Here is a 72,089-nt window from a genome sequence, read left to right on the forward strand (position 1 = left end):
GGTGAAAGTTGTGTGTGTTGACATTTTGAAAATAATAGATTCCAATTTGAAATGATACATATGCAATCACCTCAACCCAGAAGCAGGAAGGCAATTCTTTCTTGGAAGAAATGTGAGTTTGATATTATATAACCATCCACTGAGTTTGAGTATCTGACACACTATTAAGACTGGAGACCTTTGTAAGATATGTGAACGGTTATATTCTCATACATAGATACACCACCATAAATTTCCCTGTATTCATGTTTGTAACCAAGAAAGTAATCAACTCATCTTAGGAACTTCCTTTTTAATATGCTACATTTACAAAATCAAAATTAATCAGGTGTTTTCTTGTTGTTGGTGTTGTTTTTGTTTTGTTTTGTTTTTTAGCCTTTTTTTGTTCAAACATATTTGTTGGATAGCTACCATGGCTAAAAGACTGTACTAGATGCTCACTATATGAGGCTTTGATTCTATATATTTTAAGTGTATTATTCAAGACCCTACTATATTTCCTGATAGAGTTCTAGATTACTTGATAATATATAATTATTAAATTAGACAGTAGATACTGTAGTGTATGTTTGTGTCTTCTTGTGGATATATTCACAACTTCTGGTGTGTAGACCTTCTTCCACAGGTAGTCACTTCCTTATTTATGTTGAGACAGGATCTAAAGCCTCCTCAGTCAGGCTATCCTGGGTGATCAGCAAGCCTTAGGGATCTTCTTCCTGTTCTAGTTTGCTTTCTATTCCTGAAACAAACTCCACAACCAAAACTAGCTAATGAAGGAAAGAGTATATTTCATCTTTCATTTTATATTGTCCATTACTTGAGACAGGAACTCAAGGTCAGAGCCTGGAGTAAGCAACTGAAACAAAGACAATAAAAGAACACTGCTGACTGGTTTGTTCAGTCTGCTTTCTTATATAACCACGGACCACCTACTCAGGAGTGGCAGCATCTACAGTGAGCTGGCACCTCACACACTAATCACCAATCAAGAAAACATCCCACAGATATGTAGACAGGACAATCTGGTGGAGGTCATTGCTCAACTAAGTCTCAAATTTCCCAGACACCTCCAGCTCATGTAAAGTTCACAAAATCAAACCAAGCCTTCGTGAATGCATGCTCTCCTACAACAGTGCTAAGAATATATAGGCAGCACATCCCTGGCTTTTCCATGGGTGCTGGAAGTCAAACATAGGTCCTGTTTGCTGAGGAAGTAATTTATGGGAAGTGATTTTTCTCCAGCCCTAGCAATAGACTATTACAAAAGATGCCAAAAGTTATCTTCTGAGATACCACTTAACAAAAATATAATAATTTTATGAATAAAAGAATGTTTTAATTTGTACAACTAAATATTAAAACACCACAGTTTTATTTTCTCAAGTTTTCTAAGTTCATGGTTCCTATTTTTTATTATATTTTTATGGAAGTAATACTAATGAATCAACCTGCAAAATTCATGTTTTCTACTTCCTGCCAACTGCCTACATACTGAATAAATTTTAATCAAGTGAACTTCTAAAGACCTCTAAGACATTATTATCTACCATTTCACCTCTGACTCACTTCTTCTCAAATCCAAAAGCTTAATTACCTTTTCTTTTAAATAATCTTATGTTAGATAAAATAAGCCAGGAACAGAAAGACAAACACTGCATGATCTTACTCATATGTGGAATATAAAAGCTTTTCCCTCAAAAAAGTTGAAAAGAGAATTGTGTTCTCTAGAGATTGAGAAGTAAGGGAGAAGTAGAGAAGCAAACAAGGAAAACAACTAGGACAGCTTGATAGGAAGAGTCCTCATATTCTGTGTAACAACACAGAAAGTATAATTTAAAACAATATATACCAAATTGGAAAAAAAGGTATGTAACTTAGCTACCTTGAAGAAATCATAAATTCTTGTTGATGGATTTTTAATTGATCACTACTCAACATCAATCTAATGTTCATAAATATATACAAATGTAAATGAACAAATAGAAAGTAATATTCAGAAAAAACTGCAGCTTGCCCTTATTATATGATTGAAAGTGGATAATACATAGCAATTAATCACTTTACATTACAAGAAAATCTTAAAAGGGGGTGTATGACTACTTTATTGTCCTAATTACTAGCAGCTCTGGTCCTGAGATTCTCAGTATGCAGTCCTTAAACAGGAAGCAACATCTCAAATGGGAATTTTTAGAAATGTATTAAGGAAAGTGGATCCACCAGTTGGTTTTAAGACAGTCCACGAACCATTCTGATTCCTAAATATTTACACCATCACTGTTCAACATTTTCACACTATCTCCCTCTGATAAAATACGTGCCTTCTACTTTAAAAACCTAAATGTTTTATTTTTGTATATTTTGATGATGTTTTTACTTATTCTTCTTCAAACTCTTTCCAGACCTAGACTCCCTTCACCCAACTCTCTCTCTCTGCATATATATATATATATATATATATATATATATATATATGTGTGTGTGTGTGTGTGTGTATGTATCACCTACCTATCTATCATTTATCTATATCTCTACTTCTTTATCATCTATCTGTCCATCTATCATCTATCTATCATTTATATATGTACCATCTATCTATCTCTATCTATCTCTGTCTATCTATATACTTAGCTATCTAAATATCTCTCTCAAATAAGCCACAAAAAGACAAAAGGTAACATAAAAATAAAGAAAAATCCCAATTGGGGCAAAAATAACAAAATGAAACACTCACCCCCCTCAAACATACACAAATAAGCAAAATGGAAGTCATTTTGTGTTGGCCAAAACATTTTATGGGCATGGGACCTGCACTGGAGTGTGATTGATATATTCAGTGATGCTCCATTGAAGAAAACTTGTTTTTCCATTTGCCAGTGGGTCACTGTTTATTCAAAATACATTTTAAATTATTTAGTAGGGTTCTCGATAAAGCATCCTAGGAAGGTAAGGCTAGATGTGAGGATATCTAAAACAGAAGCCATGCAGAATGGAACTGTTGCTGAGCAAACTCTTATGCCAAGAGAATCATGAGTAGAACTCAGTGAATCTAGCTACATCACTAGCCATTAATAAGGAAACTTTAAGCACGCCATGAATCAATGTGTAGAAAACAGGTTCATATCTTTTTCATTATATCACTTTGAACCCTGACATGCATCACAATCAATACAACAGAACACAGAAAAAAAAAAAACACCATTTTATCTAAGAAAGCCTAAATTACAACCTACTCAAAGTGGTAAACGTACCTGTTCCCCCAGTTAATCAAAAATAGAAAACCCACAAGCTCAGGCTTGATTCGCTTTTCCCCTCCTTCCATTTTATATGGAAGGCATATAGCACCAACATTTGAAAATAGTTTTGAGAGAACTAAACTTTACTTTTTCTGTCAACTCAGAGCTCACACTACATAAATAACCATCTAAAGTCAGGTCCACTTAGTTTCAAACTTTTGTGTTACCCCAGAATGAAGTAGTATCAGCATATCAGAGGAGAAGGTAGCTAAACTGACAATATGTGAGTGTTAAATGTGCTCTTTGTTATGTTATACAAACACAGTCAATTATGAAGCCTTGTGTATCCCAGTTTTCACATTAGAAATATAAAAGCCATTGCTTTTGTTGGCTTTATTTTGTTTAAAGAACTTACATTCATATTATTTCTGTGCTATAGTTTTTTGAAATATATTTATTATTTTTTCTTATTTTACATATTGATCCCAGTTCCTTCTTCCTCCCTCACATGCACCTGACACCGCTCTTGTCCCATTCCCCACCCACTCCACAGGGAGGGTGAGGCCTTCCAGGAGGGATCATCAAAATCTTTCCAGTCATTTGGAGTAGGGTCTAGGCCCTTTCTTCTGTCTCTAGGCTAAGGGTGTATCCCTCAATGGGGAATGTGCTCCCAATGTCGTTTCATGTGCCAGGAATACATCCTGATTCCACTGTCAGAGGTTCCTTAGACTGCCCAGGCCTTCTAACTGATACCCACTATCAGAGGATCTGAGTCAGTCCAATGCTGGTTTTCCAGCCATGAGTCCGGGGATCCATGAATTCCTCCTGTCTCTGTGGGTTTCTGTAGCCTGGTCTTGACCCCTTTGCTCATCACTCCTCCCTTTCTGCCACTGGATTCCAGGAGTTTGGTTCAGTGTTTAGTTCTGGGTGTCTGCTTCTGTTTCCATCAGCTACTAGATGAGGGCTCTGGGATGGCATGTAGGTAGTCATCAATCTCATTATCAGGAAAAGGCATTTAGGTAGCCTCTCCACTGTTGCTCAGATTGTTAGTTGGGGTCATCCTTGTATGTCTCTGGACATTTCTCTAGAGTCAGTTTTCTCTTCAAACCTATACTAGCTCCTTCTATTTATGGTATGTTCCTCTTTTCATTTTTTTTCTTTTTTTTTTTTTTTCTTTTTTTTTTCTCTATTGTTTATTCATGCATTGACTCAATCTTCCTGGTCCCACATGTTTTCAATAGAGGAATCCAAATTTGCTGAAAGACACTTGAGAAAGGGCTAAACATCCTTAGCCATCATGGAAATGCAAATCAAAACATCTCTGAGATACCATCTTACTCCTGACAGAAAGGCTAAGATCAGAAACACCAATGGCAGCTTATGCTGGAGAGGATGTGGAAAAAGGGGAACACTCCTCCACTGCTGCTGGGAGTGCAAACTTGTACAGCCATTTTGGAGATCAGTAAGGCAGTTCCTCAAGAAATCAGTCTACCACAGGACCCAGCAATTCCACTCTTAGGTATATACCCAAATGATCCATATCTGTGCAACAAAGATATCTGTTCAACTAAGTTCATGGAACCTGGAAGCAATATAGATGCCCCTCAACTGAAGAATGGATAAAGAAGGTGTGGTACGTTTACACAATGGAATACTACTTAGTGGGAAAAAATGGAATATTGAAATTTGCAGACAAATGGATGGAACTTTAAGAAACCATCCTGAGTGAAGTAACCCAGTCACAAAAATAGGAACATGGTATGTACTTACTTATATATGGGTTTTAGACATAGAGCAAAGCACCACCAGCCTATAATTCATACCACCCAAGATACTAAGATACAAGGAATAACCTAAGAGATTCCTAAAGGTCTATCACAGAAGGGGAAAGGAACAAAATTTCCTGAGCATATTGGGAGTGGAGCAGTGAGTGAAAATGGAGTTAGGAGAAAGAGAAGGGGAGGAGAAGAGAACATATAAGGAATATTTTTAAAATATATATTTCATAAAGACTAGTAAAGTCAACCTTCTGAATCTGTGGGGTTTGCATCTGTGGATTTGTCCTGAATAGTTTTGTCAACTAGACAACATATGTCAGAAAGAAGGGAACCTCAATTGAGAAAGTGCTTTAGTAAGATCCAATATAGGATATTTTCTTAGTGATTGATAGAGGAAGGCCCAGGTCTATGGTATAGATATGCATAGTTTGTTTTGGAATGGATTTTCATTTATTGATACAATTTAAGGTCAATTTTGTGATGTATATATTTCTCCTTTTGTTTAGGTATTGTGTTTATATAGTTCATTCAGAAACATATTGTATAATGTACTACAGATTATAGATAATTACCTATGATAGTCAAAGCTTAGAGTTAAGTTAGTTAGGTTTTCAAGATACACAGAGATGTATTTGAGATAAATAGGCATTCTTCAAACCTTTCAAAGACCTACAGAATATGGCATTTACAGTGGTTTAGGGTTTTTGTGACAGTGAGACATAATTGCTCTTGGCAATACCACCTGCACCAGAAAAGAAGATGGACATCGAAGAAATGCATTATGAAGTTTGATTCCAATATGGCAAGACTAGCCATTTGGACAAAATACTGCTCTTGTCTGGACTGTTTGACTTTGTGCTATATAAACTGGACATGCAGGGCCCACAGAAAAGTGACTGCTGATTCACGATGGACATTGCTACAGAAATCTGCTTCATGGAAGAGTCTGCCAGACAGTCTGCAGGACACAGAGGAAAGTGACAGACAAACTGCCAATACAAGAAGACAGTTTAAAGTTTCCTCCTTTGCTGAAGAGTCTGCCAGACACACTATGGCCTATGGGCTGAAGATGGAAAATTACAAAAGAACTTCGGGTGACCAAGCAGTGAGTTGTCTCTGTCATTTCTAGAGTTTATATACTATCCTTCTGTGGTCTTTGAAGGAGTTGAAGACAGATAGTAATGATTATAGTTTTCCTTAGTATTAAAGATAAGTTACATAGACTTTAGACACACAAAGATAGGATAGATGATGGAATATTTTCTTCAAAACTTGCTAAATGTTAATGGACTAAATATTGTTAACTATGATTCTTACTTGATAACTGTTGTATAATATATTTTGCTATGTTAAGGTTAAAACCCTTCTTTTTATTTAGACAGAAAAGAGGAGATGATGGGAGATGTCATTCTGTATATGTTTCTCATACTGGTTAATAATAAAGCACTGTTGGCCAATAGGAAAGGAAGAAAGGAGGGACTAGGAGACAAGGAGGAAAGAGGAAGTAGTAAGGAGGAATCAAGATGGAGAGTCAGGAGAGAGCTGGACGCCAGCTGCCTCCCTGGTAAGAGAAAGGCCATGTGAAAATACATAGATCAGCAGAAATGGGTTAATAATTAAGGCAGAGCTAGCCGATAAGAAACAAGTAACCGGGCCAACAGCATTGTATCAAATACAGAGTCTCTGTGTATTATTTGGGGCTGGCGCAGCAGCAGGACAAGACCAAGCGGCAGGCAGAAAAACCGTACTCGTTACACAGGTCATTGTGAGTGGTGCCATCCCTGGGCTGGTGTTCTCAGATTCTATAAGAAAGTATGCTGAACAAGTCAAGAAGAGCAAGCCAGTAGCCAGGACTCCTCCATGGCCTCTGCATCAGTTGCTGCTTCTAGGTTTCTTCCCTGTCTGAGTTCCTTTTCTGATTTCCTTCAATGAAAAACAGTGATGTGAAAGAGTAAGCCAAAAAAAATATCTCTTTATTCCCTATCTTGCTTTTTGTCCTGGTGCTTCAACAAGGTAACCCTAAATAGGGTAGGAGTCAATCAACTATGGAAATACAATATGTTATATAACTGTATATGTAGTGAACAATTATAATTGTTTTTCTTGTTATTCTTTAGAAGATTATAGTGTAACAGCTATTAACATAGCATTTACATTTATTAGAGATCATAAGTAATCCAGAGATGATATAAACTTCACAAAAGGATGTTCATAAATGAACTAACATGATGTTATTTTGCACAAGAGACTTGAGCGCCCACACATTCTGGTGTCCATAGGAATCCAGGGGTCAAATTTCCACATAACCAAGAAGTTGGGACATGGTAACAAATATGAAAATCCTTATCAGCAAAAATAATCCCATCACAGTTCTGAGGCATTAAATACAGTAACTATGCTATGAATAACTTGTCTCATACAGCAGTGTATTTTGGTAGTTTTCTTCCACACTGTTTCTATTGAAACAATTGCATTAATGCAAAAGAATTATCTGTTTTGCAGACCACAACACAATGATTATGAGAAGTCAAAGGCCAGTGGTGTGCTTCCATTTATCAACAATTAATTAAAGATAAATCCAAGTGGTTACTATTTTATACATAAGGAAGTGGATTTAATACTAGCCATCTTAGTAAAAACACTATAATTTCAAATTAATCACATAATTCAAATGAAGGAAGTCAACAAATGGCATGTTATTTGTCTCAGTCATTGAGTTTTTATTCTCTCTGATAGCAATGCCAATTTTCACGTGATGTGATAGTTAATGAATGAAAACTTTTAGACAAAGAAAAGTTCATGTACAAAAATGCCAATAAAATTACATTTTATAGAAATCAATTTTAGTTCCCGTATTAAGCAATGCTCAAGGAAAATTTAAGAAATACTATGGTATTGTTATTTAAAGTGGCTTAAGATCAGAGAGTAAGTTAGTGAAAATAATCTGTGTCCACATAAGAAATAGGATCAGTTATCAATATTAAATATACTAGCTATAAAGTCTTCAATCAAACTCCCATTCCCCAATAAATAAATGAGATCCATTGTATGCATTTTAAATATCAATTTATTTTCATGCGAAAACAGCCAATGTTTTAAACAATTTGCTTCATGCAAATGGATAACTTACAACAACACATTCTGTCAAGTAATTGCCAATCCAGCTAAAGCAGCTAAAGAAAAGTCACACCCCTTTGTCTTTCTCATTGATAACTTGGGTTACTCCTTGAAAGGCTATCATCAATCATGTCCAGAATAAGGCTCCAGTTATTCCTTAGCTGTAATAGAAACAGCATCCTTATAAAGTAGCCCTCTACTCAAAGGGCAACTAAAGCAGTATTACTGCCAAAAAAATTCCATAATCCCAATAATGTAACATTGCCACTTACAAACAACAAAGAGATGATACTGCATTCTTTGCACTGTGATCCCCTCATCTCTTTATCTCTGACTTTTTTACCTTGTTTCTGAAAATAAAAGGCATCAAACTATTAAAAGGAATAAAGCATACAGATGAGTAAACATGCAATCAGCATGTGTGAATTATCTTCCTATAAATGTGAAATGTTTAAAGAGTGCAACTGTGTTGTTGAAACAGAGAAGATGCAAAGAACTACCAGGCCTCCACCATGAAGGAATTCACATAAGAACAGGTGTGGGTTAAAAAAATATTTTTCCTACCTAAAAAGAGAGTCTGTAAATGGAAGGTTTACTGCAGAGAGGACATAGATCTAAGGCACCTCAAGGAAAAGAAAAAAAAAAAGAAGAAGAAGAAAGAAAACATACAAAGATCATAAGAGTGGAAAAAACTGAAAGCTCAAGCCCAGAGCTTGACTTACAAATAATGTATTTGTATATAATATGTAATTGATGTTAAGGTTTGAGAAGCATTGTTAGAGAATGTCTAACCATTGAGAATCATTTGGGATTTTTTAATATAAAGTATGCACTTGAACATGACTGATTGAAAAGTAAAATAGGATGGAATTGGAGAAATGATGATGTTGATCATAATATAAACAGAAAATCATTATAACAGGTCAGATATTGTGGCAATCAGTTGCCTCATTTAGTCTTCAAACAAGCATTTTAAGCAAACCACAATCCTATTATCAGAAATTAAAACTTACAATTGTAATGATTTTAGCAAAATCCCATCAGTGGAAGACACCCACCTAAGCCTAAATGCATTGCTCTTCTATCACTAAAAACAAAGATCATACAACACTGAACAACACTGGCTACAACATCATACCATCAAAGACCAACAAGAGAAATGAATCAAGAGGAAGATGATAATCACCGTTTTGTCCATGGTTCTGTAGGGTGTCTCCACCCAAACACAGTAAGAAGAAAATATGTTAGCACAAGAGTGTCATGTGTACTATTTAATTTATTGGTGGACAATCTCAATATCATGTGTAAGGCCCTGGTTGGATGCCCATTATTGAAAAAGGAAAAATAGATGAAAGAATATGCAATAATACTAAGTACATCTCTTACTAGTCTGAGGAAAGGGAAGGACAGAAGTGTCTTTTCACCTATAATTTTTATCTGCTGTTTGTCACTATTATTGGATATTATCTACAAAATATACCACATGCTCAGTAGTCAATGCATTCATTTTTCAGCAATCTTTTTGTTAACCAGAAGATGTAAAGCTATGATTTTTCTATATTATATGCTTTCTTTTCTTTAGAACTCTGTGCCACAGATGGGTCAGGTATGATATAATAATGTGTCTTCTCAGATTTACAGATGATGCTTCTAATGTGTCCCTCTTATACAACAATTTTCTGAGTTGTATCAAATTAATAACTCCTGAAGAATAATCTGTATCAATGGCAAACTTCACCAATCACTTTAAACCATTTCGAGATTTCAAGATATAATAATCTTTTTTGTTTTTATTTCCCACATAGGATAGTACTAAAAATGTAGCCAAATTCTATGCCTCCTATTTTCTTGAAGCTGTGATGAATGGAAATAAGCTGTGATTGTGCATATAGTGGTGATCATAGTCACTTCACAGATGAATATGGGACATCCTTTGATATATTTTATATCTTATAAATATCACATGGAGGAGAATGTTGACAGTAGAAATAATAGTAACAAGAGAATTATTGGAAAATGACATTCACAATCTCCCTTATCTTCAGAGCATTATGAAATGCAGTTATTTTTATTCAAAATTTGTTACTTATTTTCATTTTGCAATAGTGGCCAACCAATCAGGCCATTGCATATAATATACAAGTGTTCTACCAATGAGCCATATTCCTAGCTCTTGGTTTCTTGAGATAGTTTATTACAATATGTATCAGGCCAGGCGCAAACATGGATATTCCCTATTTTCACCCCTGGAGTATTAGAGCTTCAGGGATGTGCCACGATGCCAAACTGTATTAGTTATTTTTATATCTAAACCATGCCAATGTTTACAGTGGCTCTTTTAGAATGTTCAGATAGTATTTACATTGCAATGTTCTCCATTCTGATACTGGCATTTCACCCTTCTCTTCACCCTTTTAAACCTATGAAATATATGTTACAGAACATTGAGGATATATTTTCAAGTCTAGACAACTATCTACCTACATCTTTGATTCAAGACTTTTCATAGTAATAAATAGTTCAATGGGAGAATGAATAAGTATACTATGTGGACTAAGAAGAGTACACTAATTGTATAAATCTGATTATGTGTCTGACAAATTGTGATTAATACATAGTTGTTCTCACATTGAATTCTAATTTCTTCTTAATAGACACATGCTTAAGATATTTTATGTGTGCATAGGTAATAATTTGATCTTCATCGTATTCTATTAATATTCACTCCTCTGGTGATGTACTTCTGTTGCAAAAGAGTTGCACAATGAAATACGATCTTTTTGTTTAATGATAGAATAGTGCTGGTTTTAGTATTAGATAGTTTGTGTCCCCAATTGCTAAATCTCTACAGCTTCATGTAAACAAGAGAAAGTCCCATTTGTTTTGTCTAGCTTCTGTGAGTTGAGTTGAGCACCTTTGATCCAAAATAAAACAGAATGATTGCTGGGTAGTGGTGGTGCACACCTTTGATCCCAGCAATCAGGAGACAGAGGCAGGAGGATCTCTATGAGTTTGAGATCAGCCTGATCTACAAGAGCTAGTTCCAGGACAGCCTCCAAAACCACAGTGAAACCCTGTCTCAGGAAAGGACAAAAAAAGAAAAAAGAGAAAAAAGAAGAAAAAACAGAATGGTTTTCTAAGTTTTACATTTTGTATTTGACTTTATTCTGTTTTGTCAGTAAGGAAAAAGAAGTATAACACAAACACGTGTTCCACTGGCATGACAAATAAAAATACTTCTCATTAGTTCACAGTTTTGGAAAACTAACAAAACCTTCTTAATACTGAGAAATATTTGTTGGTCACTTATCATATGTCAAGGATATACACTTTAATTCACATTAAAGACAAGCAATAAATGGTAGGAACCATTATTATTCCAATTTTTACAGCTAAGAAAATGAGACTGGGATAGATAAGAATTGCCTACTGTGACATCTTTACAAAGATCACACTAAGAATGAATTGTAACTGGAATCAGGATGGTTAGTCACTGAGAACCTGATCCCACCTGCCTCTCTCTGTATCTTTTCCTCTGATCTCTAGGACACGGTCTGTTCATGGATCTCACCACATCTTTAGAAATCCTACTTGGTGCACATGCTGAAAACTACAATAACATATTTCTTATCATTTCTCTACTAAATAATCAAGCTTATTTAACACAAACTGCATTTCCATTAATAATGGTATTTCAATGGCATGAATAACTGTATGTCAAATATCACAACAATATTCATTTCTAACCCTGGATTCCTGTTTTTCCAAATGTCAATTTAGCTATTGATCCTTTCAAATTAGACATGCCAAGGATGGACTCATCTCATTCTTCCAAACATCTCTTATATTATTGTTATTTCTAGGATATTGGGACTTAATATTCTGCTATAACTTAATGGCACCCAGTCAATAAACCAAGAAATCATGTAGCACTTTGCCCTCTAGTTAGTGTGTTGACATGTCATTTTCCCCAACTTTTATACCCAAATTATTCACAGCAACTTTTCAATATCTCTATAACTCATGTCATTAAATTGATTGCAATTATTTTAGTAACAATTCCCCATTACTGTCAAACAAGTAGCTTTAACTTTGATCTGTGATCCCCCTTGTTTTTCATTCTCTGTCCTGATGCATGTTAAATTTCCAATACCATTTACCTCAAACTCAAGGTTAGGTATGCACTTTCCTTAAAAACTAAGATATAAATGTAGGTTCCTAACACAAATTGAGTATATCTACATCTCATCATTCTAGCTTTTTTAGTAATCCTTTACTGATGATCTTATCCTTGTATCTGGTACAGGACTTCCACTGTATTTCTAGAGACTATCTGTGTCCCATACATCTGTGTCCAAGTTCACATTGTTATGTTATCTAGATCCCTAAGTGTACTAGTCTTCACCCTAAAACTTCATTTTCTATAAGTTTCCATAATTGCACATGGGCAGGCTGTGTTATTGTGCCTGCCTGTGTGATCATGCTACATGTCTTCCCTGCCATTTTTCAAGTTGTATTGTTGGTAGTATGTGTTATGGTTACCAGATACAGAATTCCTTTAAATCATGAACACCTCTTTATCTTCATTTAAGTGGTGTCTACAAATGTTATAATAGGCACACAATAATTATTTAATGGATGAGGATAGAGTTGTGGCTCAGTGGTTAAGAGCACTGGCTGTTCTTGTAGAGGAACTGAGTTCAATTTCCAGCAATCATTGGTGGCTCACAACCATCCATAATGAAATCTGGTGCCCTCTTCTGGCCTGCAGGCATGCATGCAGGCAGAATGACACACACATAATAAATAAATAAATCTTAAAAAAATATTTAGTGGACAAATACAAAATCATTGAGAAATAGTTGGGGAATAAGTGTCATGTATCCTAATCCTCAATATATAAGCTGGAAGAAATTAAATCATTGTCAATTTTGAAGTATAAGTAACAAAAAATTCATCCTGTTTACCATTGCTTAAAAGAAAGTAATTGTTGTTACCCATAGGCATTTTATTCAGTCCTTAAATACTTTAAAGTAAAATAAAATCTGGAATTTCAATTTAACTAGTTATAATATATTTAAATTATGATCAAGTAAGATAATCCACAAACCTCAATTACAATGATCTCTCAAAATATGTTATCATTATATCATTATATCAATTTCCTAAAACCAAAACTTTAATTTCTTAACAAATTAACTGAATTTTGACATATTTCTTTAGAATTAAAATGTGAACACTCCTCTTACCTTGAACATTTTATAAAAAAACAAACCCAGAGCTTATTTATAAAAGAATTGGTCTACATGATGGCACTTCTTAAGTCATTCAAACAAAATACACCAAACCACCAAAGAAAAGTAACTAACAGACTTGTGTCTAGTGCTCTGGCCATTGAGCAATACTGCACATAGAGAATTTAGGTCATTCAAATAGGTTTATTTTTATACCAGCAAATGAGAGTTTCAAGTCTAATTTGAGAAACCGTGTGTGTGTGTGTGTGTGTGTGTGTGTGTGTGTGTGTGTGTGTGTGTGTATTATGCCAGAAAATCGATCCCTAACTTTTATTCAAATGACAATATTGTAGTTAGTGTTTGGTATCTAATGAATACTAAGTAAAATATTATCAACCCCTTTTAAGATGAAGCAAGATTTGTATTGATGAAACACAAATCTAGAGTAAATGAATATTCAGTAGCCTTACAAAAATGATTGGTTTTCCAATTGCATTTAAAATGGCAATTGGAATCAATAGTCTGCCATTTTAGAGGACATGCTCTATTTCATAAATACAGAGCATAATAATTAAAAGTGCTGTTGTCAATAGGCTAGAGGTTAATTGCAAATACAGCTAGAAGGCCAGTGCTGGCTGGAGAGTGTTTAAAATGAACATAGTGAGTACAAGGGAACATTTGTGCATCTATAAGATGCTGTAGAATCAATCCTACACTGAACTGGGGGCTGTAGTAATCACATTCCACAAATGCCTAAGACAAAAACTAAAGTGATATTTAGAAGCTACAAATACCCCATCATTCAAAAGCTCAAAATTTTCACAAAATGATGTGTTTTTTGTTTTGTTTAGTTTGGTTTTGTTTTTTTACTTCAGTTATGTGAATTTTCAGTATCTCCCAATACAGTCTATTTCCAGATGACTTGAACTTAGGCAGATTCCTTGACATTCATAAAAACCCATATTTCCATGGAATTTGGCTAAGCTGAAGTTTACCTATAGTGAATTTGAGTACCCATATTTTTAAAAACTTGAAAAAGGAAACTGAAAATAAAAATAGAATTTTCTTTAATTACATGGCTGAACTTGTTGAATTTTATCTCTATGAGAAAATTCTTATTCAATCAATATACTAACATTTAAAAATCAAAGTAACAAATTTATTTAAAATAATGCAATAATACAGAGAGAAATAAATAGTAAATTCACATCCTCCTATTCTATATCCTATTAATTGTAACTAGTACTAAAATTTGATATATATCCAGTATATTACTCCTCATGCATGTGAACATTTGAAAATTCATGTGCATATTTTATTTACCTAAAATAACAACTACACAGAGAAGTTAATAACATTTTTTTTTCTTTTCTTTTTTAGGTTTTTTACCCTAATATACTTTGAGTTTTATTTACTTGACATACAAAAAGGCATACCTGGGCTAGAGAGTTGGCTTAATACGTTAAGGCCAAGCTTGACCATATCCTAGACACACATGGTAGAAGGGGAGTGCGGCTCCACTTGGTTTTTTACATACACGCTGCAGCATACACACACTCATGTATGCCTGCATGCATGTGTGCACACTCGCACACACACGTGCACACACACACAAACACACACACAAATAAGTATAAATTTTAAAGAAAGCAATACCTATTTACTGGATTCATATCAATGACATTGATGGTAAATATTAATTTCATAATTGGTTACCACAAACCTAATCACCCCTCTCTCTCTCTCTCTCTCTCTCTCTCTCTCTCTCTCTCTCTCTGTGTGTGTGTGTGTGTGTGTGTGTTAGAACTGTGAATTAAGATCTACTCATTTGGGGATGCAGAGATATCTCAGCAGGTAGGAACACATATTGATCTTGTAGAGCACTGAAGATTGTTTCCATTATCCACAGGGAAGCTCATAATCACCTCTACCTTTAGTTCCAAGGAAGTTAGCTTCCTTTTATACTTCCCTGGGTACCAGGAATACTTGGACCACAGGTACCTAGATGCAGATAAGATTTTTTTTTTAAAGATCTAACCACTTACCAAACGTTATCTATGCAAGATGGCATTTTACATGTAAGCTCTGTATCATTTTGTACATCTATAGGACCGATTGATTTGATAACACTTAATTTAACATGCCACTAATCCCATTGTCCCCTGGTAAGTATCCTGGTAAGTTCCCTGCTTCTGAGTTTAGCTGCATTAGATGTGTGCTTTAGATAACATGAAGCACATGACCTTCTGGTCTTAGCTTATTTCATTTTTTTATATGATGTTCTCCAGATTCATTTCCCCCATGGCAAATGCAGGATTTCCTTCATTAAGGCTGAGTGGCATTCCATTTTATGTATATAAAGCTTTTGCTTACTCACTTATCTCTCAACAGGTGCATGAATTCATCTTGTATATGGGCATAATAACATATCAATGACAGTTATTTTTCAGTTCTTTGTGAATATCCCTGTAATGAAACTTCTTGGTTGTATCATAATTCACTTCTAACTTTTAAAGAAACAAATTTCAGTATACATACAAAAGTTAAAATGACAATAATTTTCTGACCAAAGTTAACTTTACATTTGAGGGGAAAAGAAACTTCTAAATAATACCTTTACAAACACAATGGAAATTGTTACATGTTTAGAACTAGACGATAATGAAAATAAAATATATTAAAATTGGTGAGGAAGGGTAAATCAACATATTGAGTAACACACCTACAAATATGCCCATTAGAAAAAGAAAGGCTATAGGCAATTATGTGGCTTTGTTCTACACACACACACACACACACACACACAAGGTTGGTATCAGTGTAAGAACAACTAATAGGAATGCACTACCAACCCAAACATAATAAAGGATTTGAAAATATTCTTTCTTTTTTTTTTTGAGTTCTTTAAATTTTAAATTACAAACTATCTTGTTTTACATATCAGTCCCAGTTCCCTCTCCCTCCTGTCCTCCCTTGCCCTCCACCAATCTCCTAGTCTCATTCCCTTTATGCCCCAAAGGGAGGATGAGGCCTTCTATGGGGGCGGTAATCATCAAAGTCCTTCACATCCTGTGTGTCTAGCCTGTGAGTGTATCCCTCTATGTGGAATGGGCTTCCAGAGTCCTTTAGTACACTAGGGATAAATATTGATCCACTACCAGAGGCCCTATAGACTGCCCAGTCCTCCTAATTGACACCCAGGTTCAGCGGGACTGGGTCGGTCCTATGCTGGTTTCCCAGCTATCAGACTGGGGTGCATGAGCTCACCCTTGTTTAGTTCAGCTGTTTCTGTGGGTTTCCCCAGCCTGGTCTTGACCCCTTTGCTCATAAATCTTCCCTCTCTGCAACTGGATTCAAAGAGTTCAGCAAAATATTCTTACATGAAAAGAAGTTACATGTATGATTTTAAAATAAATTTTGAAATTATTAGGATATATTTATATAAAGCTGTAGCTAACTACATGTGGAAAACATTATCCAAGGTTAAATCTTGAAATATAATCATAAATTCTGGAGGTTTACAGGCAAGTTTTCAGGCCCACGGTCTTATAAGCTAGTCACTAAATGCTAGAAAATTATGGCTTCAAGCTTTCAAAACTATAGAATTATGGATTCCCTCAATGTGGTGTTAGTTGGGAGAACTGCAGTCAATGGGGCCTGTGTAATGGATCAGTATTTATCCCTAGTATGGGAATGGACTTTGGGAGCCCATTTCACAAATAGGGATGCTCTCTCAGCCTAGACACATGGGGGAGGCCTAGGCTCTGCTCCAAATGATATGACAGACTTTGAAGGCTCCCCATGGAAGGCCTCACTCTCCCTGGGGAGCAGAAAGAGAATGGGATGGGGTTTGGTAGGAGGAACAGGGGAAGCTAGGAGGGTGTGGGAACTGGGATTCATATATAAAGCAACCTTGTTTCAAATTTAAATAAAAAATTATATAAAATAAAAAACTATAGAATTATGGATTTAGTTTCTCAGTTAAGAGGGTCATTGCTCTTGGTGCTATTGGGTCCAAATGTAGCACTCACCATTGCAGACTCTGATTTCAGGGACTGGAGTCCTCAGATCCTAACAGCAAATAACAGTCGACTCCTGACCTTGAGACACTCGGTCCATTTACTCCTCATCTTTGAAAGGTTTCTGGAATTCTCCCAGTGATTGAGGGTGTGCTGGCTAATACTGGTTTCCAACTTGACATGCCCGAGTAGAGGAAACCTCAGTTGAGGAGAGGACACCACCAGATTAACATGTGAATGTCTGTGGAACATTTTCTTGACTGATGATTGATACAGAAGGGACTAGCCCATTTGTGGTGGGACCACCCTGGGCAGGTAGTGCTGGATGGTATAAGAAAGCCAGCTGAGGAAGCCCATGAAAAAAGCCACTAAGCAGTGTTCCTCCATGGTCTCTGGTTCAATCCTCTCCAGAAGCCTGCCTTAGTTTCTCTTGATGACAGACTTACATGTAAGCCAAGTAAACATTTTCTTCCCCATACTTTTGATCATGGCTGTTATTGAAGCTATAACAAGCAAACCAGGACATACAGTAGTAGTCCTGCTGCAGGTAGTATCTTGCTTTTTCAGTACTTCATAGTTCCTTTTCATCTTAGGTTCTTTTAGTTCTGGGCTACTGGACATACCACCTGCCACTCAGTGCTACCACAGCCACTGCTCTTGCTGCTGCTACCCTAACCTGTTTTATCCGATCACAATAAAGACCACAAGTAGACAACAAGAGGCTGGTCAGACAAACTTTACTAGGGCCTAACTTTTTTTTAACACTAGAGACAATAAAGAATAAAGAAGAGTCAGTTAATACAAGACTCAAACATCACAAAGGAGTAAAAATGTACTTATGTTCAGAAGAAGTTGTGCCATACTTATACATAGCTTCTGCTTCTACCAACCACAGCTTTGTTTGTATATGGTTCTAATTCATCCATTGTGCAGCTTACATGTACCTCAATCACCAGCTTTGAACTAGGTCCAGACTCCCATCTTCAAACAAAAGCATTTTGTTGGGTCACTGGGGAAGTGCTTCATCACCAGCCTGAATGAGGCTACCTGTGAGATGAGTGATATCACCCAGAGTAACTGTAGAGAATGTCGTCAGAGTATAGTTAGGCTTGACAACGCCAGAGCTCCACTCATCTAGTGCAAGTTGTGTGGAGAAGTCAAAACTGAGTTCAGGGCTTCTTCTACAGCAGCCCAGGTTTCACTAGGCTCTGTAGCCAAAATGGGTCAGTTTCTTAGAAGCATCTGTGAATTGTTAAAAGCAACTGGCCCCCAGTAACTGAAGAAGGAGTCATTTGATTGACAGCTTCCCAGGCAGAGCAGCTGGCCACAAGGGAGAGGTTTTGGACTTGTCAAAAAGGGAACAAATGACCATCTCTTAACAACATGGTATATCTGAGAGGGAAAATTACAAGGTCATTCCAATAAAGACTTATAATAGCATTAGCAGCTAATAGTGCTTAGCTCCAAGTCAGCTAGGCAGAGAAAGGTTGAGTCCCTATGATCTGTATCAATGTTAGCAAGTAGGGCATACTTGTTTTGAAGTTATTCACTGTATCCTCCTAGAAAGTTAAGATTACAAATGACATTTGAAGCAATATAAACATGGGAGAAAAGCAAGGAGGACTGTGCTTTGAATTCTTAGAAATTAAAAACTCTGATTTGTCAGACATGAAAGCAAAGAATACAGGCAGCTACAGAGAACACAAAGAAGTGAAACAGCAGCATATCAAGAGTAGGTCAAACTTGACCTCAATAGGAGCTGTTTAGAAATAATGGAACCTGGGGACAGGGCATGCAGGAGAAAATTGCTTCAACTTCCCCAGCAGGGCACTAAAACTGCTGGCTGCAGTGTGGAGGAATCTCATGGTATCCCAGGGCCTGTCATTTGCTGTTCCCACAGGGAAACCTCCATGAAGCATTTTCTTCTTATTATGAAAGGTAAAGAATCCTGGAATTTGTCATCTGTGTGGCCAGGAAGACTGTATCACAAACCCTGCTTGCTATGTTAGTTTCAAGCATCAATTTCATCTTCCAGAGATCTGGGATATTGTTTGTAAAGGGAAAACTAAATGAGAGTGCATAAAGTGTGAACAGCACAGTATCTGAGATGATGGAAGCACACAATAGATGTTAACCCAGATTTTTTCCCAATGCCTGGAAAAATCACACTAAACATCAATGAGGCTGTGAAGCTAACAGCACAGGGTTCAGCAAGCCAATCAGTAAACCTTTGAACTTCACACCAGCTCACTAGAATTGTATGATAAATTATCAGGAAAGAAATAGTTTCTTAAATTGGATAGATGTTCTCAATCTAATCAAAGAAAAAGAAAGAAAACACTAACAAAAACTACTGCCTTTTCAGCATTTATATTCAATCTTGCTGCAGCTAAAGGAGTCTCTGGAGATTTAGTTTCTTTGTTTTATCCTTAGATGCAGAGGCAGAAACACAGAAGTTAAAGTCTGAAAAGCTTTAGTCATCCCAACTGATTGCTGAACAAAACAGGTAGCATCTCTCACTCCTCACCCTTTAATGAGAAGGGAGTAGAAAGGCAGAGATGATTCCCTCTGGAGTCACATGACTCAGAGAAAGAACTCCCTATAAAAGGCCATGTTGAGGAGGAGGAAGAGATGGCTGAGTAAAGTGCTTGCTGTGCATGTGTCAAGACTTTACTTCCATGCTGTAGCACCTCCACAAATAGCTAGGTGTGGTAGCATATTAGTAACTGTAGCACTGCAGTGGCAGAGACAAGAAGAGATGCCATAATAGAGGGAGCCATTATGGCTTTGAAGAGAAAACTGATTCTAGAGAAATGTTCAGAGACCTACAAGGATGACGACACCTAACAAACTAAGCAGCAGTGGAAAGGCTACCTTCAATGCCTTCCCTGTTAATGAGATTTATAACTAACTTATATGCCATCCTAGAGCCTTCATCCAGTAGCTGTTAGAAATAGAAGCAGACACCCACAGCTAAACCCTGAGCCAAACTCCTGGAATCCAATTGCAGAGAGGGAGAAATGATGACAAGAAAAGACATCAAGACCAGGTTACAGAAACCCACAGAGACAGCTGACCTGAACAAGGAGGAGCTCATGATCCCAGACAGATAGCTAGGAAACCAGCATTGTGACGACCCAGACTCCAGAACATGGGTCTCAATTAGAAGGCCTTGGCAGTATAAGGGGCCTCTGACAGTGGAACCAGGATGTATTCGTGGTGCACAAAAGGACTATGGGGGCACATTCCCCATGGAGGGATACTCCCTTAACCTAGAGACAGGAGGGAAGGCCTAGACCCCACTCCAAATGACTTGACAGATTTTGATGATTTCTCCTGGAAGGCCTCACCCTCCCTATGGAGTGGGTGAGAAGTGGGATGGGAGGGGGTGTCAGGAGCATGGGAGGATGGGAAAGAGAGGGAACTGGGATCAATATGTGAAATAAGAAATAATAATAATAATAATAATAATAATAATAAATAGAAAAATATGGATCCCTGAACCTCACTGGCTACCCAATGGGTGAGTTCCAGGTTCAGTGAGAGACCTTGACTCAATAAATAAAGTAGACATAGTGGCCTACCAGATGACCCAGTAGGTAAGGGTGTCTGCCCTAAATGTCACATGACCTGAATTTGATCATTTGGATTCATATTGTAGAAGGAAAGACAGACTTGGATGTTACCTTGTAATCTCCACACAAGTGTCATGGAATGGGAGCATGTGTGTGAGTATACACATTAATTAATTAATTATCACAATTTTATAAGTGGAAAAGCAGTTGAAGAAGTCACATGACAACCTCTGTCCTCCAAAGATGCACATGTGCCTACTCACTTGCACACACATGCATATATGTGCACACATGCACTGCACACTAGAAATAAAAACAACAAAATCCTTAAAAACCCCACAGAGACAAAAGTTTTAGAGCATGTATCTTTTGAGTGACATCAGTGATAAGCAGAGAAGAGCAGGAAGGAAAGGTGTGAAAGAGGGAAGTATAGGCTAAAGTAGGTCAAAGATGGTCACAAATTCTTACAACACCCTAAGAATGAGAGAGAGAAAGATGCTATCTCTTAGCTTTCTTAAGTAAGTAAAAGGAGAAATGGGTTATGAAGTTCTTTGACTAACAGAATATGGCAGATAAATGTTATGTCAGTTTTCTGCTGAATCCTAAAAACTCTGGCAAATTCTATTTCCGGCCTTTTTAAAAGCCTAACCTGATGGTGCCAAACTTTCTTGTGTAAAGTTCAGCCCTTGCTGCAGAGATAACATGAAGAGACTATCACATAAATAATTCATGTAGGGAGATATAACCCCTGGGATCTGTTTTCTGGATGTACCCATATGGCTTTAGGAATGTGAACAAGACCAGCAGAATTAATTCAGTTCTGTACACTGGCACAGTCAAATGAGCAGGAGAACATCTCCAGCTGATAGCAAATGCATCCACTGAAGTCTACAGCTGGGTTCCCTCTAACTTGAGACTTTCAAAGTGGTGACATGTAATACAATGATTGCTGTTTGGATGGACTTAAAGAAGTTCTTTAGACAGTAATGGATACTCTAAACATATCCTTAAACCAGCAAAGTGAGACAACTGTCATTAAGAGAATGAAGTTTGACTCAATCAGAATATTCTGGAAAATTGTGTTAAACACACCATATAATTATCCTTTGTGAAGGATAGGTGCCCTAGAAGGATGTCCATTCTCCGGTCATGCTGATGAAGTGAATCTTAAGAGACAGAAAAACACCCAACAGCATCTTCCACACTCTTACGGAACATATTCTAGTTCCAATATGTTTATATGAAATTTTAATTGCATCCAGGTATGGTAGTGCACCCCTGTACTCTTAGCAACCAGGAGGTTAAGGTATGAGGATAGTGAGATCTAGGAAAGCCTGAATTACACAGTGAGTTCAATGTCAACGTGGGCCACATAGTGAGGCCCTCCTCAAAATGCACACCCCCCAAATCATTTACATTTTAACACATTGTTAAATTAAAAATATATGACATTTTTAATTTTTATTCATGTAATTTATAGTCTTGTTTACATAATTTTTTTCTGCTTAAATTAGGTTTTATAAAATGTAAGCCAAATGCAGTGTTATTGAAACTAGACGAATTATAAACTTTGCAGTTAAATTTTTTTACCTCATTCTTACTACTTTGAATTTGGGAAGAATTAAAAACTGATGGTTATATTCATGAGTATTCATGAGTAGTTATCAATTGAAAGTGGTTTAGCTTTTTATTGTTCCTTTCTGTGCTGCTTCACTGTGTCTGTGCAGACTTGTGGAGGAGTGCAGACAACAGAGGGTTTCCCGAAGTTAAATTTCTGCTCAGACACATTCTTGTCCTGAGAGGTCTGGAAGCTCTGTCATTACCTCTTCAGCAGTTCAAAGTCTTCCATCACATTACAAAGAAGGAAAATAACATGTTACTTATGGGTTTGTAATGAGTATGATTACTATTGAATTGTTAGATGTAAAGCACTTGCAATAGCATCTGAGATATCTGTAGGTCCTGAATAATGGATAAAACATTACTATTTTATATGTTATAACATAAAAAGTACAGGCAACTCAAAGGTCTAAATTTGCCAAATGACTATGAAGAGGTCTCGATACATTAAAATTCCTGGCTGAGTATTCATACCAACATAAAGCTGTTTATGGAATCATAACTCCCTCATTGCAGCACATTCTCTGAACTTTATTATTCAACAATTGGAACAGAGCTGTCATAAGCAAGAAGCATTGAACTGAGCACAAAAAGCATAGATTCAGAATCATAGATGATAAAAGACTTCTACATCAGCATTTACTTTTCATGTCAATGCCATCTTCAGACTCAATCTAGGTCCAAGAAACATCCACCCAAATTTCAATAAGTAATCTCCCTCACTTATTGATAGCTCAAGATCTTTGTTGTATGACCCCATTCCCAGATTAAAAGCTGGCAAAAAATACAAGCACACAAGCAGTTTTGCAGTTTAATGAGTTTAAGAAAGATCTTTTTACAGCTCAGGTTCTCCAATACAATTTCAAATTGCAACTCAAGCTTGAACAGAAAAAAAAAAAAAAAAGAAAAAAAAAAAAAACAAGAAAACTTTGAGGAGCTTAGAGAAGTAAAATGTATGAAAATCACACCCTGACTTTTACTGTGAGATTTCTTGCATGTGATAATTAATCATAGTTTTCTCTGGGTTCCTGTTGGAACTTCTATTTACTCTCTTCCATGGCTCTAACTTTCAAAATTGTTTGCACTAAAAGGAGACAAAGTATAACATAAATGAAAAAACAATAGTGTTAATTAGGTCATTTAGTTTCACAACACAAAAAATATGGTCAGTTTCTAGTTCATTTTTATCTTCACTTTTCACTTGTGTTCCAAAAAGTCTTTAAAATTGATTAAAATATTTCTAGCTACTTTGCTGTTCATTAGAGCCACTACTAATGTTCAAGATATCAACCTTTGAATTTATCTTTCATGCTAAATACACGCATTGACTCCCAAATATTTCAGATACCTTTACTTGCTTTTCACTTGAAATTGTTGAAGTTTCATGCTTCCATGAGGGGTCATTCTACTACCATTTTGTAATATAAGCTTTATTTTTTTTCCTGTTATGACTGAAGTATTAAAAATGTTGATAATTTTATATTTTAATGGAAGTTTTACTGAAACCAAGTTCTGTTACTTTTAGTAAGTTTTAAACCTTATAATTTATGACTGATTTATTTGGGGACCATAAGGGAAATGTGTAATATCTTCTTTGATGTATACTCCTATTAGAAATAGGAAAACTTGTTTGCTGTCTACCATGACTAAATATTCCTCAGGGGTGAGATCTGGTCGATGATTCTGAAATATGGTGAATGGCAGCACAAACTAAATTCTGTAATAAGTTAGCAAAGCTTTATAAAAATGAATCCAATTTCAGATCAGGAAAAGGACAAATTGCTTTCCTCACAGACATTGGAATTTTGAATTAATGGTAGTTATGCTGACATGCATTGGGCTTATTCAAAACTGACCCCATCTACAGTCAGTCCAAAAGGGTGAAGAAGCACACAGAGTTACCCTTTATAAATTAAACTCTTGGCTTTGTTGACAGTTGTGTACCCACAAGGATCTAATGGCCAACTCCAAATCCATAATTATTCATGTATACTTGGTTAAGTTCAGTAGGTCACAATAAATAAATTAATAAATAAATAAAATAACAGGAAGAGAAAAGGATTCTTAATGAAGAGGAGGGTAAAAAGGAGGGAGAGGGAGATGAAAGAAGCTAGGTGTAAGAGTAGTCTGCATGCATATAATTCACATGAAAGACATTATCAAAGAATAGATTTAATTGATAATAAAAATGTAAACCCATCTCTTGTGACCACCCCCCTTACCTTCCAGTTCTCTCTGATGACTATTCTTCCATCCTTTTTAAGAATGGTTTTCTTTAAATTTTACCCAAAACAAGTAAAGACAGAATTTGTTTTTGTTATAGTTCAGCTCTTCAATATCCTCCAATACCCTAGTGTGGATCCTCATAAAGATGACTGTGCTCCATCTTGGCACAAGGGCAGAGAGTTCAAAGCTGTTCAGCAAGTCATAAGACCTAAAGGTCAAAGGTGTGGCCACAGGAGAATGTTTTGGTTGTCTTAGTCTAAGTAATAACAGACCTGAATCTGAGGTATGGCTACTCCTGACCCCGAGGCTAGGGAACCAAGAAGTTGGAGCTAAGGTGTGGTTATTAAACCCTTAGAAAAAGTGAGGAAGAAAAGTCTGTTTGCTCCATATACATAATAGTGTATTCCCCTTTTTTGGTTAAGGTATATAAGAGGAGTGGCATTTCAGTATTGACTGATCTGCCCTCCTGACCTTTATTCTGCCTCTCTGTCTTTCTTTATTGTCTATAGCTAACCTTTCCCTCATCCACACTCCCCTACTCAGGTATGGACTTGGGGCCATTTGACTGGTTCCGATTGCAGCCCCACCAAGACTGCTCCCAACAGTTTGGTTACAAGCTTTGGGCATTACTGGAAGGTGAGGGAATCTTCATGAGGTAAGGCTTTGTGGAAGAAAAATATATCATTGAGGGCATACCACTGAACAAAGTATGGGAACCCAACCTCCTCCTATAATTCTACACTTCCTGGTCACTTTGAGGTTAACAGACTGCCTCCCATGTGTTCCTATCATGGGATGCTGTGCTTCCACAGCTGGAAAGCAACAAGCCCATGTGAACATGAACTGAAATTTCTGAAACAATGAGATTAAGTAAATCATTCCACTTATTAAGTTAAATATATCTGGTATTTTGTCACATGAGGAACTGAATACCACATTTTTTTTTTCCTGTGCGTGGATTATTTCACTTACTATGATGGTTTAAGGCCTCCTTGATACAAATGATGAGAGAGAAGTTTGGTAAGAGTTTCCCAAATACAATTACAGGATTCAAGGAGCTGACTCAGTGGGTAAAAGCAAATGATGTACTCCAATCAGTTCAAATTTCCTGCACTCTAGTAAAAAGCCAGATATGGTTACCCATGCATTTGTAACACGAACACGGTCGGTGAAAGCAGGAGCATCTCTAGGTCTTGTTGGACACAAGACTAGCTCCAGTGTCAGTGAGAGACCTGTCTCAAAGGAACATGGCAAAGGTAGTAGGTCAAAACACCTGACATCTCCCTCTGTTCTTTGTGCACACACATGCATGTGCACCTACCTGTGTATAACATATGTATTACATACATTCATATCCTATAAATAGAAAGAATTGCTTTCTTTTCTAGTATCATATAGCATGGGACAGTAATAAGAATCTTCAACAGTCTATGATACTGTGCCAAACAACTGGAAATTCCAAAGATTCCCAAACACACAGAAATGACTGGTTTTGAGATGATGGAAATGCTATTTATAACATATTACCTAATGGTTCCTACACTATACGTGTGTGTGTGTGTGTGTGTGTGTGTGTGTGTATAGCATACTACATAAAAGTAAAATACTTATGTAGTGTAAAATGCCTATAAATATTCATAAAGTATGTTAATTAAAAACGTGCTTAAACTTGCTGGGCAGTGGTGATACACGTCTTTAATCCCAGCATTTGGGAGGCAGAGGCAGGTGGCTCTCTGTGAGTTCCAGACAGCCTGGTTTACAAGAGCTAGTTCCAGGACAGTCTCCAAAACCACAGAGAAACCCTGTCTCAAAAACAAATGTGCTTAAACTCAATAATAAGTTTGTTTCTTTCTTACCTTTTTTGTTTGTTTGTTTGTTTTCTTTTCTTTCCTTCTTCATGCCTTCATTTAACATGTAATTAAATAAATAAATAATTAAAAATTAATAGTCCTCTTCTTTCTCCAAACCAGAAGCCATGAAACGGTAGTTCCTCTCATATTCGTCAATAGTTACTAAAACTAATGTGAAAAGTCATACAGGATTGTTACCAGACAATTAAATAAATGTATGAAATCCTAAACAATCAATAACAACCTTTTTCTTAGTTGTAAATATGTTTTAGATAACTTCTACAAGATTAGAGAATTACTAGATATTCTAAGATATTTTCAACTAATTATTCATAATCTGAAAAAAATATAATCAGTCTTTGAATTCTTGAAATAAAGTCATTTCATGAAAAATCATGTTATATTACTCATGTAAGGACAAATACCAGCACATAAAATATTCAGCTTCCCAAATTTAACATGATTTGTTTACATTCCTCTTTATTTTATTTACCTTTCAGTTGCTCCATACAAATGTCAAAGGTTCACCCTTTCCCATAAAAACAAAGAATGACACAAAAATCTAGATCACCAGTGTTTATGTATTTATCACAGTCTTATTTATCATCAACCAAGTATTTGATATCTTCACTGAAAAGCACAATCTGTTCTTTTCATTTAGTCTAATCAATAATAGCTAATGGTTAGACAACATCTGTATCAGTCATTTTAAAAGCAAATTAAGGCATAAAATTTTTTAATAGATCATCCATCTTAGAAATTAATATATTTCCCATTAAATAATCTGATGTAGAAATGACCTATAATCAACAATCAAATCAAATTTGACTTTTAATGCCTTGCATTATTTACTTTACCAAATTATGTTCTAAGTATATACTTATGCTAGTTAGGAAAATTACTTTTTCTAATTACTTATTCTAATTCCCTCTGAGAAAATACCTCTCTGCACATTATAGACCTCTCCTTTCAAAGTCAGGTTTGTGATTTGTCTCATGTCACACAGATAAAGTCTAGGCAGAAGCTCACTGCTTGCTCCTTCATCTGCATCATAAATAGAAATTTGTGCACAACCAAATAGTTTGTTTCACTTACCTGATTCTCAGAGTAGATAGCCACATACAGCAAATAAATTGGCATTAGCATTTCAATGTCTGTTGATGCAAGTCATTAAAAGTAGGGGTTAGGCTACTGCAACTAGCCAATGAGTACAAACAATACCATAAACACAAAGGAGAATATTTATTGTTACCTTCAATAATGTGAAATAAATATAGTCAACTTAAAATACCATTTCCCATTATAAAACAAACTTCAAATGCAGAGAGATTTTTGTCTTCACCAATCACTGCATCTTGGGGGCATAAAATCCAAAAACATTCGTAAGAAGAGATAGCTAACAATGGAGGAATTCTGGACCCAGTATTCCTGCTGAGACACTATTCTAGTTAGGGATTAAAATATTCAAGACAAAACCACGATTCTAATATAAGTCACTATTGCTAGATGTCTATTACTAGTGATCAAAGGCAATCATAACAAGGTATCATTGCAATTGTCTACTTTTTTCCTATCTTTATTGTATTTCAATTGAAATGAGAAAAAAATATGACAAGAATCATGGACAGAAAAAAAGACAGAGAAAGAAAATTAAGAAAGGGCAGAATTAAATAGGAAAAAACAGAAAAGTGAGAAAAAGAAAAGAGAAGAATCATGTAAGGAATACCAAGAAATGAGCTTTTAGATCATTGACAAATTGTTTAGGTAAATAATCTGTCAAGTTCTTTTCTAAAGTAGATTTACCAATCTGTACCCCACAAGAATGATTGACAGTTCCTGTCTTCATGTCCTTGTCAGCATTTTATGTTGTCTGCATCCTGGATTTTAGCCACCCTAGAAAAATGTGCAATGGTACCCATACTGTTCCCATTTGAATTTTCTTAATGGTATATCAGGTAGAGCATCATTTTGTGTTTATTTACCTCCTTATTGCTAAGCCTTTAACACATTTGTTAAGTGAACTGCTTAGTCCATATTGTGGAATTCTAAGAGGTTTCTGTATATTTTATTAGCAGTCCTCTGTTAAATAAAACATTTTACAAATATTTGCTCTCCTAGAAAAGGTTTTCATGTCATTACCTTTCTAGAGTCTTTTATAAAAACAAAAATTTTAATATTAATTAAAATTAATTTTGAAATTTTAGTTATCTTTTTCCATTTACTTAAATACTTGTATCTTTTATGTTTGTTATCCCAGTTTCTTAATGATTTAAAAAGGAAGTCACTTAAAGAATTATGGTAATAAGCCTTCAGAATGCTTAATTTTGTTTTCTGTGGCATTGTGCTGACCCTCTCAGATGTATTTGAAACTGTCTTGCATGGCTGTACAATTTCTCATACAAGGTCATAAAAGAGTATGCATTCTACATCAGTCTTATAGCTCACTCACATTGAGGAAGACAGCTTACAACTCACCAGAAAACTGAAGCAGCCCCATATAAGGACACTACAGAGAGGAACTGAGCCTTATGACACAAGGTCATGACCAACCTATTAGTCATGTGAATAATTTACCTCTATGGAGACATCATATTTGTTTGACATTTATAAAGCACCCTCCTGACAGACACCTTGCAACCAGTTTGCAATCACATTTCTCAAATCACTCACCAGCAAACCTCATAGACAACTATAAGAAAACAGGCAATGTAGACATTAATTTAAAAGAGAAGGTTTGAAAGTAATCCCATATGGGTGACACTAGATGATCTGTCTGAGCCTACAAACTCTCTCTCTCTCTTTATCTCTCTCTCTCTCTCTCTGTCTCTGTCTGTCCTTCTGAGAAAAACTTTTTTCCTATGACCTACATGCTTTGATAGGAACAATTGTGTGAGATTTTCTAAAGGATATCTATTTTTCCTTTGCTATATACATTACCAAAAACTATTTTTAGTTTGTTCCTTATATCCAAAAGTCTCTCAAAAACAATCTTATTAGTTCTCTTCAACAGTTCAATTTTTCTTTAATTGGTGATTGGATCCTTTCTTTTTCAATAGTTTTACACTGGCAGTCATTTTTTCACTATTTATAAACATAATTCATCTGTCTTCTATTCCTGTTGTGAGTGCAATGTTCAATAACAGTATTATTTCCTCCACTATATAGACTAGCTGTTCCTTTGTTCAAATTTCTGGAAATATGAAAGATTTATTTTCCTGCTCATTAACTCATTAATGAATTTGAAAAGTATGTGCTGAAGAACCAACCTGACGCCATTTTAGGCTTAGAAACAACTTATAGTAAAGACAATTAGGTTAATTCACATTCATGATCAAACCCCTGCTTTTCAAATATTGGGCTCTGTACCACTTATAGCCTTAACTACAAATGGTTCTGTACTGCCTGTTCCAGGAATGACAATCATATTTTTGTTTTAAAAAGTTTATTTTTACACACCCTCATCCAATTGTGCCAGCACCATTTGTTGAAGATGCTGCCCTTGCCCCATTGTATAATTTAATCTGTTTTGACGAAAATCAGGTGTTCATAGGTGTGTGGGTTAATATCAGGATTTTCAATTTGATTCCATTGGTCTACCTGTCTATTTTTATGCCAATACCAGGCTGTTTTCAGAACTATAGCTCTGTAGTATAACTTAAAGTCAGGATTGGTGATGCCTCCTGAAGTTCTTTTATTGTATAGGGTTGTTTTGGCTATCCTGGGTCTTTTGTTTTTTTCATATAAAGTTGATTATTATCCTTTCAAGGTCAGTGAAGAATTGTGGTGGGATTTTAATGGGAATTGCATTGAATCTGTAGATTGCTTTGGCAAGATTGCCATTTTTACTATGTTTATCCTTCCTATCCAAGAGCATGGGTGATCTTTCCATTTTCTGGTATCTTCTTTAATTTCTTTCTTTAGAGCTACAAAGTTCTTATTATATAGGTCTTTTACTTGTTTGGTAAGCGTTACACCAAGATACAATAGCTTGTGGCTATTGTAAAGAGTGATGTTTCTCTTATTTCTTTCTCTGTCTCTTTGTTGTCTGAATATAGTAGGACTACTGATTTTTTTTTGAGTTTATCTTGTATCCTGCTAGTTTGCTGAAGGTGTTTATCAGCTGTAGGAGTTCCCTGGTAGAGTTTATTGGGTCGCTTATGTAAACTATCATATCATCTGCAAAAAGAGACAGTTTGACTTCTTCCTTTCTAATTTGGATACCCTTTGATCTCCTTTTGTTGTCTTATAGCTTTAGCTAGAACTTCTAGTACGATATTGAAGAGATATGGAGAGAGAGGGCAGCCTTGTCTTCTTCCTGATTTTAGAGGAATTGACTTAAGCTGGCACAACTGGATGAGGGTGTGTAGAAGACTGCAGATAGATGCATGTCTGTCACCATGCACAAAACTCATGTCCAAATGGATCAAAGACCTCAACATCAATCCAGCCACACTGAACCTCTCTTAGAAGAGAAAGTAGGAGGTACCCTTGAACAAATTGGGATAGGAGACCACTTCCTGAACATAACTCCAGGGGCACAGACACTAAGAGCAACAATAATTAATAAATGGGACCTCTTCAAACTTGGAAGCTTCTGTAAGGCAAAGGACACAGTGGACAAACCAAACGGCAGCCCACAGACTGGGAAAAGATTTTCACCAATCCTATATACAACGAAGGGCTGATCTCCAAAATATACAAAGAACTCAAGAAACTAGTCAACAAAACATCAAATAACCCTATTAAAAAATGGGGTACAGAACTGAACAAATAGAGACATCTTACCTGAACAAGGAGGAGCTAACGGGCCACAAGACTGATAGCTGGGAAGCCAGCATGGGACTGACTCAGCCCCACCCCCCAGAATATGGGTCTTAGCCAGAAGGACTGAGCAGTCTAAGGGACCTCAGACAATGAGCCAGGATGTATCCCTGGTGCGCAAAAGGACCTTGCTAACACATCCCCCATGGAGGGATAACTGCCTTAACCTAGAGACAGGAGAGAAGCCCTAGTCCCTACTTCACATGGCCTGTCAGATCTACATGACCCCAACTGGATGGTATTCCCCTACCTTATGGAATTGGGGTGGGGGGAATGGGAGGGAAGTGTGGTTAGGGTGCATGTGAGAGGGCAGAGAGGGTAAAAGTGAGTGAGTGAGTGAGTGAGGGAGGGAGGGAGGGAGGGATGGAGGGAGGGAAGGAGGGAGAGAGAGAGGGAGAGGGAACTGGGATCAACATGAAAAACAATAAATTAAATAAAAAAGTTTATTTTTAATAGTTTATAACTATCTGATAACTCTATATTCCAAAAGGTTATATGATATCCTATGACCACTTCCTTATGCTCAACTTGTACCCATGTCTTCATGTCAGGAGCCTGTGTAAGACTAACTTGTTATGCTTAAATTCTGTTCCTATAACCCTGCCTATTATGCCTGACAAATCCACCAATTGGAAACCAACTACCACTGAGCTACATAAAACATCCAATGCTGACCTCTCAAAACCTGCATTGAGGTAGGCAGCCAGCCCATATATATGAATAAGAAAGCTTGCTTTATTTTATTTGGTCATGATGATATGGGTCAGTGGCCTTTTTCCTCCCATTTTGGGGATTAACAATGCCTGGAAAGGTTCTACATTATTTTTCTCATGTAGGAATTATAAAACTTGAGTGAACCTTTAAAATATACAAAGCCAGGTCTTCCTTCAACTTAAGAGATCAGAGATCAGGGATAACAGGAACATAACTAATAATAGTGAAGAAACATACAGCAAACCAAGAGCCAACATCTAACTAAATGGAGAGAAACTCAATGCTATTCCTCAAAAATCAGGAACAAGGCAAGGCTGTCAACTCCATATTTCTTCAATATTGTACTTGAATTTTTGCTGGAGTAGTAAGTTAAAAAAAAAGGAGATCAAGGAGATACAAATTGAAATTAGATAGAAAGAACTCAAACTTTCGCTATTTGAAAATGATAAGTTTACCCAAGTGACCTGAAAAATTCCAGCAGGGAACACCTACAGCTTATAAACACTTTCAGCAAAGTGGCAGGATACAAAATTAACTAAAAAAAATAGTATAGTAGCCCTACTATATACAGATGATAAATGGGCTGAGAAATAAATCAGAGAAACACCCTTTACAATAGCCACAACCAACATAAAATATCTTGGGGCAAGGCTAACCAACAAGTGAAAGACCTGTATAACAAGCACTTCGAGTCATAAAGGAAAGACATTAAAGAAGATACTACAAAATAGAAAGATTTCCTATGCTCTTGAATAGGCAGGGTCAACATAGTAAATATTCCAATCTTGCCAAAGGAAATCTACAGATTCAATGCAATTCTTATCAAACACCTGCACAATTCTTCACAGACACTAAAAGAGCAATACTCAACATTATATGGAAAAAAACAAAATGAATCATGATAGCCAAAACAAATTTGTACAATTAAGGAACTTCCAGAGGCATCAGTATCCCTGGCTTCAAGCTCTTTTATAGAGCTATATCCTAAAAATAGTTTGATAATGGCACAAAAATTAACCCACACATCTACAAACACTTTGTATTTGACAAAGAAGCTAAAATTATACAATGGAAACAAGAAAGCATCTTCAACAAATGATGCTGGCATAACCAGATGCTGGTGTGTAGAAAACATCAGATTGATTCACATCTATCATCATGTACAAAACTTAAGTAAAAATGGATCAAAGACCTCAATATAAATCCAGTTACAATGAACTTCTTAGAATATAAAGTGGGAGGTACCCTTGAACAAATTGTTACAGGAGACTGCTTCCTGAACATCACACCAATTGCACAAACACTGAGATTGACAATTAATAAATGGGACCTCCTGTAAGGCAAAGGATACAGTCAACAAGACAAAACAGCAGCCCACATGATCTTCACCAACCCCAAATCTGACATAGGGTTGATTTCCAAAATGTACAAAGAACTAAGAAGCTAGTCCCCAAAACACCAAATCATCCGATTAAAAAGTGGAGTACAGAAGTGAATAGAGAATTCTCAAAGGAGGAATCTGTCCCGCGTCTCGCCAGCAAGAACGACGTGGCACACAGATAGGATCCTTCTGCGATAATAGCTTTAATGCTTCTTGAGAGGCAGAGCATAAGCTTACACCAACTATAGAGCGAAGAACCCGAGAGCAAAAACCCACACCCTTATATAGAAACTCAGCCTCGCTTAGGACGTGTCACTCCCTGACTGGTTGCTCGCTCATCAGGCCGAATGACGCCACGGGAGAGGCGCGGGAGAAATCCCCTTGCACGCGCGCACAGGCTTATTTATGCCAACTGTCAGCGGGATGCCAGTGCCATCTTGTAATGGAGAATGTAGGGACGGCTCCCTACAGGAATCCAAAATGGTCCAAAAGCACTTTAAAAAATGCTTAACATCCTTAGCCATCAGGGAAATGTAAATCAAAACAACTCTGAGATGCCATCTTGCTATTGTCAAAATGGCTAAAATCAAAAACATCAATGACAGTTTATGCTGCAGGGGATGTGGAGAAAGGAGAACATTCCTCCACTGCTGGTGGGAGTACAAACTTATACAGCCACTTTGGAAATCAGTATGGCAGTTCCTCAGGAAATTTGAAATCAGTCTACCCCAAGATCCAGCAATTCCACTCTTAGGCATGTCCCCAAAGGATGCACATTCATACAATGGGAAATCTGTTAACTATGTTCATAACAGCATTATTTTTAATAGCCAGAACCAAGAAGCAACCTAGATTCCCCTCAACTGAAGACTGGAGAAAGAAAACGTGGTACATTTACACAATGGAGTGTTACTCAGTAAAAAAACACAATGAAATATTGTTTAAGTTGTTTCTGGTTTTATTATATTTCATGATACAATCACCTTCTTCCTATATTGCTGTCTTACTATGTGCATAATTGTATCATCCATCCCAGCCTTCTGTGGACATAAAGCACTGACTTTTATATATTTATTAATTTATGCTCTAAATTATTGGCTTTTGGGGTCCTTATGTCTAAATAGTAAATGATAGTAAGGTGAGAGGTAAGGGATCTGCCACACTGTGATTTTGTGAAGTAAAGGCCGAGTGTTACTGCATATGGAGTCCCTTTCAGGAAATCTTTTTACTGAAGGATTTTCTAATGAATTCCTTGCTTCTATATAAGAAGACTTAGTTCTTTTCTCTTATGCCTTGGCACTTTTGGAAGACAAAGTTACTCTTTTAGTACCTTTTCAACATTCTCACTGAAGACAAAAACACTTCTAGACTCTGGCAATTTCCTCCCCCAAAAGCCCTTTCTAGGAACCTCTTCCTTTCACTGATGCCTTTGGATTTTCAAGCTGTATTCCAGGTAATGTGGGGATCACCATGAACCTTAAGAACCCAGCCCTTCCGAATAGCCTGCAAGTCTCTAGTACAGGGGAAACAATGACCTAGTATTTGAAGAATTTGCCATTTTCTGTTAAAATAGCATGGGTGGGATTTAAGAGGAACATAATACTTTTCTGTTACTCCAAGGATTGTCTCCACAGTTTAATAGTATACACTGTGATCTTATTAAAGTATGTAGATAATGGCCTGCATGGCAAGAAACAGGTTGTGGCAAGGCTGCACTCCCTTGTGGAGGCTCTGATGACCCAACACCACCTTAGCACATTCAGGATGTTTTCTGTGTTCATTCCAGGGTTACAAAACTTGTCTTCATCTTGTTTCTCTTTTTCTACTCTGTCTTAAAATTAACTATTTCATATAATACATTGTATTCCTTTCCCCAACTCCTGACAGTGAGAATAGGGGTGTCTCAAACTCCTTTATGTTCTTTTAGGACCCTTTTCCTCCTACTGGGTTTCTTCATCCAACCCTGATAGAAGGGTTTATGCCTAGCCTTTTTGTAACTTGTTATGGTATGCTCAGCTAATATATCTGTGAGTCCTGTTCTTCTATGAAGGGAAACACAGGATGAGTGGATATGGGGGAGCAGAGGTGGACACTAGGAGGAGTAAGTGGAGGGTGGAGAGGCTGAGGTTAGGATGTGTTTTATAAGAGAAAATTTTTTTTTTAAAAGTTAAAAATTTTATAAAGATTTTAAAAGAGGAAATAATAGTAAAGATAAAAAATACATATCATTCAATTATAAGTTTGATGGTTTGAGAGAAAATGGTCCTCAAAGGGATTGGCACTATTAGTAGGTATGGCTGGAGTAGATATGGCCTTGTTGGAATAGATGTGATTTTTGTTGTAGGGAATATGTTATTGTGGGGGGCAGGCATTGAGGTCTTTTTTTCAAGCTTCACTCCTGCGGCCTTCTGGTCAAGATATGGCCAGCACCAAGTCTTCCTGCATGTTGCCATGCTCCCCATCATAATAATGGACTGAACCTCTGAAACAGTAAGGGAAGCACCCTAATTAAATGTTACCTTTACTAGTGTTGCCATAATCATGTTGTGTCTTCACAACAATAGTAACCCTAAGACAATTTGAAATGTAAAAGGGTCACTTATTGTGAGAAATACTATAAATTATTTCTAAGAATTAAAAACTAACCTTGTCAGAGATGTTTCAAATAGATTGATCATTTAGAAGACAATGCAGGTGAAAATCTTATTGATTAATTAAATAGGTTTCCAGTTTTTAAATTTCATTTGATGTGTAGTACTATACTGTTGATATAGAGAATTCAGTTTACATTTGAAAAGTTATGTGAATTTACACCTTAAAAATTATAACTGTAAAAGGAATCACTCTTAAGAAAGTACATATACTTTAGGACTTCTCCTTTTAAACAAATTTTCTACTCAGAACCTTAATATATTTTGCATTTTATTTATTTATTTATTTTATGTATGCATGGGCACGCATGCCCAAGTTCATGTGTGGATATGAGAACCCAACTTGTGAGGATCACTTTTCCCCTTCTACTATGTGTGTTCCAAAGTTCTAAAGATTACTGGGTAGAGACAAAGGTAAGTTTGCATCAGGGATAAAAGATGATGCTGTTTTCCTCTTTATCTCTCAAGGTAAAGTTAAAAATCTATGTGGATATAACATAAAAAAATCATTCACTTACTTGTCATATGTGCACATCCATGCAGCAAGATAACCATGTAGTCCCCATGTAGAGGTACAAAGGTTAGAAAATTGCCTTGGACTACATCCTCAAATTTACTGCATAATGAATGATTTAATAGTTCAGAAGTTTTTTTAGAAAGTTATTCCCTTCTACAATAGTTTTTTTTTTTAGTCTGTCTACATAAATGTATAGGATTTATATTTTAAAATGGGTATATAATCTTTTTATAATCCTTAAAGGATTAAGCTGAGTTGGAAGTATTGATCAGCAGAACAATCTATTGGTAAGCTTAAAGGAAGGTCATCAGAATGGAAAATAAGACATTTGTACTTTGGAAAAAGAGAACCAACATACAGAATGCAGAATTGTCAGAACTAAGCTAGGAACAAATAAAACTCTTAGTAGGTTCTTTTGTCTTACCCTACATCCAGCATGCATCTAATTGAGAAATATTCTTGAGAGGATTCTGTTAGCTCCACCTCTGGGAAAGAGGGGACTGAAGCAGAGTAATGGTTCCTTTGGGTTTTACAATAGCCTTTTTCAAGTGGGAATGTACATCATCACAATAGACATCTCTCAAGAGGCTGTTGGAACTGCAAATTGCAGTCCTCACCTTGACCTGAAATAGGAGCTATAGTTCAATAAAATTGCAAGCAGATTTGCATGTGCAGCAAAATTTGAGAAATACTGCTCTGATTGGTATAAAAAATTAGTGACTAATTACTTCTTTGAAGAGCACTGGTCAATTCAACATAGGTCAAAAATTCTGTAGTTAAAACATTTTTTTTTTCTGTCAAGTTGTCAATGCTTCTCAAACTGTCAATTATGCCCTTGAGCCACCTTATCTTATAGAGATAAACAAAACAAAACAAAACAAACAAACAAACAAAAACCCTCCCTGGATTGGTGTCCTGTGGACTGGCAGGACTATAGTAATCTAGCACCTAACACAAATAGATGACTCTCTCTGCTCCTCATTCACCTGAGGGAGGTGATAATGCTGGCCTGAACGGAGTACTCTTCTTAATTTTAATGTGGTAAGCCCTTTAAGTGGTAACATTACTTTTATAAACATTTCCTAAGGAAATACCACAAGCTGACACAAATGAGATTGTTTCTCTTTTTTGTGGAAATTAATAGCTAATAGAGCATTTTCTCTAGAGATTGAAAAAATACTATTAATATATTATATGAATCGCATGAATAAATATGTAGCTCTATTAATTAGATACTGTTTCTTTGTTCTAAATAGAAATATTATCCTATTAATGTTTAATGCTCTATGAAAGAAATAATTCACAACTAAACTGCTTAATTTATCAATTTTTTTTGCTGGCAAGTCTTAAATAGCTTTCTGCACGTTATCATAAAAGATCATGTCAGAACTTCTTATATTCCAGGGAGTTACCAAAGATAAAAAATGCCCTTGTAAAAAAAAAAATTGAAACTCTGTAATTGTCTTTAATAAATTGTGTTCCTACTCCCTGTTAGTCTATGAGGCACACTCATTAAAGAAAGGCTTCAATATGGAGAACTCAGAAATCAATCTTACTACATTCTCCTAAGTCAATATTGCCCAGTGGGCTGCGTTTCATGTAGCAAAAACCAACACATTGTATGATAATGACTTTGGGGCCCATTATTAAACAACCTTACTCCTTTAAGAAGAGACTGGCTGGAAACTTCAGAGATGAGTTTTTAGAACACATTTTTATTGAAATTCTATGCTTTATGTAAAGCTAGAAATGAAAAAACATAAATCATTTTCTACTTACTTTTAAAAATGTAGTAAGAATGGAGGTTGCATCAAACATTGAAAAGCTGCAGTAGACATGAAAATGTCTTATGCTAACTGCAAAATGAGAATTATAAAAAAAAAAAATAAAAGATATAGCCTCTATTCACTGCTCTGATAACAGTTTTAAAACTCTAAAGGAAAACTGTCATTGGGTGACTCTGAAATTATAATCACATTTAAATTTTTTAAAATCATGGTATTTTTCTTTGCTTACCAAGAAAAAAATGACTGGTGCTAAAATTGTTCCCTCTCATTGTATTTATGTTAATAAATTAAATTAACAAATCAATGGATATATCCAAGTAATTTTCAGAGACATGCAATTTCTTGAGTATTACTTAAATTAGTACTATGGTGATGAATAATTAATATGATGTAGAAATATTTGAAAAAGTGAATGTATTATTAATAATAAAATGGCTTGTTCTTCTTAGGATCTGTTTCTAATATCTATAACAGAGAGTTTAAAGAATAGAAGTAATGGTAAATGATTGCATATCTCAAAGTTAATCAGATCTTATAGTGCTAATTTTCTAACTTTGTTGTCAAATCTCTTTGTACAAACCCTCACAAGCATAACCAACAAAAGAATATTTTCCAATTTTGTTTCATAAACTAAATACTTCTAGAAAGTTTTGAATACAGTATAACTATTGAATGTCAGAATTCCAGATCTTAACTTATAGAGAAGTATTAGCCCAGGCAAGGCTCTTATGGAGTAACACTGACATATAAAACCTAACCAGCCCTCTATACATTCAGCAGAACTGACTACGTACCAAGGCAATATTACTGACTAAAACTCAGACACTAGAACATAGGCATGCCTTAAAAAGATCCAGATAATTATTTGTGATTATAAACAAAGTACTAGTGAGTATCATCCAATTTTTGCCATCACTGTGCTACTGAGCAACAGAGGAAGAAGACAATGATAAGGTTTCAAGGACCTTGCCCCCAGGTGGTTATATGTTTCTGAAACATCCCTAAACTCCAAAGGGTTTTAAGCTTAATATAGTTCACTATCAGAACCAAAACTGAAAACTCTACTCACCACCAACTGAAAAAGGAAAGAGTTTAAGAATCCTACCCCAAAAATTCCAAGGCATATGTTGGAGGTATTCATTTTACTGATGTTACTAACTGGACAACATTGAAAGTGGAGCTTCTAGTTTGCTATCAAATTCGTGCATTTTTTAAAAGAATGCATTCTAGCCAAGGGAGGTGGTATACTCCTTTAATTCCAGCATTTGGGAGGTATAGACAGGTGGATCGCTGTGAGGTCAAGACAAGCCTGGTTCTGCAAAGTGACTTCCAGAACATCCAAGGTGGTTACACAGATAAATCCTGTCTCAGAAACAAACAAACAAAAAAAAAACACAAACAAACAAAAATATGCATTGTAATTTGGTTCCTTATGGCTCAAACACTGATTTTCTACATTGAAATTACTGTACTTCTCAGACTCCAGGAAAAAAACCCTACCTTATGGTAATGAAACCTGATAACTTTGCATGGGACAGACTCTTCATTTGCATCCTGGATCAGTGACAAAGGCTTTGCAGCAGCCTGGAATTTCCCGTACCTACTTCTAACCACTAAACTTCCTGTCTCTGTGGTCTTTCTCACTTTCTATCTGCTGACATGGTCACAGAGACTGCCATACCCTTTGAATATCATACCCACCTGAATTACATGAGAAGCTACTTACTGAGCATTGTCTTTCCCTAATTATATCCTTAGACCAGGAGCCTTACCATGTCTTCAAATCTATTTTGTAATAATGGGGAAAAAATGAACTTCTGTTTAAGAAATAGCAGAGATGTCCTCACAGATTAAAAAGATCCTTTCATCCTTTCAGTTATTCAGCAAACTAAATGTGGCATACAATCATATTAGGTAGGTAGACTACCTCCTCATCTGGATCCACAAAGCAAGGAAAAGAATGATGAGATCCTAGCATTCTTATCTTTGATTACAATCTGTTCCCTTTAGATCAGCTTCCTGCCTTTCCCTGCACATAGACATGTTCATCACTCTAGAAGCATCTGTCTGAATACTGGTGATATCTTACATAACTCATACAAGAGTGTCTTACTTTCTATTTTTAAAATGGCCTGTTTCAGATCCTTAAAAATCCATCTAATATGTCTCTTGAAATTGTCCTAAACTAATAGCCAGCTTGATATCAGTAACAGAGATGCCTTACAGACAAGTCATTCTGTGATGATATTATACCTAAAAATCATGTACTGGATCTACCCGTGCCACAATTCTATTTAAACCTAATTCTGTGTCGATACCACAGAGATGGGAAGAAATGCCTAATCTCCATCTGTTCAAAATGATCAGTTTAATTTATATCCTTTCCTGCTGCTTTTAGCATCCCATTCACTTTCTTTGGGGCATTGAAACCCCTAGCACTGGCCTTCAGTATAGGGCTAACAATAGCTGGTCAAGAAACTGAGCCATCTCTCTATATTACTTTCAGCATTTCTGACCACTACACCTCTGGAGCAATGACCCTTTCCAATTAGGGTCAGAGCATAACTTAGTTTAACATGTAAGAACAGAGCACTCTTATGGGCATTCTGTCATTAGTGCCCTCCAGAATGATGACCAAACATTTCTTAGAGTTGCATTTATCAATATTGTCTAAACTGCAGTGTCCAGTTTTTCTCTCAGAAATCTTGCCCAGTAAATCTCTAACAGACTTTTTCCAGCCTGGTATCTACTACATGAAGGGTCTGAACTAACAAAAGGCATGGGCTGTCACCTCAGCATTAAATTATTAATTTAAAGAATATTAAAGACCAGAAGAGTCTGGAAGAGATTTTTACCCTATCTCCCTTTCTACTTAAACAATCGACTCTAGCCACTTATCTAAGTTTTCATCAATAAACACATGATATAGGACGTGAAATGGCTGATGTCTGTAAACATCATTCACAGTTGTTATCATACATGTATCCTCTACTTCAGTTTTTGCCTTTGACTTATACTTCAGTACTACCGAATGTTCACAAAGAAGCATTTAAAGATAGTATCTGTTCTCTGGGCCCAAGGACTGTGTCCCAAAGATGTTTCTTTATGTTAATTAAATTACCTGAAAATCATTTATAGCCCCTCTAAAATTCATGTAAATTTCACAGTTCCCTCTTCTATATGGGGAAAAACAGTTACAATAAGACTTCTGAATGTAGGGTAGTTGTCCTTTGCTCTATGTCTAATATGATGTAAATGTCCCATATTTTCTCCATTCATTCTTTGGTTGAGGGGCATCTAAGTTGCTTCCAGGTTCTGGCATTTACAAATAACACTGCCATGAACATATGTCCTTGGTGTATAAATGTGCATCCTTTGGGTATGTTAGAATACTTGGATATTTGATGTTTTGTCTGGACACATAACAAGCTCATAATGAGTATATCTTTAATATGTTTGACCTGCATAGTGTCTATAATTCTTAGTGAGCCTGCACAGAGAAGAGATTTTTTTCCTGTTAAGAGTATTAACAATAATATATCATTTTTATATAGCGTTGGTTACAAACTAGGTGGTGTGTAATATGAAAAAGCAATATGAGAAAATTGATATTTAATTCTTTATGATAAGTCTTTAAAAGTTTTGTTTTAGATCATAGATATTAATTTCTGTTAAAGTACTTATCTGAACTCTAAAAAAGTACAGATTTAATTTAATTGTCAAATTTTCCAATAAATATATCAATTGTTATAAAATTACATTCACTTCGAATCACTTCTTCTTTTAAGATTTATTATTTACTTTCATGTGTGAGTGTATGTATGACACATAATTTTGGATGTCCATGAAGATTACAAGAGTATCCTCTGAAACTATAGTCATAGATAGTTATGAGGCATAGCTCATGGGAAACAAAGGAGAGTCTTCTGGGAAACCAATGTTTTTAGTTACTTTTCACTTGCTGTGATAAGACAACAATCAAAGCAATTTATAAAAGAAAGAGTTTGTTTTGTGCTTACACATCTAAAGGGTTAAAACCCATGTCTATTATGGTTGGTGTATGACAACAGAAAGGAAGCCATGGTGTTGTATTAGCAGCTGGGAGCTCACATCTTAAGTCCAAACATAAGGCAGAATAATAAGATTGGGAATGGTGTTGGGTTTTGAAAACTCAAACACAGTCCCCAGTGACACAGCTTGCCCAACAAGGCCACACATACTGATCCTTCCCAAACAGTTGTACCACCTTGGGCCAAATAGTCAATTATGATACACTTGGTGTAATTCTCATTCAAATCACTACAAGCAAGCACTCAACCACTGATCCATCTCTTTTAGCACATTAGCTTTTAAAATAATGTAGTAGGCAATACATTTAAGTTCCACCTAGTGTAAATACCAGAATTCTATGTATTACCTTTATAAATAAATATACTTAAGTTAAAATATATATAATTTCAATGACCAAAAAAAGCCAAATTTTAAATTACTTTTCCTCTTGCCTTGAGAAAATATTCTCACAAAAGCAACTTAAGGAAAAAGGTTTACTTTGACTCGTCATCTGAGTTATAGTCCATTAGGGGGTGGGCTGGGAAGACAGAAATGAAATACTGTGTTGTAATAGATTTTTCTTCTTGATGAAACCAAGAACCTGGACCTAGGCAATCTTTTAAGATTCTTCTTCCAACATCAAGTAAATCAAGATAATCCTTCACAGGTGTTCCCAGAAATTTCTCTACTATAAATTTCTCATAATAGGACCTGGAGGCTAGTTTGCTAGGTGACTGGAAGGATGACAGTTGATACTAATCATTATATATATATTTTAAAGACTCTTAGAACACACACATTAAATATGTTTTTAAAGTGCTAGTTAGTAATAATTAACAGCAGTTTTTATTATAAATCTGAACTCAACATTCCAATTATAGAATAGCATCAGTTAAGATTCACAGAGCTGAAATTCAATGTGCAACTGTATTCATCAGTACAAAAATTTAAAAACAGGAACATGGAAAATGCTAAAATTTCTTTGAACTATGGAATTAAAATTTTTTAAGTATATTGTGCTTGAAAATGCTCCCTAACAATGTATTCAGTACATTGTCAATTAAGTAGTGATTTCAGCTGAAATAAGACATCTGAATTAGCTGTAAAAATTATCTGTAGATATTCTAAGTGTGTTAGAAAAAGCAAAAACAATAACATACCACGTTATTTCTTGACAAGATCCTAAAATGTTCATCTAATAAGCCAAAGAGCATAAAATGCTGTATAAATATATGCCTTATTAATGTTTGTTATTATTTCTACTTTTACTATCAAAGAAATAAAACAGTTGTAGGTTTAGTTTAAAGGCAAAGTTTAGTCATGAAATCTAATTTCTAAATTTCTAAACAGAGTGGAGAATATTGAAATTAAAACTAAACTGATAACATTTCAAACTAAGACCCTTAAAAAAAGACAAGAACAAAAACAAAAACAAAAACAACTCAAGGTAGACATGTCAAGTTTCCCTAAGACTCCCCTTAGGAAAATGTGTGGATTGAAGTTCTCATGGGGATCAGAAAAACTATATATTCATGGATGAATGGATGAATTTTTTACATTCTGATGTCCAAAGAGGTAAACTCTACACAGAGTGAAGTCCAAAAAAAGCCAGGTACAAGCTTCCACATATCCTTCCCAGTGTCGTACCACGAGTAAACAATTTTCCAAGCAACACTAGATGACAGCAGATAGAATGTCATCATCAACCAAGGAAAAACTCACAAGGCTCACTGCTTCAATTTTATTGGAGTTTCCACTCAAGGGAATGAAATACCTGGTATTAATATTCTGCTGCTCAGGATATAGCAGGAGCTGGCCATTAGTCACATGTTAGCATAAACTATCTGATCAAACCAGCTCCACTTGGCTGGAAGCTACGAGCATAGAAAAGTGGATGCTCTCTATAAACCACATTATGAGCATTATGAGCATTGAAATCTTGTGGTCCAAAATTTTGGACATAAACATATTTCTATTAAGTAGAATATTTCAAAGATTGCATTTCTCAACCTGTTTTGGAAATGTATAGGATTTGAGTGATGGAACCCTAAATTCACCCTAGTATGGCATAAAGTAAAAAGTAAGCAGATAAGGACCACTGAGATGGGTCAAGACCCCCAACAGAAACCTAAAGATACATGAAAAATACATGAATTACAGAAACTTCCTAAACGTTTCAGGGACAATTTTTGATGATTAAAACAATCATTGTACTGATCACACAAAACCTACAACTTTCCTATCACTAAGATCTCCATGGAAGATACAGTTTCCCAAACCTGTCCTTGATAAGCTGTCCATATACATGGTATAAAAACACAATTTTAATTTATGCCATTTATTGTAGTATTTATCCCTTCACATGGCAACTTAATTTTCATTGTAAATAATAGAATAGCTAAACATAGATGCACCAAAATATATTTATATCATATATGAAGTATAGATAAGTTTACCTGGAAGATCATGAAGACATTTAAGTATAGATGTCTCATATTTATGAATGGGAAGATTAACATAGTAATAACTCAAATTTCTATATGATGGCCCATAAACACATTGAGACTGCAAACAAATGTTACAAGGCATTGAACTTTAGTAATATATGTAATTGATATGTTACAGCTCCATATAAAGTACTCAACTTATATTTCACAAATATGCCCACATCCATTAAGTTACATCCATAATCATGACAAACATTTCAATCACTCTCAGATTTTTTTCCATGCCCATTAGTAACACATATCTCAGTCTTTATTCACTCAAGCAGAAGATTGAAGCCATTGTACAACATTAATCAACATGTGTTTTCATAATTTTATATGCATAGAATTGTAACATGAATGTTCTATTTATGTCTCCTTTCCTTCATAAGCACCCCAAGATCCATATTACTTTGCACATGTAAACATTTACTTACTGAGTAATGTTTCTGTTGATGAGAGCACCATATATTGTTCATCTGTCTTGGACATTCATGTTTTCAGGTTTTGAATATTATATAAACAAAGCTGTTGTAACACTTGGCTGTAAGTCATTGTGCAGACATATGTTTGCTTTCTTTTAGCTTATTCTAGGCTATGTAGTAGGAATGTGCACACTTTAAAGAAAAACTCCAACAGTTTCCCAGAATTATTGGGTAATTGTGTGTTCAGAGTGTCAGTGTAGCAGCTACAGCAACTTGTCAACCAAACCAATTACTGAGTTGGTGGTCTTTAAATTCGCCTTTCCATTGAGTGTATAGTCATATAAAATACAAAACTTATGCAAATTTCTCTAAAAAGTAAATTTCTAAGTATCTTTATGTGATTACCATTATCCAAATATTTTATTTACAGTTTTCTCATTTATAATTTAAGCTATTTGTATATTTAACTTTGTGTAGTAAGACCATATATTCTAAATATTACATCTCTCCCAGCCCCCATTTCTTACTTTTATATTCTTAACAATGTCTTTTGAAATTCAAATATTGGTGATTTTATAAATTTTAATAAATAAATACATTTAGTTTTATCTGAATAGAAAAAAATCTTTCAAACAAAAAAAATCATCAAATTTTAATGTTTTTTATTGATTAGAGAATTGAAGGTGGTTCCAGAATCATTTGTTTTGGATTTTTAAAAGTATTTGTTTTTTAAATTCAAATATCAGTTCTCTCTCCCTCTTCTCCTCATGCTCTTCCTACTTACTCCCACCCCCTACTTCCCATCTACGTCTTATAATGGGTAAGGTCTCCCCTATGAAGTCTACTAAGTCTGTCCCCTCATCTTGTTGAGGCAAGGACCAAGGCAACTCTAGATCTTCCATACCTCTGTGTCTAGGCTGATGAAGTATCTCTCCATTTGGAATGACCCCACTAAGTCAGTTTGTACATTAGAGTTAGATCTTGAACCCACTGCTAGTGGCCTCATATATTATCCCAGCCTCATCATTGCAACCTATATTAAAGGAATCAATTTCAGGCTTAGTCATTTCTTCATTTCTCATATCAGAATCAGTGATCTCTTACTAGCTTGAGTTAGCTGATTCTGTAAGTTTTCCTATCATGATCTTGACTCTTTTGTTCATATTATCACTTCTCCCAAATTCCATCGTACTCCAGGAGCTTGCCCCAATGGCTAGATGTGGATTTTATCTTCATAGAAATTAGCCTTTATACTCACTATCTCCACTACCCCCACTCCCTACTGGACTTCCTATATATAGCCTCTTCCAGGGTCTAGCCTATTGAGTACGCCTGACCTCCTCATCCACAACTTTTCTATAATCTACTAGATTTGGCCTGGATCCCACCACCAGTGCTCCAGCCAAGTAGAGAGGATCTCCTACTGCCATTTTGGTGGGCCAACCTAGTTCCTTAACAACAATCCATATGTTATCCTTATTCTCACTGATAAGTGTAGCTATCACTCCTCATCCAAGCAAACAACTCTATATAGCAAATATAGACTAATAGAGAAAACCACAACTGAAGAAATACAGAGATCACTGGGTTGTGGGAAGCCCAGTCAGTCCCAGTGCATATGTTTGTATCAGGCCTGTAGAGTCTATGGCTACCAAATACCACAAAAGAGGAGAGAAAGATTGCAAGAGACAGAATATCAGAAAATATGCATGAAGAACGTCTCTCTTAGAAATAGTTGAGTAAACAGAACCTAATGACAACAATACTAATGAAGAAGGGATAAAACCACATAGGACCCACCCCTAGACAAAAAACCAGAGGCAGCTAATGACTGCTGAGAGGGTAAGAATTCACAGATGAGACCCCCCTTTATCGGTTATTCAATATAATATTCAAAATAGTATTCAATATAATATTCAATATCCTGAATTCATATAACCAACAACAACAAAAATGTAACGAAGTATCAAATGATAAAGAGGCTATCAATTTGAGAGTAGGGAAGAACTTGGGAGGGGTTTTGAGGAGGGGCTATGGAAGAGGATAGAGGATAAAAAAGAAGGGAAAGGAGGAAGTGATAATTTGAAGCTAAAAAATTTTCAAAATTAAAGTGTAGAGACACTGCATAGCTGAATTAATAGTAAATATTAATAGGATTTCAAAGATGATAGTTGAAAATGTTACTGGCAATAGTCCTTATTCTTGCTAAAAATACCAATAAAAAATACAGAAAATCACTCCAGAAAGGATTGAATGATTCATGGATTAATAACAACAGTGTTTGAGGCCAGTCTTAGTGACTCATCTGACATTCAGTTTGATAAACAGCATGATTTGTACTCCATACTTGTAAGCAAAAAAATCTCTCCAAAGTAAAATTAAAAGTATTGCTTGCTAGTTAATGTTTGTATCATATTATGGCTAAAATTAGTTTTATGAGATTCAAGTATGAAAAGTTATTATACAAGCACAACATTTTCTTTTGCAAGTTCTGAATTACCCACAATAAGAAGGATGCATTCACCAGCGTTTTTTTAGTCACTGCTAATCTATATTCACTACTCAGGCAAGGCCAATCCCAAGAATAATAATGATATCAAAGAAGACTTTTCCAATAAAAGAATGGATACAAAATATTCCACATTCTTTACTTAGATTAAAATATGATCCACAAGAAGGATATTTAAAACTATTCTTTACAGTAAGTACTTGTTTAGACTTGATTCAATTTGAAGTCAACAATCTTTTGAAATTCACTTTTTGAACAATGTTTTAAGACTTGAAATGCAAAGCTTGCTTTCTTTATCTTTTTCTCATAATGAAGCTTTTGTAAACAGAAAGTTTTGGCTGTAGTATTAAACAATTACTTATGATCATTCTCAATAATAGGTGGAGTCCTAAATAATTTTCCTATGAATTTTGTTTACTTTTTCTCAATATATATATTATGACTGGAGAAATAAAAGTTTAGTAGATTGTCCACAGCCAAAAACAATAATAATATAAGGTAAAATCCAGGTTGAAGCATGATTAATTTGACTTTATACCTTTTATACTCATTGCAGCAGTAATTTTAGGGCTGTTTTCCAGCATAACTCATCTTTTCAGTCAATAGTGCCCAAACATTAATATGGCCTCATCTTCACAAAGATAACTAAACACTGAATAGTTACACTCTTTAGAAAACATAACAAGTAATATTTACAGAAGTGATACATGCTAAAATACAACAAGGTAAAACTAACCCTTAGCTCACATAACAACTTAACATTCATTTAGAAACACAAGAAAATATAATATTTAGTTAGAAGAAAAATTAGTAAACAGATTTTGATTCACACAGATATTGATTATAAGCACATATTTTATGCCAAGAAGATAGAGTAAAAATAAATAAGAGAAAATTTTAAAGTATTTAAAAATAAAATTACACAAGGGCAAGAGATGATATAATAAAGGGCAAATTACTAACTGTATTCTAAAAAAGGGATATAGATATGATAGGATAAAAAAGGTAGGTTATTGGATCTACTTGACAGATTTTGATGATCCCTCATGGATGACCTTAACCTCCCTGGGGAGTGAGTGGGGAATGGAATAGGGAATCTGTGGAGGGAATGGGAGGATGGAAGAAAGAGAGAACTAGGATTGATATGTAAAATAAAATTGTTTCTAATTTAAAATAATAAAACTTTTCAAAACAAAGAAGCAATTACTACTGGCTTTGCATATTTTACATTAACATGTATTTTTGTATATTGATACAAGTGTAAGATTATTTTTGTTAGAACGTAATGTACAGACATTTCTAATCTTATTCAAGTTATTTTATCTATGCAACTCACTTAACAATGTAAAGCAAATTTCTTGTACTTGAAAGTTATCATTACCAATTAATTAGGATAAAGAAATGCAAGTTAGTAGTTCGTCATTACAATCAAACTTGTATTCATATTAAGTATGTTTTCAAAGTCAAACAGAGATATATTTGGGATAAACAGGTCATCTTCAAACACCTAAGAGATTTGCAGAATATGGAATTTAAGATGTACTTCAGAGAAAATGATGAGCTTCAAAGAAACTCCACAAGGAGTTTATTTAATTGTGACAAAATCTAGTCACTGCATAAAAAAAGTGCTGTAGCCTCTACATAAGTATGCCGTCAAATTAGAGCAAGCAGGACACACAGAAAAGTAACTGCTTAATTTTGCCAAAACAAGGTAGGACAGCCCTGCCGAATATCCTGCTTAAATAGAAAAGTCTACCAGATATGTTAAGCTGGTAGGCCAAAGATGGATGCCCCAATGTTACCTTGAGTCACTATCCAGGCAGTCAATGAAACAGCTGTCATTTCTCCCATTTTTTGGGAGTTGCTTGATTGCACTTCCTGCTTACTCAGGTAATAATATTTACTTCTTGGATCTCTGATGAAGTTGAAGACTTTATAACAATACTTTTCTTGTTACTAGATTCAGAGAAGAAATTCACCAAAGAAGTGTATAAGGTTGAGAGACATTAAAAGATAGCTTTGATAATGCAAGTTAGAATAGAAAGTAATTTAGTTACAAGATTTTGTACTCACCAAAATTGGATAGAATATTTTCTCTGAATTTGCCAATTGCTAATGGACTAGACATTGTTGGTATATGTATTGCCTGTATATATATATATATATATATATATATATATATATATATATATATATAATTATTGTACATATTTTATATAGTTTAACTTATATTACTTATAACATTCTTTTATTTTTTTTAGACAAAAAAGGGGAACTGTGGTGATATTTTGTTTATGCTCTAACAAATAAAGTTTGACTAAGGATCACAGGGAGGAGTTAGCCACTAGTTAACCACAGAGGCGGGACAGTGTTGACACACACCTTTGATCCCGGCACTTGGGATCTCAGGCCTTTAATTCCAGCACTAGGGAGGTAGAAACATGAACTGATATGGCTGGGAAGAGAAAGGAATGTGAGGTAGGAGGAAATAGGCACTGGACCTTTTTCTGGCTGAAGATTCAGTGGTGGTAAGAATTCCAATGGCTGATTTCTCTGATTCTCTGATATTTCAGCTATAACCAACTAATATCTGACTCCAGGTTTTTATTATTAAGACCAATTACAACTTGTTCTTTAAGGGATCAAACACAATGAATAATAAGAGTCCAGTGTGACTGGTGGTGTGTTAGAGACCAGCAAACATCTGCTTAGCCACATTATGGTGTAGAAAATGAAAAGTAAAGACATAACAGAAATTAAATGCAGACTAAAGTATTACTACCAAGAATTCAAAGGAAATGTAATGATGGGTTACAGTCAAGGCTGGTGATATAGCTCAGCTGATGGAGTGCTTGACTAAAACACAGAAATCCAAGGGCAAATAAAACTGGACATGGTGAAGTGTGACTATAATCTACACTTAGAATATGGAGACAGGAAGATTATGACTTCAAGGTCATCTTCAGACACAGGGTTTTAGCTCAGCCTGAGAACAATTCTCAACAGAAAAAAATTCAGTAAGTTGTGGGGTAAATACAAAGCAATATATATATATATATATATATATGTATATGTATATGTATATGTATATGTATATGTATATGTATATGTATATACATATATATATAGATGATATACATATCATCATTGATATGTATATCATCAATATAATTGGAACAAAAATAAAAAATACAAGGATATTAGAAAAATATCACAGCCAAGGGTTTTCATAATAGATGACTGTCTTGATGCATATATTTACAAAACATTCCTACACCTAAGACTCAGGGAGCATTGCAAAACAGAGGGCAGAAAGATTGTAAGAGACAGAGAAACAGGGAATTTGTTGTGAGGTTGGGGTCACTACTACCAACATAAATTACACACATAAAGTCTCACTGAGGTGATTGCCTAAACATGAGCTTAGCAAGGGGGACCTGTAATAGACATGCTAACAAGGACAGAGGAAAGCACCCCCACACACTCACACACAAATATAGGCAACTGAGAAATGCAGAAAGTGGGAGAAAGTCTTCGCCAAGAAAGAATGCACCAATTGTTATCTAATACCAAACAGTTAGCCCCAAAGATATACATACAAAATAACAGTATACAGACTGAGCAGATTATATTTATTGTGCACAAACATGCACATAAATATGCACATATGCACACAATGACAATGGATAAATAAAAGGACATGAATTTAAAAGAGAGAAGGAAGGGTACACAGAAAATTTCAATGGAAGGGAAAAACATAGGAGAATATTATAATCACAATAAAACGTTTAAAAAGTGCTTACCACAAAGCCTGGTGACCTGAATTGGAGATCTTATCACCACACACAGTATCACCACACACACTCAAACACAAACACACACACACACACACACACACACACACACACACACACACTATAAATGTATAGTAAATTCAGAAGCACAAATCCACTATTGATTTACTCATTTTAAGAAATAATGCATGCCTCATTCAAGACATGAACACTTTAGATAATTCTTACTTAATATTTCTTTGGCAATGCTTCACACATAGGCAGAGAAACATGAGACTCTAAGAGCTTTAGTTCTTAGTGTGTCATTTCATAGTTAAATTCACAATCTCTTCCAAACACTGAGCTACATTTCCTCATAAACTGCACTGGGTAAGAAATAATAAAAGGAGATGGAGATTAGATTTTGTAGAGAAACATAATCTGTGGAACTGACTTTTGGGTTTTTGTTTGTTTGTTTGCTTGCTTGCTTGCTTGTTTACTTTGTGAACCTTTACTTTTACCCTACATCTTCCTATGTGCTCAGGACTCTTGTCCCTGTCCCTGGGCTCTTCTCTTTTATAAGCTGATACAGAAAGGGCACATATGATAGGAAGCAGAGTCATTAGAACCTTAATGGGTTGCTTTCTTAGCATATGTTTATCTATCTAAGCCTCTGGTTTCAAGACATAATGTATGCACTAGTAATCACTTACTTATTTGTGGTTTGGCCGGTATTGCAATTTGCTGATGCATCTAGTTCAGAGTCTTGATAATTCTTTCTATTTAGTAGAATAGCAGAGGAATCAACAATCCACTGAAACAGAAACAACAGGAGGAATTAACTCTTCTCCAACTACAATCTTCTGCCAGTACCCTTTGTATAATGTTGCAGTTCTGAATGCCAGATTAGTGTCATGGAGACTGACTTTATCTACCACTAAGGTTATCTGAGGAATGACAAAACAGTCCTGACAGCTGACAAATGGTAGCTCTCTTGGAAAATAACAATAGGGCATGGTGTTTGCTATTGAATTGAAGTGGTTTAATAGATTATCAATATCTGTGGCAATGCTCCAGGACAATAACAGAGCAAAGCCAAACAGAAGAGCATAATGAGGTTATAGCATTTCCTAAATGCCCCTTCCCTCCTGGTCACTGGCTGACCACTGTCTCTTTACCTGTGACTTCAGCTGCATTTTCCTCAAGCCTCCTATATTAGAAATTATTAGGATACTTAACTGCTATTTTGTCAACACTTCACATGACTCAGAACGTATAGCAGAGCTTCTGTTATTAATCTGTCTCAAAAATTACTCACAATGCTTTGACATACCACTGCAACCCAATGAAACAATGCATAATCCCCTGTTTCATGCAAACTTTCAAAAAGTTCTTATTTTACTAAGGATATGTTCTGAAGACCTTACAGTATTTCGTTTTAGTATCCTCACAACAGGGTTTAATTATGTACTAACTATTCCAGATGTTGTTTAGATTTCAGAGAAAATAATACTTCAATACCTTGTTTACTTTATTTTAAATTAGTACAACACAATGAAAACCCAGTAATAATATCTTCTTAAGCTAAGTATAAACACATCCTACACCCCAAAAGTTGCACATTAGATGTATTCTTAAGAATAAGAGAATTCATATCCACCATGATATAGCAGGGACTGTCCACAGCTGTGTTATTCATAATTGCACCAACTGTGAGCAAATAAACTGTTTTAAAGCACATAAGTTTTATTGACTATGACAGAGCAACATGAATGAATTAATTCAATTGCATAAAACAATATGAGTTAATCTCAGAAACATAATATGGGTCTTTAGAGTTTTATGTATGCTTGTTTGTTTGTTTGTTTTAGTTTTTTTCTTAGAGTAGAACCTATAGCTGAGTATTAATATTTCCCCAAAACTCAGCAGCATAGAATCACAGAATCACTTTTATATGTATACTGACATACATGGAAAATTAAGAGAAAGTGCTTCATGACCTGGATGCTGATTATATGGGTATGAAAGTTTAGGAAAATTCACAGAGTGGTATACAAATGATATATGTTATTCTGCTTATATTCTAATGGTTTGAATTTACATATGTCCATTCAGAAAGTACAATGCTTACCTCAAAAAGAATAAGAAATGGTGTATTCTGATTCCATATGAGTGACCATGGCAGTAGAATTACTCCAAATTCCGTGTTCTAAGGTAGTAGGATTGGTGAAGTAGTGATAAAAATAGAACAAAGAAAATCATACATAAAGGTATTTTTCAAGTATTTTTGAGAGTGTATCAGGGAAGCAAGATACAGAAAGGCAGAAAAAAACTGCTATAGGACTTTAAATATTGTCAGCCTTCTTAGCCACTCGCTTGGTGGAAAGTAGGAGTATGTTCATACATTCCCAAGGATTTAGCTAATGGTCACAAAAGACATTAGGTCCCATACAGAGGAAGGTAATAAATGTCTATAAAAGGAATCAAAGTTGCCCCATGATAATTTGGCTCTGGACTTGAACCATTCAAAACATTGCACTTCCAATAAGTCACTTAACCTTTAGAGATACAGTTTCTCTAGAATTTCTCACTCACACATATTTTTAAAAACTTTAGGAAGTTGGAGCAAAGCAGTTCTCACTCCCACAAAGTCAGGTCTCTACTCGATGTTAGCACATTAAATAAAGCTACTATGAGAGCCACCGTCTCACCTTGAAATAAATGGCACACTAAAGGATTGGTGGAAAGGAGTTTAAGAAAGAAATTATGTACAGATATCTAGATAAAGCAAAATGAATCAAGTTATACAAGATGATGATCCACCCAGGAGCTGTCACAAGCAAAGATGTTCTTCCCATCCACACTGTGACAATATATAAGGAAATTAAGTCAACAAACAAAGCAAAAGGATGTTGCTTTAGAGATAAATGCCCAAAGGGCAGACACTGGGAATGACACTGTAGCAAAGAAAAGACAGAAAAAGCAACAGCTCTTCCCAGAATCTCTCTTTCTCAGTCCAACTGAGCTATAGTCAAGGAAGGAGATCACAGGTACATTCCCCTGGAGCCACTATTCCAGAGCACAGAATCAGAGCAAAACTGTGCAGAGAAATGGTCTGCAGTGGGAAACCCTGAAAAGGTGGATTAGATACAGAGATATATAACCAGTGTTTGCAAGGACCATTTTCTGTAAACTTAGTATGTGTCTCCTTTGGAAATAAAACATGTTCTTTTCTTTTCACCACAACCTTATTTACTATCATCAGCCTCTATTATCTGAAACTGTCATTTGAATTCATTATTCATTCTTGGTGCTGTATTTTTTAAGATATATAAATCACTTTATATTGAGATTAAGCTGTGGCCTGCTCTAAGTTAGTGCACATTGTGTGAAATATGGTGTTTATCAGACTGCTCAATTCCTTGAGAGACTGTTTAACACATAGCTTTCAGCTCTATTTTGAGACTAGCAGATGACTGTGAATGTGTGTGGGTACCTGAACAATAACACCTGTATCAGACAACATATTCGTCACACTGAGAAAAGACTTATTTTTGGGAGTTCAAAGGGTGTCACTTAATAAATTTATCACAATGAATTGAGAATATAAGCAAGTTAATATGGCACCAGGAAATCCAGGCCCAATAATTATGGAGCATATCACAGCAAGAAAAGGTATATCTGCTCCAATTTCATAAAGTGATGGATATTTAGCTCTATTAATGACCATGGTCCCACCAGCCTGTCACCTGACCAACCAATATGAGCATCAGTGATGGACAGAAAGAAAGCTCTCAACTATTCCTGTGGTTTCAGATCAGCTTGGTCTCTGCTATTGACTAGGCTTATTCAATGGCCACTTGTCCATTCTTCTGTCAGTCTATTGGGCCTGTCATCTGCCAGTTTGTTCCCAGGTCTGTGTCCTGTTTTTCTCACCTCTACCGTTGAACTGATCTCTGCACGTCCCGTCAGAGCTGTAATAACCATAACTGCTTGATCTGCTTCTTTCATTGCTTACTTCTGAAGCCTTTTCTTTAACCCTTACAATGTTTTGTTTCCTACATGCTTACATATGTGGAAGTAGATATAGATATATTTATTGTGTGATGTGTGATCAAAGCACTCTTGCTAACAAGTAGTTTGGGTTTGACTGGAGTTTCCAATCTGGCAAATAACTACCAATGAAACAACCAGACTTGGCAAATATATTGTTATTTAATAAATTCTGACATCATGGAAAGACATAGTATGTTCACATATGTTTATAGATGTTTACACACTGTGACTTAAGTATATGTCCATGTTTATGTGAGGGATGCACATATTTGTGTGCATTTCTAGTTAAGTGGTTAAGGTTGGGTATCTTTCTCTATATTCTCTACCTTATTTTATTTAGTCACATACTTAATTATATTTTTGAGAAAGGATCTCTCACTGATCCGAACTCAATCATTCAGCAAAACTGGTGGGTCAGAACTCTAAGAGTCTTCATGTCTTCAATTCCCCAGTGCTGTGATAACACATGCATGCCATCTATCATTTGGATGCTGTGATGCAAATTAAGGTCTTTTTCCAGCTTTTAAAGCAAGCACTTTACCAATTGAGCCAATTTTCCAACCAAACATATTATTCCATCTACTTAAAAAAATTCTATGTTCTAGACATATGCATTTAAACAGTGTTAAAATATGTAAATGGCTACTATTGACTAAAATTAGTTTCAAAAGATTGCAAAATAAGAAGAGATTAAAAATATAATTACTATAATCTAAATCTTAATCAAACATCTGTGAAGAGAATACAACATGTTAAATTAAAACTATCTTTGGAATGTGGAAATCAAAGTTATACTTATTAGTACTAATTAGATTAAGCCTTTAATTAAATCTAAAGCATTCATAATAGAAATTTTAAATATCATTAAAATTATATGCTACAAGTAATTACTTAAAAACTTGTAGTTTTGACAACCTTGCAAATCCCATGACAACACAATTCTTACTCAGTGTTCAACAATTTTATTTTACACAGTGTTTTGAAAATGATGAATTTGAAATTATTTTTACAATAAAATATCCTTCTTTTAACATTAAAAAATAATAAATGGCAATATTGTTATATCTAATTTACTCACCAGGAAATTCTTCATGGTCTAAAGAGTAAATTGAGACCTTCATGATTCTTCAGACCTCTACCAATCAGGCCTTATCCACTAACAAACTGGAAACACAAAGTCTCACACATTATACAAGGAAATGCAGCACTAACCTTCTTAAAAAACAACATCGATATACTGAAAGGCATATCCAGTTTTGGAGCTACTATCTTAGAACGGTTATTTGTGACCTAATATTTCAACAATTACAATGATACAATGAAATGGTGTTCTGGGTACATTACACAACACCACATATCAATACTAGGTAACAGCTACTTGAATTTAAAATGTCTTTTCCTTCAGTGATCACTGGCATTAATATGCAATGAAGAACTTGATCTTAATTTATTCTGTTTCTCTCTGAAGCATAGGCATGCATCATCATTGCCATCTATAATAGTAAGTTATTTTTATCTCAATATATTGATGGTTAAGTAACAACTTCACACTTGTAAGTGTTGGTTCCACTACAGAATACACAAGCATGCTTGCTGAGCTAAATCTCTTACCACCTCAAATTCAGAGACAATAATCCTCACTGGTGTCATGTTGTTTGAGCAATTTCAAATTCATGAGCAAGAAAGAGGCATGGACAAAATAAATAATGAATTAGACAACTTTGGTGGCTCCTCAAATCTCCTTCTTTCATTAAAACAGGAAATCTCAATAAAAAGATTTGATAGATATTTCTCAAGGATAAGATTATTTGATAATTCCCATGAAAAATAAGAAGGCAAAATGACTTGAGTATATGAAATACCTGTCTGAATCATTCACTCAGAAGAAAAGATAGTCATCAGGTACTCTCCATAGTCAGACAACCCAGTGTAAAACTTCTCACTTATCTAGAATAACATCAACAATTATCTTGATACTCTCCCACCTAGGTAATGACTAAACACCTTTTTACTGTGTCAGCAATATGGACATTCTGAGGTGGTAAATTTTTTGTTTTATTTTATTTGTGCTCAAAGAAGACATTCCTATATATTGCAGGATGGCAAACAGGCTTTCTGGCCTCTACTTAGTAACTACAGTTTCATTATTGTGACAAGCAAGAGTCCCAAGAAAATTCCCAATGAATGATTTGAATATGAGAAACATCTCCCTCTTGAGAATTATAGCTATTTATTGAGCACCTAGACCTAGAAATCCAATAAAAGTTTGCATATCAATGATGGGAGAGGTCATTCTGTAAATATGTTTCTCATACTGTTTAATGAATAAAGCACTGTTGGCCAATAGGAAAGGAAGATAGGAGGGACTAGGAGACAAGGAGAAAAGAAGAAGTAGTAAGGAGGAGTCAGCATGGAGAGACCAGACACCTGCCCCACTCCCCGGTAAGGTGAAACCACATAGAAATACAGGCAGGAGAAAAACCTTACTCCTTACAAATGGTGCCCACGTGACTAATAAGAACTTCCACTTAACATTTAACAAATGCTTAAAAAAGGGTTTTAGAAACAAAAGAACAGAGACAAGCAAGGTTTCTTGGTAGCAGCATTTTTCTTGGTTGAACTCCAATTTGCCAGAGACCAGCAAAGATTTCCGCGGCTCCTTTAAAAAAAGTTTTCTGACTCAGCATAAGTGACAAAAAACTGCAAGGCTTTTAAGAAACTCTACTAACAATTCATTGGTGTGTATGAGAGCAATGGCAATGACCACATCTCCAAGCCAGGCAACACGCTGCTGGATGCAACATAGACCAAGGCAGTGAGCACAGCTCTCATTGCTGGCGGTAAAATAGCTGCCACCATCTTTGATAAACTGCAGCAGAAACAGCTATGACTTTCATTTTAGCAATGTTGTTGTTTACCAGATAAAAGACTCGTGGCCAGAAAAAGATAAAGATTTACAGTAAAGACAGATTCATATTAAGAAAGTCATCTAAAGGTTACAGTGGGTTTTAAAATATAGGTAGACATGGAGAAAAAATTAAAAAATAAAAGGTTCAAAAAAAACAAAGTAATAAAAAAGCCACGTAAAGATAAAAAGCACAAAAAAATTATGGATGCTATATGCTATTCTGTTGTCTTTAAATTGTTTGACTGCAGAGGAAATAACAACAACTGATAACAGAAGTGCTGCTGGATTAATTCAATTTATATATTTTAAAAATGCTTTGACTCCAAAATTTAAGTCTAAGGACAAGTTACTGAGGAAAGGATTTCTATTTTTGTTTCTACAGAAAATAAAAAGCTGTGGATTCCTTCCAGACTAATGTGGTTTGAGCAAGCCAGACCCCCTGAAACAGTGTTCCTGGTGATACAGCATTCAAACCAACTTGAACATGGCAGCTTTACAGACTTCAACCAGGATTTCTATGTCTTCTTAGGATCCCCATGACAGTGCCCCTTACCAGCAGGAAGTAGTCTGGAAAGAACAACACCCAAATTCCCAAATATTGTTTATAAATGTTTGTTTTCATTTAAATGGGGTTGTTTATAAATGGTTAATGATCATAACCAATATCTTTTTAAAGGTAAAAAGGGGATTATGGTATAGATATGAATACTTTGTTTTGGAATGGATTTTCTTTTATTGATACAATTTAAGGTCAATTTTGTGATATGTATATCTCCACTCTTGTTTAGGTACTGTGTTTATATAGCTCAGTTAGAAATGTAATGTATAATTTAGCAGATTATAGATAGTTACCTATAATAGTCAAAACTTATAGTCAACTTAGGTTTTCTAGATATACAGACATGTATTTGAGATAGATAGGCATCCTTCAAACCTTTCAAAGACCTACAGAATATGGCATTTAAAATGGTTTAAGGTTTTTCTTGACAGTGAGACATAAATACTCCTGGCAACACCACCTGCATCAGAGAGGAAGATGGAGATCGAAAGAAACATGTTATGGAGTTTGCTTCCAGTATGGCAAGACTAGTCATTTGGATAAGATACTGCCCCTGTCTTCACTGTTTGACTTTATGCTGTATAAACTGGACATGCAGGACCCACAGAAAAGTGACTGCTTATTCAAGATAGACATTACTACAGAGTTCCTGCTTCGTGGAAGGGTCTGCCAGACAGTCTGCAGGACACAGAGAAAAGTGACTGACAAACTGCCAATATAAGAAGACAGTTTAAAGTTTCCTGCTTTGCTGAAGAGTCTGCAAGACACACTATGGCCTATGGGAAAAAGATGGCAGATTACAAAAGAACTTCAGGTGACTGATCATGCATTGAGTTGTCTCTGTCATTTCTAAAGTTTATATATTATCCTTTGGTGGTCTTTGAGGGAGTTGAAGACAAATAGTTATGGTTATAGTTTTCCTTAGTTAGGCTTAAATAAAGTTACATAGACTTTAGACACACAAAGATAGGATAGATGATGGGATATTTTCTTCAAATCTTGCTAAATGTTAATGGACTAAATATTGCTAACTGTGATTCTTATTTGATAACTGTTGTGTGATATATTTTACTATATTAAGCTTAAAATCCTTCTTTTTATTTTAGACAGAAAATAGTAGATGATGGGTGATGTCATTCTGTAAATATGTTTCTCATACTGGTTAATGAATAAAGCACTGTTGGCCAATAGGAGAGGAAGATAGGAGGGACTAGGAGACAAGGAGGGAAGAAGAAGTATTAAGGAAGAGTCAAGATGGAATATGGAGAGAGAAGAACGCCAGTGGGCTCTCCTTGGTAAGATAAGGCTAAGTGGAAATACATAGAAATGGGTTAATATTTAAGGCAGAGCTAGCTGATAAGAAACTAGTACCTGGCCAACAGCATTATATCTAATACAGAGTCTCTGTGTGTTAATTGGGGCTGGCATGGTGGTGGGACAAGACCAGCGATGGGAGGAAAAACCTTACTCATTACATATCAACCCTAGACTATATCCCTAAAATTTTTGCAATGAGTAAAATTTTTTACATGAGTCTCTAAAGTGCATTGGTCTTAGCTTCTGTGTCAGGTATTGTTCTCAGTACAGTGAGAAAACACCTGAGGGAAATATATATATATATTCAGTTAATCATGATGGAAATGTGATTAAGAAGTAACAGCTGGGTTAATCTTGAACAAAGTGAGAAGCCGTAAGTGGAGGAAGCTCACCTAACAGTAGGCCAGCAAACTGAGGAAGACGACAAAAATTGCATATAACCTTCAATGCCTATCCCTATGGACAATACCTCAAAATATTTTCACTTTCCTCAAATAGTTCATGGCCTGCCTTGAAGACAAAATTGTGGGAGGTAGATACACAAGCTCTGTGAGACCATCTCAGCCTGGGACCTTTGCAAGCAGCTCTCCTGTGTTGGAAATGCCTGACTTCAGCTTTCCCAGACTAGAAGTGCTCATCTGTTGTTCTGTATTTCTATAATCTTAGAGATGACCCCTACACCCATGCCTTCTCTCAACACTGCCCAGTGTAAATTCCCACTTGTGTGAGTATTGCTACATACTTTGATGTCTGGATGGAAGTCACAATGCCCAAGAACTCATGTACTCTGTGTGGTTGCTTAATTAGTAGCATGTGTATCTCACCTAGTCTCATGATTATGCCACTTTAAAACAGCAACCTGAACCACAGTTAGACCCATTAGAGTCACTGCTGGGGTGGCCAAGAGGCACTATGTCAGAATGTGGTACAGGGAATGAGCTGTGGTCTCCTCAATAGAAAATATTCTGGCTCCAGTCATTTCCAAGTGTACATTGAACAATTCTATCAAACAACAGAGTCATTATTCTTTCCTATATTTAGAGATAAATTATAAGAAAATGTCTGTGGATGAACTTACCATGTTTAGTATTGATATTTATATTACTAGATTAAATGCCACTACCATAGTTTATGGAGTGTTTTTTATTATCAGTGCTTCAGGAGGCACTGAGCCAGGCCATCTTGAAATTTAAGTAAAACAACCATGTCACATAATATATTTCCAGAAATTAGCAGAAGTGATTATTTTAAGTGGGAAGAGTTAGATATGTTAATGAGCTGAGGGTCCAGGTGAAAGAAAAACCAAACAAAAGAAAACAGAAAACAAGCAAAGGCTACATTTTGTCTTCTCTTTTGTGAAACAGGGAAGTCTTTTATTGGCCATGAATGTTAGAACACCAGGCCTTATGATGTTGCAATTCTATGACTTGGATCAAAAGCAACTCTCCCAGTTCTTAGACCCTTTGAGAGAGAGTGTGTGTATAGGTATGTGTTTTTTTTGCTATTTTGGTTCTGTTTTCCTGGAGTTTAGTGCCTGAAGTAGGATGATTCTGGAAACAGTGATAAAGACAATTTGTTATGAGAAAAAGTTGGTTACGTTTGCATGTATGTGGAAAAATTTACAGTAGTTACAAATTAACAACTAAATGCATCATTAAATTGAAGAATAATTCACAATGGCAAGGTTGATTGCCATCTAAAGCCCTAAGGGTATCTTCATTTTGCATAGAACACTGTACCATATGTGAAAAAATTACAGGATTAAATTCCAAAAGTAATTAAAATATTTTAGATGATTGATATGTGACATAATAAATCAATAAATTATTAGCAAGAAATATTAAAGTTAAAAACAGTAAAGAAACAAAAAATAAGTATGAATTTTAATAATTGAAAAAAGAAAGAAAAAAAGGGTAATGGTAGAAGAAAGTAATTAGATGTATGGCTTGAAGAACCTAAACTTATGGTCAAAGACAAAGTGGTTTGTTATTAATAGAGTCATTAATGAAGACAAAAAGTATTTTAGTGGTTACAAAAATGACCACATTATACAAGCATCTATGAGCAGATTTGTTTTCAAACTGGTCATTTGCTTAATTTTCTTAAGACTGTTGAGTTCCTCAGCTTCAATAACTGGGTGCATCTAGAAAATTTAAGCAGCATTCAGTTGTTTGTAATGCATATTAAGTGGGTTTTATATTATCATATTTTTAATCTACATTATAAATGATCAATGCTACTTTTTGAAAGAGTAATCACATAAAATAATTTGTCAGAGAATTAAATTGCTTTCATCATGAACATTTTTCAAACCTAGTAACATTTCAATATGGAAAAGCATCCACAAATAAATGTTGGCCTCATGCTTTTACCTGAAGACTGTTTTTGTTTTACTTTTTTTATTTTTTTAACAGGGTCTCACCAAGAAGCGTCATCTGATCTCAGTCAACAAAATATGGAGATTAAGCATACAACACAATGCCTAGCCCAGACAAAACTCTTTTTAAAGAAAACCTGTGAGTCTGCCTCTATTTATTTTTTAATACGGCAATACATACATATTAACAGGTCATTTTTGATTCCAAAATGTTTTTTGTTCACTCATAATATCACATATTTATTCTTTATTTTTTATTTTATTTTACGGGCATGAATATTTTGTCTGGATATCAGACTCATTAAACTATAGTTACAGATGGTTGTGAATCATCTGGCAACCAAACCCAGATCTGTTGCGAGAACAATAAGAACCCCTGAGCCACCACTCCAGCCCCAGTATCACATTTCTTAAAAATGTACAAATTGATTTACAACAAAAACAACTAAATTGATTTTATTATTAAATGCAGTCAATAGTATTTGTCATAATCAACCGACAAAGAAACTTTTATGCTTCTTAAAGCTTCTTATAGCAATCACTCATAGAGAATTCTGAAACTGATGCCAATATTGCCTTTATTGCAGTACAGATGATCAAACCAAGGTGTTCTTGCATGCTGGGTAAATGCTTTACCTCTGTCTATTTACAATATTTTCTGTAAATATGGTCATGTATTCTTCCCTTTATTTGAAGAAACTATGTCTTTTTGTAAGAAAACTAACTACAACAAAATACCTATTTAGAAATAGTAGTTATAAAAACAAGGTAATAAAACTAATAAAAGCACAGGTATCAAAATAACTTGGAAAGTTTTTTCAACATCTATTTGGAAATGAATTGGCCTCTTAGAATTACTCCTGAAATTCTTATGATTAAATGCATAGTAGTGTTGTTTATATGGAGAATATTTCAATTAATTACAGAGCCATGCCTATTTGGATCATTTGCCCCTTTTTTCCTTGAAGAATTGTCCATAGTGAAGCTGCCTTACCTCACATTACATTGTTTATTGGTCAAGTTTAGATTCTCCTAATAGCTACTGTGCAAGTCTCTCTTGTTACCTTGGTTTCAGCTATGCCTGTACAACAGAACACATCATTAAGGTGTTCAAGTTATCAACACAATCATCTGTGATATTCATCTGAAACTTTACTTCAAAGCCCTATAAATTTAGATTTAAAATTTATAAAAATGCCCTTGATCATAATTCATAGTATTTTATAACAGGTGAACTAATTTAAAACAACCTTCTATAATGAAGCTGACCTATTATACAAAAGTCTACATAATGTCTCTATTATATGGTTGAATTTTGTGCAACAGAAAAGCCAAAGTGCTTGCTACATCATTTTGTCTCACTCATGCATGATGCCCTCATACATTTGAATGTTATTTCAGAACTGCTTGATTTTGATACACCAGTATCTAGCAGCTCACATAAGTCACAGATGCCTCCCACTTTCAAATCGTTCTCTGTAAGAGATTTGGAAGCAGGATTACATGAATCTTTTAGCAGCTCTCTGGAAAGACAATTTTAATAACTATTTATAGTTTTCCTACTCTAAAACCCATGTGAAGCCCAGCTTTAGTGATGCAAAATGAACCAAGGAGAAGAATACAGTTTTTACAAAGCTAATTGTTCGTGGAGAGGACAAAAAATAAGTAAACAAATAAACTAAACATGATACATTATGGTAAGTGGTGCAGAAGTAAACTACAGAATGTCAGTCTAGAGAAAGGAAGGAAGGACAAAAGTGAACCTCAGTCAACAGAATGCCTTGAATAATCCAAGGAAAGATGTAATTTTTCTTGTTCGTACTTCAGGGACAAAAATCATTGATACTTCACACACACTCCTAAATATAAAGGGTGCGGGGAGAATATTCTGGGCAAAAGAAGCAGCATATCTAAAGGAACAAATAAACTGTGCTTATGAAAGGAACTGAAAACAAAAAAATAAAAGTGAATTTGACACCTGCTTGTGGATTAGAAGGAGAAAGCTGAATTAAAAGACCTGAAGGACCACACTTCAAGCAGACAAGAAAGAAACTTCAGAGCAGAAGGTATAGTGCAGATATGTTCTGCTTATGTTTCATGGCCGCTGGAAGATTTAAACAATGACTTTTTGTCTAACTATAATCAAGGAATCACATTAATGGAAAAGTGACTGGAAGTGGTTCTTTTAAGAACCAATGAAAAAGTAATGATATTTCAGAGAGGTATTTTGACAATAAAATAAATGCTGCTGAATTTAATATACGGACAAAGTAATGGAAAACATATGATGGCAAGTTTGGACTCCAGCCGTTATTTAGAAGTTTCTACAAGAGAAAAAAAAAAAAGAAAGAAAAGAAAAGAAAAGAAAAGAAAAAAAGAAGAAGAACAAAAAGAGAAGAAGAATGAAGAATGAAGGAATTAGACAAAAATTAAGAATTCCATGTCTAAAAGTCTTTCTGAGGAATCAGAGTTCATGATAGGTCTAGAATGTATGAATTTTATGATCATTAAAACAGGAAAATAAAAGTAGAGCTGGCAAAGATGGCTCAGAAGTGATTTGTTCCCTTTCAGAGGAACTGAGTTTGGTTCCTAGAATTCTTGTTGGACAGCTCACAACTGCCTCCATCTTCAGCTCTTGGGAATGCCTTATGTCATCCAGCATCTGCAGGCACCTGTATGCACATGCTAATACACACACACACACACACACACACACACACACACACACACGTAACAATTTTCTAAAATTCAGAAGAGAAAGAAATTAAAACAAGACACCATAATTAAAGCTTCCACGTTTTACTCTGATTATTATTTTTGTGTTTTGCTAGAATTTGTTGCTGGATGTTTTCTACTTTACTGAGAATTTCATGGCTTTTATTACTCTGAGCTGAGGACTGAATCCAGGATCGTGTATGTGGGTAGAGGTGCTCACCACTAAATGACATCCTCAATCCAGGAAGCAAGAATATGATAGTCTATTAATTTTGACCAAATACAGCATTGCATTGATGGGAGATGTTATTCTGTATATGTTTCTCATACTGGTTAACGAATAAAGCATTGTTAGCCAATAGGAAAGGAAGATAGGAGGGACTAGGAGACAAAGAGGAAAGAGGAAATAATAAGGAGGAGTCAAGATTGAGAGTCTGGAGTGAACAGAACCACCGTTCCTCTGCTCTTGGTAAGAATATGTGGAAATACATAGAAATGGGTTAATAATTAAGACAGATAAGAAACAAGTAACTGGCCAACAGAATTATATCTAATGCAGAGTCTTGGTGTGTTATTTGGGGTGGTGCGGTGGTGGGACAAGACCTGCGGAGGAAGGAAAAACCTTACTCCTTACATATGGTGCTCATGTGGCTAGAAAGAACTTCACTTAAAATTTAAGAAAAGCTTAAAAAAGGGGTTTTAGAAACAAAAGAACACAGACAAGCAAGGTTTCTTAGTAGCAGCATTTTTCTCTGTTGGATTCTGCTTTGCAAGAGACAAGCAGATATTGCATGGCTCCTTTAAGAGAAGTTTCTTGACTCAGCATAAGCAGCAAAAAAACGCAAGGCTTTTAAATAACTCTGCTAACAATTTATTAGTGTGTATGAGAGATGGCAATGGCAGTGACCACATCTCCCAGCCGGCAACATGCTTGCTGGATGGCAGCACAGACCAAGGCAATGACCACAGCTCTCACTACTGGCGGTAAAATAGCTGCCACCATCTTTCATAAACCGCAACAGAAAAAAACAAAGACTTTCATTTTAGCAATGTTGTTGTTTACCTGATAAAAGACTGGTAGCTACAAAAAGATAAAGATTTACATTAAAGACAGATTCATATTAAGAAAAACCTCTAAAGGTTTACAGTATGTTTTAAAATATATGTAGGCTTGGGAGAGAAAAAGAAATAAAATGGTTTTAAAAATACAGCGAAGAGCTAGGTGTGGTGGCACATGTCTTTAATCCCAGCACTGGAGAGACAGAGGCAAGCAAATCTCTTGTGATTTCAAAGTAAACCTGGTATGCAGAGTGAATTCTGGGACAGATAAAAGTTACATAGACAAACCCTGTCTCAAAAAACAAAAAAAAAAAAAAAAAAAAAGTAAAAGAAAGAGAGTAATAATAAAGCTACGTAAAAATGAAAAGCTCAGAGAGAATCTGTATACTGTATCACATTATATTGTCTTTATATCATTTGACCACTGAGGAAACAACTGTTAAAAGAAATACTCCTGGATTAATTCAATTTATATATTTTAAAAATGCTTTAACTCAAAAATTAAAGTCTAAGGACAAGTTACTGGGGAAAAGGATTTCCATTTTTGTTTCCACAGAAAAAGAAAAGCTGTGGATTCTTTCCAGACTAATGTGGTTTGAGCAAGCCAGACCCCCTGAAACAGAGTCGCTGTTGATCCAACATTCAAAACAGCTTGGACAAAGCAGCCTTGCAGACTACAACCAGGATTTCTGCGTCTTCTTAGGATTCCCCCATGACAGCGCCCTTTACCAGCAGGAAGTAGTTTGGAAAGAACGACGCTCAAATTCCCAAATATTGTTTATGAATGTTTGTTTTCATTTAAATGGGGTTGTTTATAAATGGTTAATGATCACAGCCAAATCTTTTTAAAGGTAAAAAGGGGATTATGGTATAGATATGAATACTTTGTTTTGGAATGGATTTTCATTTATTGATACAATTTAAGGTCAATTTTGTGATGTGTATATTCTCCTTTTGTTTAGGTATTGTGTTTATATAGCTCATTTAAACATGTAATGTATAATTTAGTACAGATTTTAGATAGTTACCTATAATAGTCAAAATTTATAGCTAGGTGAGTTATGTTTTCTAGATATATAGAGATGTATTTGAGATAGATAGGAATTCTTCAAACTTTTCAAAGACCTGCAGAATATGGCATTTAAAATAGTTTAGGATTTTTCTTGACAGTGAGACATAACTGCTCCTGGCAACACCACCTGCATCAGAAAGGAAGATGAACATCGAAAGAAACATGTTATGGAGTTTGCTTCCAGTATGGCAAGACTAGTCATTTGGATAAGATACTGCTCTTGTCTTCACTGTTTGACTTTATGCTATATAAACTGGACATGCAGGACCCACAGAAAAGTAACTGCTGATTCAAGATGGGCATTGCTACAGAGTTCCTGATTCGTGGAAGAGTCTGCCAGACAGTCTGCAGGACAGAGAGAAAAAAGACTAACAAACTGCCAATACAAGAAGACAGTTTAAAGTTTCCTACTTTGCTGAAAAGTCAGACAGACACACTATGGCCTATGTCATTTCTAGAGTTAATATACTATCCTTATGTGGTCTTTGAGGGAGTTGAAGACAAATAGTTATGGTTATAGATTTCCTTAGGATTAAAGATAAGTTACATATAGGACTTTAGACATACAAAGATAGGGTAGATGATGGAATATTTTCTTAAATCTTACTAAATGTTAATGGACTAAATATTGTTAACTGTGATTCTTATTGGATAACTGTTGTGTTATATATTTTGCTATGTTAAGGTTAAAACACTTTTTATTTAGACAGAAAAGAGGAGATGATGGGAGATGTCATTCTGTATAAGTTTCTCATACTGGTTAATGAATAAAGCACTGTTGGCCAATAGGAAAGAAATATAGGAGGGACTAGGAGCAAAGAGAAAAGAGGAAGTAGTAAGGAAGAGTCAAGATGGAGAATCTGGAGAGAAAAGAACCGGAGTTCCTCTGCTCTCAGTATGACTACGTGGAAATGCATAGAAATGGGTTAATACTTAAGACAGAGCTAGCCGGTAAGAAACAAGTAACTGGCCAACAGCATTATATCTAATACAGTGTCTCTGTGTGTTATTTGGGGCTGGCGCAGCGGTGGGACAAGACCAGCAGTGGGAGGAAAAACCTTACTCCTTACATTGCATGCCTAAAACTATTTACCAATACTCAACTAGGCTAAATTCTCACATTTATGCTTGCTAATGTGATACCATCTTCCTTTGTACTGTTAAGAGTAATATATACTTATCTCAGCTTTACATATAAAAAATAACAATTTACTCTTTTATTCAGTACAGGGTCAAGAATTACTGAACTAAATTATCAAACAAAATTTGAAGTCAGTAAATCTATAATTACATGTGCTGAGAAGATTTTCATGTAATCCATTTACTGTAGAAGTTGTAAAAATCACAGAAGCAAATTAGAAATGTACAAAAATATAAAATAACAATCTAGTAAAAATTTAAATTGCTAATTAAAAAGTTTTTCCAGCAGCACAAATTAAATTGTTTAAAACTACTTTTAATAGACTTAAGTTTCTCTTAATATGAGAAAATAGCATTTTATTAGCTTTAGTCATTCAAGTATGGCTGACATTTTTTCCTTTATTACTTGATAATATGAATTCTGAGCTGACAAGTAGTTTAAAAATACTTAAATAAGGAAGTATTCATTAAAATAACCAAGAATCCATCCATTTACAGACTATCCAACTAAACTACTAGGTGTTGATAAGACTTCTCGGTTGAGGATATGATCCACAGAAAGTTGCAACTGACACATTCTCTTTACCTCAAAACTATTGTATGTAATTTGTTTCTGTTTAAAGATGAGAAGCTGGAAAGATGGTTACAGTAAACAGCACCTGTTGCTCTTCCAGAGGAATGGAGTTTGGTTGTTAGCACCCATGTAGTAGGTCACATTTACTTGGAGCTCCAGCTTCAGGGTATCTGAAGCCCTTTTCTGGCATTCCCAAGTGCCTGTATGTACATGTTCATACACATACACACATAAAAATAAAAATAAATAAATCTTTACAAGAAATCAAGAGTTTAATGTAAATGATTCTTTCTTATGCCCCCCTTACCTCTACCCTGCAAGAGAAAACCATATGAAGAATATAGGGAATCATAATTTTGTAATGTAAAGTAGAACCTATGTGGGGCATAGAATTGAAATATCTCCCCTGCCCCTTTTCCACAACCAATAAGCAGTTTCTACAGGACATCATTTGCATGAGGAATGTGCATCACACTTGGTGCAAGAGTCTAAAGCAACATCTTCATCAGTTTTGATGCTGCAGACTGTCTTTCCGCAAAATTCAAGGATGATAACATCCCTTGTATTACCTTACCAGGTGGTGCTGACTCATTTAATAATATGTAATAACACTGTACATAAATATATAAACAGCTAAATTACACATTTAAGTTTGTTTCAGGAACTCAAGAATAACTGATATATATATATATATATATATATATATATATATATATCATATCTAACATTTCTTTTGGTGCTACATGGATTTATGTATATGTTTTGTTTAATTATACAGAAATATCAATAGAAGGTAGTCTAAAAACACACATATCTATTGGGGAAATATACATTTTAAAAATGTGTGTCTGCATTCACTTATATTTCAGAATACCTTGACCTAATTCTTTACCTCACTGATATTTTCTTTACAGAAAAGCCTGATCCATGAATACCATAGTCCACTATTATTTCATAAAAGTAGGCTAAACTCAGGTAATCCAAAATCTTAATAGAGGATGACTTCTAGATGAAATTACTATCTAGAAAAATTTCTTCCATGTCTAATGTTAAAGTTTAGAAAAAATAAATAAGTAAAATTATTTAATAATCATGACCTCTGTCCTTTTTGCTCAATATTAGGAAAATTCAATTGTCAAAAATACACCATAAAATTCAAACATACAGTAGAATTGTCTCTGAATAAGTTTTCTTAATTTATCAAGAGTAAGAGATATCGTGAGGTTAAAAATAAGAGACTTTTGCCCCCCTCTGGGAAATAACATTTGTAAGTTTACATTTGCAAGTAAAATAGTCTTATTATCAAATTTAGTAAAGTACTGAGCAAGGCACAAGTGGCAATTTGCTGATCACATAAAAAGGGATGAATTTGGCAGGGCTAGATGAAGTAAACACTTTCAAAGCTGAGGCTTCCAAGTGAATTCCACACTCCCAGTGACCATAATAGGTACTCACTACCTACTAATCATATCTCCAGAAACCTTTGTATTCTTCAGAGCAGCTAATAAATAGTTGTCCAGATCTGCCATGGCTTACATGGTTCAGGACACTGTGAAATAAGGGGGAGACTGTGCCTTGCAAGTGCAATTTTGGCTTTCATTAAAAAATGCAAGATTTCTGAAACTTTCTCTTTTCTTTCTTTCCACTTTGAAGCTTTAGCAGACCTGCAAAGTAATGTTTTGAAAACCTATGTTCTGCTTTGGAAAAAGCAAGAGGGTTTTGTATTTGAACAGTTGTCACTCTTCTAAGTTTCTGATACTTTCTATCTGGATTATTGTTCCATTTTATGTTTTGTACCCCTCAAATGTGAGATCCGTTAAGCTTCATCTTATTCTGAACAACACAACCATAATGACATTTGCAAATAAGCACTTAAAACCCTCTGAAATATAGAATGATGATATTGACCAGAGACCCCATAGAAGAGCCAAAGTTGTTTAAAAGACAATAAAAGAAAGTATATGTTTTGTATGCACAGAGTTTTAATTTCTAGATGGTAATTATTTTACTGAGAACGTTTGAAATTAGTCTGGTTGAAAATGCATCAAAGTAATGAGCATAGCACTTCTTAACACAAAGTACTTTATGCCAAAAGAAGGATCTAGAGAAATCAATGTCTATAAAATGTGTATAGGCCCCTAGCCATCCATAGGAAATCAGGTTTGGTTGCAGATATCATTCACTATCAGATCACACTATGTGCTCTCATGGTTTTTCATCTTGTTTATTTCCCTTTAGTAATACACTTTCTAATTACGATATTGCCTAAAAATATAATATTCTAATTAATGAACATTTATTGTTGTTTCTTGACATTGTGTTGATTTTCTGTTTCCCAGAAATAAAAATCTTTCAAAGTTAAAAGATGACAAAGATCCGTATCATGGCTTCATCATCAAGGAAGTTGGGGGCAGATCATATATTTTGCTCAAATTTTAAAAAGGTTCTCAGTCATATAGTATGAAATCATTCTTTTGTTGTGTCCAGCAATTATAATGTGAATTTATGTTAGTGTTGATGTGTGCATTTGTATGAAGTCGCATGTA

Source organism: Phodopus roborovskii, unplaced genomic scaffold (genome assembly GCF_943737965.1).
Source record: "Phodopus roborovskii unplaced genomic scaffold, PHOROB, whole genome shotgun sequence".
Classification (NCBI taxonomy): Eukaryota; Metazoa; Chordata; class Mammalia; order Rodentia; family Cricetidae; genus Phodopus; species Phodopus roborovskii.